A 59,943-nucleotide genomic window follows, 5' to 3' on the forward strand; every position below is an offset into this window, starting at 1 on the left:
AAAAAAAATACACATCAGCTTACTGATTTAATGTACATTTCATAAGGAATATCCAAACCTGTTCATGGATCAATAAATGTTCTGTTTTAATGTTCAGACGGGTTTACAGACGTGTGTGTGAGAGACGTTTCCATAGAGTCAGGAGGATTCATGTTGGTTTGTTTCCAACTGCTTTAGTAGGAATTTACAGACATGAAGGAGTGTAACATGTGACAGTGTGAGAAGGGTGTCCAGCGTGTGTGTGTGTGTGTGTGTGTGTGTGTGTGTGTGTGTGTGTGTGTGAGAGAGAGAGAGAGAGGAACAGTTACTGTACGTCTGAAGATCAGCATAGAAGCATATTAGGAGTGTTTTCTCCTCAGTGTGTGTGTGTACTCAGTGTGTTTATCTCTCTGTGTTTCTTCCAGAACGAGCAACATGGCCTCCGTCTTCCTGGTGCTGAGCTGCCACACACTCAGGCTGGACTGGACACACACACACACACAGAACAGGTGTGTATCCGCTGCTTTTGACGGTCTGGTCACGTTAAACACAACAAACAGGAACTCCTGGCTGAGTGTGTGAATTTTAAACACCTTACAGTGAAACGAGAGAAGTAAGAGAGTTGGCTTTTACTGGAGTCCTGATTTCAGACAGGAACACAGAAGTCGGTGATATGTTAACATTAATAAATACAGTTAAATGTCTTCTTTGTGGTTTTACTCGTGAATTTCTGTAATGTTTTTAATTGTTAAAATCTAAGAACTAGAAGCGCACAAACATTCAGAACTGAACCTCATTTCAGAAATATGTTAGACGATCAGACGTAAACATGAACCGACAGCCGTTTATTTTATTTTTTTTTACCTCTTACAAAAAAGAAATCAAAACTAAAACAAAGACTGAGCTCTGCTGCGGCTGTGTGTGTGTGTGTGTGTATCGCAGTTCTCTGTCGTTGAATTGATCGGACGTAAAATCAGAACACGTGATATTTGAGTTTCCAGCAGTTCGTTGTGTTTTTCCCTCTGGTTGTTCAGACCGCATCCAGCTGTCCAGGGTTCAGAAAGTAAAGTTCAGACTCCTGTCCGCTCCCGGTGGAACCGCCTGTGTGTCGTGTTGTTGTAGATTTAATCCGAATGTATCGAGGTGTGTGATGCGTGTTAAATCTCGAGTTTGTCGTGCGCATATCACGCAGCGGGAGCTCCGTGCCGCTGCGTGTGCGCTTCCCGGAGAGTTTTTGAAACTTCTGTCCAGGTTAGAAAAGAAAAAAAAAGAAAATCTTGTCATGCGGGTTTTAACGGGAGCTCTGCTCGTGTTTAAACGTCTCGGATCAGATCTATAATTTATCTGTAATATATGTCTGCAGGATTGTAAACGAGAGAAACGGGCGACGAGGGAAGGAGGGCGGGAGGGTTTCTGTCGACTTTTCACGAGACAAATTCAACTTTTAAAATCTGTCGGTCATCGTGTGCTTTACCGCGCAGCGACAGCGTAAAAGTGCAAAAGAAATGGCGCACGACAGACACACCGTCTGCGCTGAAAAAGGAGGCTTCGTGGTTGCGCTGTCCGTCCGCGAAGCGCGTTTCAGCACCACGGAGCAGGACAGCAACACACGGAGCCGGAGAGGCAGCGATGAAAATATCAAGTTTGAATCTTGAATGCAAATCTGTTTGCAAAAAATGCCTCGTTTATTTGTGGCAATTTTTTAAAAGAAGAAGAAAAAGAATCGGCTGAAAAATGTTTTATCTGCGTGTAGAAACGATAGAATAAGGAGCGTTAGAGTGGAGAACTGATCTAATTTAATCTAAACTACATGACACGCAGTTACTACGGGACGTAAGAGACTCTGAAGTGAGAATGTGAGAAGATCCAAGACCCGAGAGGCTCCGGGTGTGTGCTGACAGCCCGGACAGGGCGATTAGGTGTGTGTTTGTGTGTGTGTGTGTGGGTGTTCTTGCTGCAATCGATGCCAGAGGAGGAGTGGGCTTTATGTGAATGAAGGGCGATGAAAGCGTTGCTTCATGAAGTTGTGCAAGTTGTCATTTTGTTGGTAGTTTTAAATTCCTCTTAGTGGTTGGTGTTTTAAGCGTGAAAAGTGGCTGAGCTGCCTGTGAAGGTGCAGCATCAGGTTTCTGTGTGTTTGCAGCCGGTACACATTCCTGCCAAAGAGACGTAGAGAGGAACAAAGTTTGAAGATTGCTCCGTCTTTTATTGCAGCAATACATTTATTTGAAGGGGAGGAGATGGAGGATAAACCATGTTAGGAAATGATTGTTTTTATTAAAAAAAAAAAAATCACCACCAGCTGTTTTTTTGTTTTTGTTTTTTTTGTTTTTTTACCCCTGCTGTTGTCCTCATCCAGAATCCCAGTTCTCACCCAACTGTTTTTTCTCCAGCCTCCAGTTCTGGGGGCTCACACTACAGTGACAGGAAGTTCCTTTTCCTGTTGTGTAGATTTAAGCTTACAGTTTTGTATCATTTCCCTTCTTGAACAAAAGGCTAGTGATGAGCCGCTTTAGTTTTCTGACAGATTCTTTATTTGAGACGTCTTGGTATTTTTTGAGGCACTCTACATTCATCCACTGCTTTCAGCCGCTGAAATTGTCAAAGTTCTTCTCGTCCCATCAGCTCCAGCTGGAGCGAAGCGAACAGAAAGCTTCATGTTTTTGTGTTTGTGTTGGTAGGACAGAAAAAATGGCTAACCACCAGTTAGCATGTTTGTTGACGCTTTCCACTGGTTGCTATAGAGACTTGTTGGGTGCCGGGTGCCATGCTGGCTGTAGTTCTCCAACAATGACTGTGAACTTTAGGTGTGTGTTTGTTGTTTTGCCAGTATTCTTCACCCTCCTGCTCCGGTTCGTCACAGCTGCGATTTGTTTTAAGCATCTTCATTTAGGCTGTTGACGCACATCTTGTCACGTTTAATCGAACGCGTCTTATGGCCGTTTGCCGATTTACATTGTTTACACGATTTTTAATGCAGAGGAGACAAATGATTTCTTGTCTTTCCCATTTTGAGGAGCTACCAGGAGAAACTCTGCTACTGATGAACAGTTTGAATCTGCTTGAACACATTTAGAGAGAAAAACAAAAAGAAATCAGAAGTTATATTTATATTGAAGGTATTTAATGCAGCAGTAATTGTGCCATGAATGATTCTGCTAAAACAAAACAACAAAAAAACACTATTATTAATGTAGGATTTTTTTGCACATTAAGTGAATTTTTCATAAAACAAAAAAATATATATATTTTAAGTCTTTTTTTTGGGTGCATAAGTCTGTATATGTATCATTAGAGCATCATGAAAAGCTAAACATGTTCTTGTCTCTTTGCAGCTGTGTGGATCATAACTGTGATGCGAAGGTGGACTCCCCTCAAGTCTAACAGGAGTGTGTGTGTGTGTGTGTGTGTGTGTGTGTGTGTGTGTGTGTAAATATTAAAGTGTAAAATTAAAGATGATGATGGGATGTATTTAAAATCAACTTGATGCCATTTTATTTTTGCTTGTGCAACAATAATCACACTGTATATTTGTGCATCGTGTTAAATTGATGATGTGATGCGAACATTTTCTCATCTTTCTATAAACTTGTATGTTTTTAAAAAAAATTACAACCGTGTCCCATGAATTATGTATTTTAAAGATGACATTTGTGCAAATGTGTATTTTTATGTTGTTTTTTGTTGCAATGACAGAGACATTTTGTTCCTACTGCGTTTGACTGAACGTGTTATGAAACTGTTACACAACTTGCATCTCCTTCCTCTCGGATCCCAGAGCTTTGTGTCCAATTTTGCGAACAGCAGCGCGATTCATTTTCAGATTCAGACCCATTTTCATACTCTCGCCCCTGTGCAGAGTACACGGCAGGCTTTGCCTTCAGCCCCGGAGCCTCGGTCTGCCTGCATTTCATGTTCGGTTTGCAGCGTGTGGATGGACGGATGGATGGGGGAGAAAGAGGGGTGATGGGGGGGGAAGCATGGCGGCTTGCTGGCAGAGAGAGAGAGAGAGTTGGAGACAGAGGGGTTATTCCTCCACATTCTTCTCCTGAAAAATAAAAACGACAGCAAAAAAAATGGTGGCAGCTGTTGTTGAAACATGCATTCTCTGTAAACAAGCGTGTGTGGAAATTTTAAAAACACTGTGAAATAAAAGCGATGGAAATTTACAAGCATGTCTGAATGTTTATGTAACTCCCGCACACACACATCACACCTCAATGTTTTGGATGGGAGAGCTAAATACTAGTGGGTAATCTCGCGAGAGTTTTCGGGTGGAAGTTCCAGCTGGGGTTTGTAGTTTTTTGTTGTTTTTATTTATTTGTTTTTATCTGCTGTTACATCTCATAGTTACATCTCATAGTTGCAGCTCGGCAGGATCTGATCGGTGAATCCGGGATGTTCACCTGCACCTGTTTGTTTCTTTTCTTTTTCGGTGATTATCAGCAGCACGATGCAGATTGAATACCTAAAATAGTGGAGTGAGTCATGCTTAGCTGACATCACAGACTGGCGTCACTGCAGCCAATGGAGAGCCTTCAAACCGTCTCCGTCGGGCGGGAGGCACGCGCACATTCCTCACCAATGAGAGCACCGTTTCATTCATAAAGTGGTATGGGCAGTTTTTCCTTTTTTTATATATATGGAAAGCGTGGGTTCGGAGGGTTTCATAATTCTCACTGAAACCGTCCAACCTGTTCGCGTCGTCAGCCAATCACCAGCTCCGAATGGGATGCTGCCGGAATGTTCCTCCAATCACAGCGCCGCTCCGGGTTACGAATCGAACCCACCCTCGTTTTTTTGTTTTTTTTTTCTCCCCCATACAGAAAAACCTAATGAATGAAGGAAAGCTCCGGGGATGATTGAGGTGGAGAATCAGCCAATGAGGTGAGGCGGTCTGGAAGAGGGACGCCTGCCGCAGCCGGTGAGGAGCGGAGGTGGGCGTGGCAACCTCAAATCAGGCTAGACAAGTGTTGGTGGAGGAGGGGGAGGAGGGAGAGAGGTAGGAGTGTGTGTGTGTGTGTATGTGTATGTGTGATGCTACAACCTCCTTATAAAGGGACTCTCTCTCACGTTGTGGCTTGGAAATTAGAGCACATTGCCTAAAAATTGAGGTCTCCAGTATTACGCACACACTCACATACACACACGCCGGAGTCACCGAGAAGCCGCTGCCATGAACCGGGATAGCGTGGATGAGATGATGAGCCGGGCCGAGACGCCTCTCTTCTGGGTCGGCGCGTTCACCGTGGCCACACTGGCGCTGTGGCTGCTCTACAGGCTGCTCACCGGCTTTAGGATATGGATCCTGGGGAACGGGCAGCTTCTCACCCCGAAGTTGGGAAAATGGGCAGGTGAGTCGGATTCCAGCAATTATCACTTCTTCCTTCTCTCCACTTGCAGTTACATGGCGGACCCACGAAACCCCCCACCCCCATCCGCCCCACACCAAAAAAAAAAAGTGGAAGGTACAAACTTCACTTTGCCCTCTGTGAAGAGCTGCATCCTCATGTCGGAGGGGTGAGAAGGGGAAGGTTATGTGAGGTTTGGGTGACTGACTTCAAGGATAGGGTTTGTGTTGCGTAACAGGCGCAGGTGAGCTGTTAATTGACTGACAGAATTTTGGGGCTTTATTTGCTCCACTTTGTTAAAAGAAACAAACATCTGGCTTCAATTGGCTCCCAATCAACCCACAAATGGAGCCGTGTGAAGGAGGAAAGTGGGTAATGGTGTGTCTGTGTGTTGGGAGGGGGGAGAACGGGTGCCCCATATTGGTGAGCCAAAATTGCGCAGGCTATGCGCACTTTTCAATGTGGGGGTCAGCTCTCAGCCTTTTTAAATGGACACTCAGCCACAGACTGCGATGCAGATTGAATAACTACAAGGCACAAATCCAGGTGCCTTGTAGTTAAAATCGCGAACCACGTTTGGAGAGTTTCCGACGCTTTTGATTGACACGTGTCACATTAAAGTTGTGACGGTCCATTGTTTTTTGTCGCGTGCGTCTTCAATCCCCCATCATCTTGGAGGCGGTTCACCCTTTAATGCTGTTTGGATGTCGCTGATTTAAGGTTTGAACTCCGTCTGGATTCTCTCGGTGGAGTTTCTGTTCTGTGGGGAGCAATGGTGTCGCCCGTCTTTGGGTTTGACCCACTTCTCCAGTCTCTGGTGAAGACTGCTACGCAATTTTAAATTTTATTTTAATCTTTTTTTGTTTTGTTTTGTTTTCATTCTTTCTCTCTCGCGTTTTGGTATTCTGGTTTCATCCAAGGAGAACCTGGTGATTTGGGATTACTGTCCATTCTGACGCAGTTATTCTCCGAACTCCTCTAAAAATATTGTCTATGTGATTTTAATTGGTTCTATAAGAGGGGAGATAAATTCTTGGCCCTTCAGGAGTGACTAATGCACCCCCCACCCCCCTGGTGGCTCTGACGGAGTATGCGGAGGAATGCCGCTGCACTGATGAATCATGCTTGTTCATCGTCATCAATTGGGTCTTATAGATTCTGATCACCCCCCACCCTCCCTCCTCCACCCTTCTCCACCCGCTTCTCTTCTCCACCCAGAGAACGAAGCCATTTATATTCAGATATAGCACTAACTTCATCCAAAAAAAAGGTTTCTGTCCTGCGTAACAAGAAGTGACTCATTATGCGTATTAATTGTGATCCTCCTGCAGAGTTCTCCCCCCTCTTCTTCTTCTTTTATTCTTTTTATTTTTTTTGTTTTTGTTTTTGTGAATCGAGCATGACTCAGGGGATTGGCCCCTTCAGCCGCAGTGGAGATTTACCTTCATCCTAACTTTTCCACACATGTTGTTTTGCGTAACATGTGAAGTTTGCATGCCACTCCCTGAAACCAATGGCCGCCACCAGTTTGACGACTCTGACGTTCGTCGCAAATCACAACGGCTAAAAGAATGGCTCTCTTGGGGTGAACGTGTAGGTGTGTGTGTGTGTGTGTAAGCTGTGCGTCATGGATGAGCTGTTTTCCTCAGCAGGTTGGACCTGATGCGCCTGTGCAGCCAGTTCAGCCGGCGGTGGCGATTTTTGTATTTGTTTTTCCTAAACACAACTGGGGGGAGTGTGACTCGACAACTTGAAGTTTCAATCTGAGTCACTTTTATTGCTCTTTATACATATCGCATTGCCTCTAAAAAGTCTTAATTTGGGGGCCTACTTAAAGTAAATTCCTCATTGATCTGGTTACAAAATGATGAAACTGGAACAAAACCAGCAGTGCTTATTAAACTGTCGACTTTATCTTGGATCACACAGAAGGTGTGTGTGTGTGTGTGCGTGTGTGTGTGTGTGTGTGTGTGTGTGTGTGTGTGTGTGTGTGTCCTGTTGTGTAATGGCAGTGTCTTGTTGCCAGAGGCTACCCAAGAAATGATGAGGCCCTAAGCGGAGTGAGTTAGGGGGGGCCAACTTCTTTATACTTTTTACCCCATTAATATTTTTCACAGATGCATATCAAACTTGAGGCCCGTGGGCCAAATTTGGCCCACCATTACTATTTATGTGGTCCTTCAAGAAAACAAATTGTGCTTAAATATTTATCGGTCAAATCAGTTTTTATTTATATAATACCAAGTTGTGTCAATGTGAAAGAATGCTAAATAATTATTTTAATTCTTTGAATCCAGACAGCTGTATTTCAACAGTATAATGGCTGGTTTTATTAATGCACTCCGACGCCCAAAATGAGTTTGACCTGCCTGCTTTAAGGTACGACTCCGTCAACAACCTTCAAGGAATGGAGGGTCTTTTTAATCACTACGGCCCAAATCACTGTCCAAATTTGTGCCCCAAACAGACAGTTTGTGCTAGAAGCAGTTTGTAGCCCAAAGTCTGTACAGCAAACCAGCAACTATGGTACCGACTCCTGCAGCCACGCAAGAAATCCTCCTGTACTTCGAGAACATTTGCTGATGAGGTTGTAAATTGTGATAAAAATCAAGTATCAGTGACAAATTCTTTCATTTCTTCGAGGCGAAGGGGGGGAGGGTTAGTTGCTTATTTTCATTTCAAGCTGCAAAAAAAAATCTGACTGACTTAGCTGATTATCTGGTAGTTATGGTAACTGGCATTTCCTGGTTGGACAGGTTTGAGTCCAATGAGGAATGCTTTCTGAGAGAGGCGTTTTGTTTTTTCTTTAACAGATGGGTTTTTGTGTTTGAGAAACGGAGTGGTGAAATAACTCCGTAGCTGCTGCGCCGTGTGTGTGTGTGTGTGTGTCTGTGTGTTTGGATGAACCTCTGCAGTTCTTACACACAGCTCAGGGATTCCACAGGAGTTTCTATTCAGATGACTGGGACTCCTAGTGGCAGAATAGGAGCATTGCAGCATGAGTTAACAGTTTCCTCTCCTCTTATGTTAGCAGGACGGGCTGTAGCTTTCTAACTGATGAAGCCATAAGCTTAACGCTCTCAATCCCCCCCCCCCCCCCCTTTGTTATCCACTTGATTACAAAAACAAAATAGACTGTATCTTCTTGATAAGGTTAAGCTGTTTATTTCAAAAATAAAAACGATACAAATGTAAATTATAGACAAAAACCACTACAATAATTATACAAATGAGGTCAAAAACCGCTTCAGTAACTCCTCCACTAACCAGAAACCTTATGTAATTCAGTATTGAATTACATATTGAAATAAGTAATTTAATCTGCAAATTTACAAGAGGAACTTGATCTCTAATATTACATGAGTTTTTAACCTGTAATTTATCGTTGTATACTTTTTTGTACACTTTTTAAAAAATCATTGTAAACTTAAATCATAAGAAAGATGAACTGAATTTATTCTGAAGATCTGAAAAATTTAAACTGAATTTAGGCATCCACACAAGTATTTCCCCTTTTTTTTCTTTTTCTTTTTTTTTCTTTTTTTTTTCCAATGCTCAGGTCAGATTCACTTTGCAAAAATGAAAATGTTAGTGCAGAATTCTTAGCTAATAAAACGTTTTTGTTTTTTAATAATTTTTGCATCTTTCTAGTGCAGCACTCCTTGGGCTTTCCTCGCTCCCCCTCCCTCCTTCCCTTCTCCAGTGTCAGACTCCAGCTTGCCATATTATGTAATCGAGCAGTGGTGTCTGCGCCGCTGCCTGCTTGTAAAACTTCATTACAGGGGAAATAAATTTAGACCGAGGGGAGCTTTTTATTTTTTTCTGTGTGTGAGGATGGGAGTCTGATGGGATGCTGCTCCGCTTCCACCCTTCCTCCCTTCGGACATCAGTTTATTCAGAAAATGTCTCCATTATGTAAGGAGGATGCAGCCATTCTTCAGCACAACACACGACTGACGAAGGCAATAACGGGAACATTATTGTTTCTAATGCCAGTTTGGAAATGACACCTCTGCGAACATGAACATATGTTTTTAACTGAAGGAAATATTTTATGAATTGGGTTTTCATGTGCACACATGTGAATGAAATCCATCCTCGTGCGCGTCTCAATGGATGCGGGGTCTCTCCTTTTATCCTTGTGAATGTGCTTCCCTCCCTCTCGTGCTCTGGATGTGTGGGCAGCGGGAGCGCGCACGGCTGTTCACGTGAACACGCTCCGTCGCACGTGTCGCCGGGATGGAAGGAACGCCGTAGAGGAAACTCGACTGTCGGTTCGAGTCCTCCTCTGACCTTTTGCACACATTCTCCGTCCTCAAGTGATCTCTCTGCATCACCGTCCCTTTTTTTAGCTCTATTTTTGCCCATCTGAAATATTTGTTTTCCTGTTAGCACCCTCTCACAACTCGTAATAATGAAAGTAGGTTTTTAGCATTTCTTTATACCGCTCCTGTTTCAATCTTTTTAAAAAGATTGACTTTTCCACTTATAATGGTTGCTTTGACATTCCTGAATGCCAGCATCAATAGTGTGCCACTTAAAGCAATTCTTTACATGCTTAGGTTTTACTTTTTTTAAGTGGTTGTTTTTGAAATGAAACTATAGCTTGCTGTAGAGACGTACTATCGATATCATAAATACAGAGCCCATTTTGCCGATACTAATACTTTTTATTATTATTGAGTTTGACATATCATTAAACTTCTGATATTTAGCAATTTTTTTGTTTTAATTTTTTTTTTAATTCAAATCCAGGACAGAATTTGAAAAAAGGTCTAAAAATACTTAAGCATATTAACATGACAAATGGTAATGATACAAAAAAGTACAAAATATCGTTTGAGAGTCAATTGAAAACGGTCTTTGAAGGGGAGTTGAGGGAAAAAAAATTATACTAAAATAAAATTTAAAAAGAATCTGAAACTGAGTATTTGAAATTTTATAATTAAATTTTAATTTATGCTGCAAACAGAGTAGAGCTAGTCGATACTAAATATCGATATTACCAAGTCGATCCGATACCTATGGAGACTTGGTTTTAATATCCATCTTGAGTCGTCTGGCTCTATTCTTTATTTGCAGCATAAATTTAACTTGGTCTGAAGGAAAACATCTGGACAATGGATGAGAAATGTTTGCATGTGTTGGAGAACTTTAGAAGAGAACCTGAAAACAATTTGTTCCTGTTGTTTTTAAGGTTTGTAAAAGTTGCTGAAACTCTGTAGAAACTTAATTAAAACATGTCCCCACTTCCCCTCTTGTGCTACTATTTCCTTACCATATTGGTGTGTTTATCTCACCTCTCAAAAGATAAGTGCATCAGTGCAACCCCCTCGGTCATACAGTTTAAGTTTGAACCACCAGCATGACTTGACACTGCTTGTCTGAAGAAAATGTGGTCCGTTCAGTTTCAGATATCGTCTGGCAAAACGTCAGTTCTTCTAGGACATTCTCGTAGGAATGTTCTGTATGAAGTTATGCCGTTATCGCATTACATCACTTAGGCTGTGTCCAAATATTTGCAAAAACTCACTAGATAAACATGAAGGCTGTTGTTGGGTTCAAATAGCTGAACTTTCAACTAGGCTTTTAAATATTTCTGGCTGCAGGATTAAATTATTTTTTTTCTCTCCTTATAATAGCTGTTGGGAGTCATACTTCATAATGAAGTTTTTAAAACAAAGAAAAATAAGTAGGCGGGGATAAATGGAGATGCTGCTTTAAGAAAAGAAGAAAAAAAAATCCTGAATTATTTATTGTTCTCTTCCCCCAAAAATAGATGCAGGTTTTATCTTGAACAGCTCTGAAGTACATGTTCTGTTATTTCCCCCCTTTCCCTCTCTTCACTTGGCCTGATCAAGATTTATTTTAGTCTTGGTTTGCATCACCCATGTGACTTCCCTCCTCCTCCTTCCCCTCATCTGTGTTTTGAATGTGAAAGGTGGGGAAGACGAGAAGAGGTGGGCGATATGGACTTAAAGTTTTATCAACATATTTTGTGGCGCTACTGTTACAATAAGAACTGTTACTTTTGTGTTTCCGTTGACTGCGTGGCACAGCAATCATGGCTTCACAAACACAAATGTTGCTCTTGAGAAATATCCCCATTTGTCAAGAAGTGTGATTTGTACACAGGAACTAGATATTTTACCATATTTTTCAAATGTGTTGAAGCTCTCATTGAAGGAAAAATGGTAAAAGAACCTTGACGATACGTCAGTTTCGGGACTTCTTAAAACGTCATTAATTGGAATTTATCGTCACCGTGATGAATCAAAATTCTAAGTAATTTTTGACAATAAATAATACGATAAATGTCCACCCCTAAGGTTGTATTATATTATTATTATTTATGGGGATGGGTACCGACCGATTATGTAACGCTGAGCAACATGACTGCAGCCTATTTGCAGTCGGCTTCACTAACGCCAGTGTTGTCCCTGTCCTCTGTGCTTGCAGCGGTAATGCAGGGTTGGGTGGAAGTCTCTGGACCGAGCATCCTCCTCCTCCTTGGCGTGGCGGCCACGGTGACAGGTGTGATGAGGAGGTTGGGGGGGAGGAGGGGAGGAGGTTTTGATTCTGATTGGTATTCAGGTGTTGCGGCAGGAGGGGAGGAGGGGAGGAGGTTTTGATTCTGATTGGTATTCAGGTGTTGCGGCAAGCAGCTCCCAGACGAGCCAGCGCAGGCGCTGCTATTTTTACTCCCCTCGCTGCTTTTTTTAGACTCTCAGAACAGTGAGCAGGCTGCAGGCAGGGGCTGCTCCGCTGCGGAGGGAGGGGAGGGAGACGGAGAAGGCTGGCTAGGGGATGTCTACACCTCCTGAATGTGTTGAGCTGCGGTACAAACGCGCCCCCTCCAGGTCACGCCGGAACACTGCAACGTTTGGAGCTCTTCCTTCAGAAGGTGCTGGGTATGGGTGGCAGAACATGGACAGCGAGGCAACAGCCAGCCCCCCTCATTACACACGCACATACACACACACACACACACACACACACACACACACGCTCTGCTGTCGTCAGTGCTGCTGTCACTAAACATGCCGGCTTGCGTACACCGCCTTTGTTACGTTGGCGCTTCATGTCACTGATGTCATGCGATGGTCACGTGAGGTTTGGGAGGAGGGAGACGGGGGATATTAACTCCCACTGGGATGAAAAAAAGGCATAATGAGCTTGTGATATTATTTATTTTAGCTCTACAACTATGAATTTCTTAGGACATGAATGCAGCAGAGTCAAACTCGGCTGCTGGGCAAAATTTATTGAGACAATGGTTCCATTATATAATGGAAGTGAGGCTCGCCATTCAGAAACTGGTTGCGTGAATAAAAATAAGAGGCATGTATGTATCGTTGCCTGACTTGTCCGGGCAAATCGCCTTCGCTGTAATTCCCTCCTGCTGGTAAAGCAGCTAATTATCTGTAATCTGGGTTTAAAAGATGACAAATCAAGATGTTTATCTGAAATCTGGGGATGTGCATTTGACACGGTGCAGATTTTCAATGTACCGTGACTGTCCGTCTGTTAGATAAAAACCCGTATCAGTGTTGTCCTGCTTTTAACCCTTTAAAAAATGTTTGGGAAATATTTACTTCATGCAGATGACATCTAATTTACATGTAACGAGAAAAGAAAACAAACAGTTACACAGTGCAGGTTCTTTATTAGAAGCGCAAACTTGGAAAATTACAAACCGCATTCCTAAAATGCACGACGTGTCTGACAGGAACGTCAATCTGAAACGAACCGGTCAGCAGGACTGGTTTGAGGTCGGAGAGCATTCCTGCATTACTGTTTATCTACGTGTGTGTGTGCGCGTGTGCGTGCGCGCGCGTGCGTCGTGGTTCAAGCTGTTTTTGCTGTACGTGCATTCTTGCTCTCCATTCCCAAAATGGGGTAAACGAGTTTCTGATGCATTGAGACTTTATTTAAAAATGTGAATTTCTTTTACTTGTCTCCTTGAAGGAGTTTCTTGCCGTTTGTCAGAAGGTCTTCCTCCAGTTGGACAGATTCTTTCCTATAAAAGTATCTCCAGCGCTTTTTTGGGGGGAGGGGGGAATGCCGCAAACCCCCAGTTCCCTTCATGTCGGCAGGGGTACCACCCTCTTCCTCCTCAGCCATTTTTCTTTGCAGCATCTGTAGCCTCCTCCCTGCCTCCTTCGCCACCCCCCACCCCCCTTCACCTGCAGCTGCAGCCTCAACCAGATTTGGTTCAACCCGTGCCCATTGAGGCTTTTCTGCCTGGGAGCGTTTCATTCTTAACATTGCGGGGTAGAAGAGGAGGGGGAGGGGGTGGAGGTTTAAAAATAACCAGGGATTCTTGCTCTCTCTTTCCAGCTCCTCTCATTCACTCTCTTCTCCCTCTCTTCTTCTTCTTCTTCTTCTCCTCCGCTCTGATCTCCATTCTGTAGATCTCCTCCACTCTTTTGTTCTCTTGCTTTGCTCCAGTTCTATTTTTAGCCACCCCTAGGATCCCTCCCTACCCCCACTTCACCCTCCTTCCTCCCTCTCCATGTTCGTCATCACTCCCCTCCCCTCTTCTCTGTATCTCCCCCCACCCTGTCATCTTCCTTTTTTTTTTAGCCCTTTGCAAGAGAATGTCCTCTACCTGCATAAATTTTTCATCAACCTTTTTATATATACATGTACAGAGATGCTTTTACAACATATCGTGTGTATGCTTTTGTACTCTTGTAAGCAGCACTAAACTCCTTGACTGTGCTCTCTGATCAATCAGTTTGGTTGGGGTTGATGGGCAGCACAAGTTTAAAAAAAATAGCTTCTTTTTTTTTTCTTTCCTTGACAAGGTGAAGCTCTTGCTGCCTCCGACTCCTCAGCCCTTCCTGCCGTCGTCTTCTACGAGAATCGGCTGCTTTCACCAAATCCTTTCTTCTCCACACTTGACTTGCCGCTGGTACCTCCTGTCCTCCGCTCGTTTTCTGAACTAGGGAGCATCGACGAGTACGTCACAAAAAGCAAAGCGTCTGGGGTTAATTTGAATTTAAAAAAAAAATTACTTTATTGATACCAAAGACGAGCTAAATGTTGTACCTCATGTTAATTCAAGGTTCTTCTGAGCTGTTGAAGGCTGTGGACAGGAAGGATTCTTCGCCCTCTGATCTTGACTTTGAGCCGATTCGATATGCTCCTCAGTAACTCCATGTCTCACTCCCTAAATGCTCTATTTTTGTGTCGGTCTCTTTAAATCACTGTTGTGATGGTGATCGTTCACACGCTCAGTTATGGTATAGATGTCGTCTTCATGAGGCTGGCAAAGAGCAATCCGATCTGTAACTTCAAACCAACCCTCTAGGCCAGGGCTTCTCTTAGTTTCTCACCGTCTCCATCCTTTTTGCTACAGATCGTCTCTGGGGTTTTATTCCATGGTTGTCATCTGATTTTTTTTAATTATTTTTTTAATGTAAGATGTTCTCATTTATTTTTATATAACCACCACCCCTCTCTGTATTGCACGTCGGCTCTAAATATGCTGCCGTACGGCCTCTGTCTTCCTGAGCAGCAGCAGATTTTTTAAAATGTTTTTTTTTTACCTAATTCTTGAAGTCAGCAATATGTTTACAATTTAAAAAGCAGAAATATTATCTGATTACATGCTGTCTTGTTTTTCTTATTTATTTGAACAAAGTATGAACCAACTGAGAACAGAATTGGGGGAAGGAATGGCAAGAAAAAAAAATATCTGTGCGTACCAGTGTATAAATCTGTTTTATTCAGGACATGACCGGAGTGTAAGTGAGGGAAAAACAAACCTGACACACACAAAAAAGCTTAAATTGGCTGATTTAATGAAACACCTCTGTAAAATCTGGACACACAGGCTTTACATATCTAAGCCATTTTCCCCAGCAGATGAATGTTATTGCAGGGTGTGTTCAACTGAATTTGTGTCGACTGTCTTTGTGCACAGTAAGATTTTCTGGCTTGACTCCATATCGGGGCGTTGACTGATGCAAGTGGCCAAACCTGCTGCTGCTGCTGCTGCAGCTGGGTCGTAACTTTTTTTTTTAAACAAAGATCTGATTTGTGACTGCCTCACCGAGAGGAAATTCAGTCATTAGGGATCATCGTTTAGTTTTTTTTCCCCCTGCACTGAAGCGTGACCGAGTCATTGTAACAGTTGGATTATATTTGTCACACTTGGAAGTTGTGATTTCAGTTGAAATATTTTAAGTCCCAACTTTGAGACTCTTAATATTAACTTTGTTATTCGTACTGTGAGCTTGTCAACATTGACCTCCACTGACCTCTCACTTCTTTCCCTCTCGTTTCTCCCCAGTTGTGACGGGAGCCACGGACGGCATCGGGAAATCCTACGCGGAGGAGGTGAGGCTCCCTGCTACTTGTTGTTGTTTTTTTTTTTTTTCTTTGTTGGAAAATCTGTGACTCATACTGTTCACTCATAGGTCACAGTAGGGAGAGTGTGTGCAGGCGTATCTAGGTGCACACAGACTTGTTGCACAAAAATATGATGATAACAATATTAATAATAATAATAATAAATCCTACATCCAAAAGCTGCACCAATTTGATCTTTTTCTAGCTGATGCTGGTTTTTGTTGTTTAGGACTGACTGGTCGTTTCTGAAATTTTTAATTCTAAGGACGATGCTATGATGTACGCAGGAAGAAAATATGTGGCAGGTTTCTTGATTACTTTAGCTTCGTTACATACAATAATAATAATAAAAAAAACATTTGGAGCTATCGCCACAGATGCATCCAAGCGTATGTCTCTTACCTTTATTTGATTTAATATATGCCTTTACTGGCAAATCCAAAGTGCAGAACTTATTGACTTTGATAAAAGTCTAAGTTTTGGGCGTTTCGATCAGAGCCAGTCAAGTCTAATATGATTTTGATAAAAAAATATATATATATATATTAGTGCTCCTTTGGCTGTTTGCACCTCAGATGAGTTTTGCACTTTTTTTTTTCTTTTTTTTTTAATAGTGTTCATGTACAAAAAGGCAGCTGCTCACCTCTTTAACCTTTCAGCTATTCTACCATAAAAGCATGTTCATCATTTGACCTCCTCTGTACTCACCATCAGTAATAAAACTACCTGTTCTTCATCATCATGATGATCAGGCTGTGTGACATGATTCAGGCTTCTCTCCTCTCTGATTTGCAGTTGGCTCGTCGAGGGTTTGCCATGATGTTGATCAGTCGCTCCCAGGAGAAGCTGGATGACGTCGCCAGGTCACTTGGTGAGCTTTGGCCTGAATGAAGCTGATTGTTTGGCTGCTGGTTTCTGTTTGGGCCTGGGAGCTGGACATGTGAGCGCAGGGAGCGAGGCGACGCGTTAGACGCCCGCACTGCTTCCCCAGTTCGTTTGATGTTGAAAATAGATTTCTAACATTTGTTCTGTTAAAAAATTTAAATGTATTTTTAACAGAATAGATTATTAGGTTCCAAACAGAGAGGGTTGAGATTGCTCAGAATGTTCTGGCTGATTTCAATCTTTTTTAAGCTACTTGCTTAACTATTTTAGAGATTTATTCATGGAATGGAAATTAAATGTTGTTGCAACTCCGATAGTCCAAGTATCTTTAGAGAGCCGTTGCGGATGGTGACGACCTGTATAGACAGTCTGGTTGGTTTGGGGGGATGTGAACGTGTCATTAAACTCTGATGCAGACCTAAAGAACAAACCTATAAACCTTGGTCTCAGTACAATTGAAGTGAACTCTGGTGCGGTTTGAATGCATATGTGAACTCCAAGCGGACCAGAGACCGCTTCAAAAGCAGGAAGCGGGCTGCAGCGCAGGGCATTCTGGGTAAATGCAACCAAAGCAAACACACGAGTCTCGCTCTGGTGGTCTTTCACCAGAGACGAGAGAAATCCCACAACCGCTAAAATCTGACACAACTCCTTTTTGCGAAGAAGTTGCGTTCAGCGTCTTCTTCAGAGTTTTGTTTTTGTGTGTCATTTCCCTGAGTAGCTTTTGGTGCAGCGCCGCCACAGGTGAGGGAGAGAACAGTGTGCCCTGCCAAATTAACCAAAACCTTTGAACGGTGTGAAAGCAAGCTGCAAATGTTAGACTTTTGATCCCAGATCGAACCAACGCTACCAGACTATCGGGTGTGAAGACGCCCTTATTCCTCTGAACACCCAAATGATGCTGAAAACGGTTCTGGGCCTCCACAAGTCACAGGAAGATTATCTAGCAACCGTTAGCCTGGTACTGATGGGAAGGGGAAGGAAGCTATAGTTTTTTTTTTGTTTTTTTTAAGAGTACCTCGCCTTTCGTGCAATTAAATTACACAAGTTCTTTGCATTGCACAACTCAAGTGGTGCAATGCAACCTGCTGTTTTACTTCCTCTTTGTTCAGAGGGAAGAAGGGATTAATATCCGCCCTGCTTCGAGAAACTGCGCCAACTTGTTTCTGTGTTCACATTTCCTCCTGCCTGCGGTGGAGATCCGTCCACCTCTCTGCTCTCTGTCCAGATTTCGGCTGCATGACGAGCGTGCCCCGTTCCTCCGTAAACGTTGCCCTCTCCCGGAGACTCGCCGTCTCATTCCCATCTGTTTCTGACAGTTTCCCACAGCGCGGTTTCCCCCTGTCGTGCCTCCAGTCGACAGAGGGGGCTGATGGGTAGTCACGAGCGAGGAGCGGCGTGCCAATTACTGGCACGCCTCCCTCACGATTAGCCTGACAAACCCAACCTGCCCTACGTGTAACCTGGCAACCCTCCTTATCCCACCTGTGATTTAGTTTTTTTTACTGCCATGTTCCACTCAGACTTATTTCAATCTGTTTGTTTTTGTCCCTGAACTTTGTCTTCAACATGCAGGAGGCTCTTACTACTTTTGTCAAAGTGTTTCAGACTTTATACATTGCAGTCCATCCTTTAGTTGTTGTTTGTAGTTGAAATCTCTCCCACTTTTTATCCTTTGTCTTTTGTTAAATTTAAATTTTTGGTTTTTTTTTTTCTGGGCCCAGATCTGTAGAGCGTAAGCCGACTCCGTTGACTGAGTTCATGTTTCAGGTTCATCCCAGCAGTTCTTCCTCTGCTAAACAAGTATTTGGACAATGGGTTGTAATTGCAGCAGAAACGTCAAACATGAAGCAGAGGGGGTCGAAGAAGACCACCACTCTAGTTTGTTGGTGCACAGCGCCCTCTTCAGTTCATGTCCAACACCGACTGGGAACAAATTTTACAACAGGAACATCCAGTTGGGTCTAATTTAGGAAATTTGGGAATTGATAGTGAAAGACCTTTTAAACATGCACTGTTTTAACCGTCCTTTTTTTTTTTCCTCTTGAGAACAAAGACTTTCTCACCTTTCTGTGTAATTGTTACCGAGAAATGAATGAAGTCTTGTTTTCCTCTTACAGAGGAGCAGTTTAAGGTGGAGACCAGGACGATCGCTGTCGACTTTGGCAAGCTGGATATTTACTCCAAAATTGAGGAAGGACTGGCTGATCTGGAGATTGGTGTTCTTGGTAAGAGCGGACTTGTTTTTTTTTTTTTTTTGTTTCTTTATTTCTTTCTGTGTGTTTGTTTTCTCTGTGTCGTATCGGTCGATATTTATCCTGCTTTGTGTGACTTTCCTTAGCTCTCCTTTTTAATTACTATTTTTTATATAAGTGATTATACCCTGGATCCTAAATGGATGATTTTGAAAATCTGTTTTTAATATTGCATAATGGTCAAACTTTCATTCACAGCTTCAGAGGTGAAATCCAGAAAAATCTGAACTTTTAATGTTTTCCCTTCAAGTCCATCAAAACAAACTCCCTCTATTAATGCACCAACCATGTTATTTGATCTGTGTTTTCTGTTTTTATACAAATCCGATGAAGGTTGAGGATCCATTCTTTGATGCATAAATGGGAGAAAATCCCTCAAGTCCTTTTGTTTGTTTGTTTTTTTTTTAAACAATTTCAAATCCAGAAGCAAATCCTCTTCTTTTAGCCTGCATGTTATGATTCTTTAGAAATATTCTTTGTAATCCAAAGTCTCTAAGTTGATGTAACAAAAACTCAAAATCGAGACGATTGAATCTGGAAAAGTGTCAAATCTTGTCATTATAACTTGCAGGAATCCCAGAGATGCCAAAGATTAAAACGTCTCCCGTAAAACCAAAAAATACAATTCAAAAAGTTGACAATGTCTTGCTATGTCTTCTTTTAGACATAGCACATTAAATCTTCATAAAATGTTGAAGACTGACATGTTCCACAGAGAGAAGCTTAGCTTTGCTATTGTAAACTTTGGGCTTTATGCTGTTGCTGAATGAGAGGCTGGAATTGTCTTGAAATTGAGGAACATCTTATAGTTTGACTTTGGATCGGTTTATTTGTGTCTTGGCACCATGTTTTCTTCCATCCATCCCTTTCAATCGGGTATTATGACCGTTTGGCATAAAATCTCCCACCTACTTTTTTTTGTTTTTTTTTTTTTTTTTTTTTTAGGGGAAGAAAAAAACCTGCTCTACCTCTTGAAATCATTCAGAAACATTTCAACAAACCTTTTATTTTTCCGTTGTTTCTTCAACGTCCCCGGGGTCAGCAGTGTGTGTGTGTTTGTGTGTGTGCCAAGCGGTGACGTTGGCCGTACATCTACAGAGTTCACGCTGTACTTTTCAGCTGAACATTTAAGGAACTCTTTGTTCTTTTTATGATACCAGTTGTGCTCCACTGGTTGCAAGGTGTGGCTGTGTCTGCCGTTTTGTGAATCCCTTCCCTGTGCTTGCTGGCTTTTGCTGCCACCTTGTGGTTGATGAAGATGTTTTTTTTTTTTGTAAAACTCTGAAGCTCTTATATGTTTTATGAACACATAAAAACATATTTTTCTTTCTATCAACAGTTAATAATGTAGGTGTTTCCTACCCGTACCCTGAGTATTACCTCCACATTCCTAACCTGGAAAATGTGAGTAAATCTGGTTTACTGATTGGGGGGAAATCTCCTGAAATCAAGTCCTTTTTTTTTTTTTCTTCTTTTTTTTTTTTAACAAATACCTCTTTAATAATTTTTTTTAATTGAACTCCTAACTTGAACGTACTTTCCCTGTGTTTCAGTTCATCACAAACACCATCAACGTCAACATGACCTCGGTGTGCCAGGTGAGGATTCTGCTCTGTTTTTCCTAAAAACTGTAAATTGTCCATCAGTGCCGCGACCCAAAGCCAGCCTGTTGCTTTTACCTTCCATACTTTCCTTTATTTCCTCTACTTTTTCCCCCTCCTCCTCTTCTTGCTCTTCCCACCCTGGTACCTGCAGTGTCTCGGTTGTTCCCAAAGCAACGGTGGACTACACCAACGCTGTCTGTGCTCGCCACCCACGCAACGCTTTCTCTCTGCTGCTTTTTTTTTTTCTGTCCATCTCTCACCCTGCTACTTTTAGTCATTTTTTTCTTTTCTTGTCATCTTTCTTCTCCTGCTATTGTTTGCAGTTATTAATACCGACTGAACTCATTGTGTTTTGTTTTTGTGTTGTTTTGTAGATGACTCGCCTGGTGCTGCCCAAAATGGTAGCGAGGTGAGTTGTTGGGGCTTCCATGTTTTGCGACATGACTGCAGTCAAACAGCAGAGTGATGGAGTGAGGCACACACACCTCAACTAGGATCTCCACAAACAATTATCATCTTTTGAGAGGAATGCTGTTTTCTTTATATATATATATTTATATATAAACCAGATAGTTTTCATTCGGAAGTGGGAGGAGAAATTAGTTTTGTTTCTTCTTCTTCTTTTTTCCCCATCACTGCATCTCTTTCCTTCTCCTCCTTTGTTCGCAATGCTGACAAGCTTTCAATTCACACAAAGTGCTCTTCCCACCCGATTGGCTGCTCCGTTCCCATGTGATTCCCGCCGGCCAATGGAAACGGAGGCACATTTGGTGCCGTGTGAGGCTGTAGCGTCTTCACTACATCACTGCAGCAACAGGCTGCCATGGCAACGCAGACAGGCCACTACCATCCCCTGACTCTGTATGTGTGTGTGTGTGTGTGTGTGTGTGTGTGTGCGCGCATGCAGGATTAACTTTCTATGAAATTTGCCATAACTGTCTAAATGTATTAATAAAGAAGTTTGCTTCTGAGGAAGAAATGTGACGTACAGAACGATTTTTGTTTTTATATCTGCTCTGCTGGATTCCTACAGTCTGGAAAATATCTAGAATTTGTGTAATTATTATTTTTTTTATTTAAATCTAGAGAAACATCGACAAAGAAATGGTGGGGAAATATTTGCATTTCCAGACTTTATTCTCCTCTCCATCTTCGAAAAGTTCTGCTCATTCTGAGTATTTAGATTTTTTTGTTCTGCTCTTCCTGAATTTACTGACTGAACTTTTGTTGCTCTCTCAGATCCAAAGGTGTCATCCTGAACATCTCCTCTGCCAGCGGCATGTATCCCGTCCCTCTGCTCACAGTCTACTCTGCAACCAAGGTATGCGCTTTATCCGTTTTTGTTGTTTCAAATCCTGTGGTAAGGATTTGAAATCATTAAAATCACACAATGCAGCAGCAACATTACGTCACATTAAAACAATAACATAATGTCCAGACTTCATGTGCATTCATTTAGTGGAGCGAAAATATCACAAGTCGGATGATCAATAACCGGATGTTGCCACAAACCACGACAGGAAGTAGTTTGGGGATCATGTTGGGTTTTTAGTGACTTATCACACGAATAAACTTATTAAAGTGTGATTTTAACTGCCTTTCTTATTTAATAGACATGGTGCAATTGCTTTTTTTTTCTTTTTTTTCTTTTTTTCTCGACATTAGTGGAATGGCTTATTGATATCCCTTTAGCAGTTAAGTCTGATCAGCCTGAACTTATTCAGTGAGATTCTTTGGTTAAAAAACATTTATTTTAGGACTTTTTGCACATTTTTCCACCATGGATACCAACAGATTCTGTGTAAATATTGGTACGTCACTTAAAACAGTAACTGCTTCTGCAAACTGATGTAGAGTCTTTGTTGCAGTGAAACATGTTGCAACTAACTTTAGGTTAAATTCTCCAGATAAAAACAGTGTCTGACTTAAAAAAAAACAACCATAAAGAATGACTTATTTTTGCCTAACTCTTGATAAAAGTTAACTTAAAACTACACTAAATTACAGACATAAAAACAGGCGAGGTCAAACTGACCACTCGGCGCCATTCATGATGTCTCACAGGTGTTTTTAGTGCCGGACGTTCAAATTGGCCCATTCTTCTTCTTCTTCTGTGACTTTTTACTGCTGATGAAAAGCTTGACTGTATTTTACACCTCTGTTCGCAGGCGTTTGTGGACTTCTTTTCCCGCGGCCTTCATGAGGAGTACAGACGGCAGGGCATCATCATTCAGGTTGGTTTGGGCCTTGTCTGCTGAGGCCGAGTCGCTACTTCATCTTTTTTTTATGAGTACGCCATGCCCAGGGAGTTCTGATGTAAAATCTTGATGCATGGAGCTGAGGAACCGGTAGACATTACAACAGTAAAATAATTTTGATTCCTTCTTGGATTTTGATCCACAACTTTTTTTTTTTTTTAAACCCCTTATATGATAAGATTGAAGGAGACTTGAAACATACAGCTTTTTAAATTCCTGCCTCTTAAATGAAGTGTAGCTATTTTTTTGTTTGACTAAAAATGATAATAAATGTCGTCATTTTTGCTGGACAATAAATGGTCCCTCAAGTTATTGCAACAAACTTTTTTCTGATCACCATTTTCAGGTAGTGATAATAATAATGCAAGAACAATTTCTCAAAGATCAATAAACTTTAAATTCTTTTGTACATTTAACTCTGATACTGGAAGACATTTTAGCTATAAAAAACAAGTAAAGAAAACAAACGATAAATAAAATGAATCTGTGAACAAAATTGTCCCTAAAAAAATAGTCTGTTTGTGACCAAATCACCAGACTGAAAACTTTTGTCATCCTGTGTTCAGTAGAAGGAGATGGAGAGAAAAGAGCAATGATAAATCATGCAAATGGAAATTATTGGGGTACTTTTTAATTTATCATGCGATTGATTTATTGTGACGGGCCTAAATTTGGCTCTGGGGAACCGAGAGCCAAATTTAGCTTAAAACATTGTTGGTGATGGAAACATGCTTCACATAAGACGGGGCTTTTCTGTTCAACACTGCGGTGCACTTATGCCACCTTGTGGCCAAAGTGTTCATAAGTGTGAGAGAGATTTGAAGTTGAACTGCATTTTCTCTGTACTGTACCACTACTTGTCATATAGTAAAATTCTGTCTTTTCTCTTTTTATTTTTTTAGAGTGTGCTTCCCTTTTTTGTGGCAACCAAAATGACCCGCATCAGGAAGCCCACCCTGGATAAGCCCACCCCGGAGCGCTACGTAGCAGCTGAGCTCAACACTGTGGGTCTGCAGAACCAGACCAACGGCTACTTCCCCCACGCCGTCATGGTATGGAAAACAAAAATATATATATACAGTTATCGAAAGAGAATACCTAAGTTAAAATTTCTGTTATTCAGGTTAAAGTTTGAAAATACTTTTACTTTTTGGTGCACAGTTTTCCTCTACTTGGTTTTTGGCATTTGTTTAAGTTTTGGACCTTTTGAGGATGAATTAAAAATATTTGCCCAGGATGAACACAAGCCACTTCAATGATTTTTAAAAAAATCTAAATTCAAGTGTAAAAGTTCAAATTTCTTCATGTTCAAGGTTTGTTTAAAAGTCCTTTATATTTGGGAAACATTTTGTTGCTATCAACAAGCTTCTGACTCAGTCATAGCTGGACATTTGACAATGATGTTTATCAAAAATGGTGGTTTAAGTTGGTTTCCTCACCAACAGCCCTTGTATTTAGCAGAGTTTATTAATTTCCTTTGATGTTGAGGTGGGGGCTTGTCTGGGATCCTAATATTGGCCGGATTTATCCATTACAAAATAAGTTTGGGTGTGGCTTTTGAAATCCTTTTCTTGTAGACGTGGTTGAAGGTGAAGCTGAAAAATTTGAAGATGGTTGTTTTCTTTGTGTATCGGCAAAGTGCGTTTGGATTTGTAGCTTCAACTCCTGCACTGTAGTGCTTCCTGCACAAACTGTACGATTACTTTGCTTTTGAGTCTGACGGTTTGAGTGAAATGTTTCAGTTTTGGACACAGATGGGTGTTCCAACAGCACATTGAAAGAAATCAAAACGGTCCATCAAGCTTCTGGAATGATCCAGATTTTACCCCTATTGAAATGTCTGTCATAATTAAAGGTACAACTTGTGCAACAAAACCAGTCAAATTAAATTAACCACCAACTTTGTCAGAATCTTGATGCACTTTTAAGAGGACTGTCAAAGTTAATGCATACAGTTGATCTGGACATTTTAATGCGTTATTACATAACTCAAATTAATGGAACTACCTATTTTGGCCATAGTTCACTGCAGCGTATTATAGGCTCAACACATGGGGTGCAACAAACGGCGAAAGTCGAAAGATTTGTGCAGCAACAAAAGTTAAACATTTTTTGTTGCCAACGCACGTTTGCACATCTACATGTACAAGCCTGAAATTTCACATGCGCAAATTACATTTGGCTGGATGAGGACGAGCGACTGTTGCCTCATCACAGAGGTTCCCATGGAGAAGCACGTTTCTATGTCAACGCTTAAAACAAAATGACTTCCTGGAGACAAAGACCTGGAAAACTGAGAATCTTCAGACATGTTTAGATTGAGAAAATAAAGATTTTCTTAAACATTTTTGTGGAAAACAGTGCATACAGTGGTGGCTTTGATATGAGCTGTATGGGCACTTGCTCAGGGCGGCATCATAAAGGAGTGGGGCACCCAAGAACTAGAAAATGAAATCTTGTCAGTTGTCCTGTGAATAAGTTTGCTACTAATGGCATGCATATGTGGTGGAGTAAGTTTCCCTTAGTTGTTGAGTCCTGGGAGACTACGTCATCTGCTTTCTGGTACAAAAAAAAAAAACACCAGATAATTACTTGCATTTAATTAGTTGGAAAGTGTCAGAAGGAGGGGGTTGCTCAGGGCACCATTCCTGCAAGAACCATAACTCCATATGCATTTATATTTCAAGCGTCCATTGTTGAGTGTAGTAATAAATCACAAAGCTAGAGTGTGATTAATCTGATCTAATTTTTTTAATCTATATGAAACCAACTCCAAAGGTTAATGTTGTGCGTTTGTCTCCTGCTTGCAGGGTTGGGTGACCACCCGGCTGGTGCCGAGCAGCATCGTAATCTTCCTGGGGGCCAGAATGAACCGCCTCCAGCGCACAGGATACCTGCACAGGAGGAGGCTGAGGGAGCAAAGGAACGGAGCCAGTCTGAAAACTGAATAACGGCGAGGCCGCAGGCGACGCAGGCAGCAGCTCCCTTTTCGACCGAGACTGTGCCTAAGGAAGTACGTCGGTGTGCTTCCATCCTCCGGAGCTGCCTTGAAATGTAACCCGTTTTATGCCTTGAGTAAATGTGCACAGCAGACTTAAATCTGCGATAATCTGCCTCTGATGTCTGTCTGGGTAGATGTGGCCAAAGACTTCAGGAAGTTGTGTGGTATAAAGCGCTAGTTTGTTTTTTCTTCTTTTTTCCATCGACACCAACGGTGGAAATAATAAAACAAATTGAAAACCAAACCCTCCTGTAGTAAGCAGTGAAAAATGGTGATGGGCATATTTTTTATATATAATTATTTATTGTATATTTGTAAGATGCACATGTAAAACACAAAATCTGCAGCACCAGCATTGAACCTAGTTCTCTTTACCAATGTGAGATATTTAAAAAAAAAAAAAAAGGCAGTTTATGCTTTTATTATTCCTGTTTATTTGTCTTACTTGACTTGCATTCCTCTTTTTTTGTTTGCTGATCTTGTGTCTTGCAGATCATTTAAAGTGTCACTGTGGTGGGTTGTTTGTATTGACATGTCGCCTCTTCCGTGCTAGTCTATTCAAATTCTTAGTTTCTTTTCTTGTAATATTGCTAGAAACGGTTGGATTCAATGACGGGGTGGTTGTTTTGATTTATCATGGCAGGATCTTAAATGGGAAGAGTGAACCATTATTATTATTATTATTTTCCAATCACTTGACTGTTATTTTTGGTAGTTTTCCTTAATGTATCTGAATGGCTCCAATATTGACAGATCCCTCTGTTAAATGCTGAGCGAATATTTCACTGGAGTTTTTTAATATCAAACTAGGGTTGTCGCATCATCAGCTTTTCATCTGCGTTTTTTATGGGCGATTAGTTCAGATGCCACCAAGTGTTAAATTTTCAAAATCGAACAATGCAAGTGTTTTTGTTTTTTATATACATATATACTTTATGCCTGCTCCAATACCCCATATGATGTGGTCTGACCTGGATCTCTTGTGGTTTTCTTGTGAATTTTTTTTTCTACTCTTTTATTTGCCTTACAAATTGAGCTCCAAATGTAAAATGCATTAATTCTGCTTATCTTTTCTGTTTGTTAATAAAAAGCTTTGGCAGAACAAGCTCTGTGTTGTTTTGTGTGTATGAGCATGTTTAAATTGGAAATGTTTTGTACTACTTGTTAAAGCTTTTAACCAGAATAGTTTTTATACATATTTGTTAAAACTGTTCCCATGGAGTTGAACGTGTGTTGAGATGGGTAATCTATGAAAAGGTCGATCTCCTCCTGACCTACTGTTGCTGTGGGATGAAATGCACAGCTGCTGGTCAAAAACAGCCAATCAGGACCAGGAGGAGGGTCTTACTGCTGTCAATCATTTTCATGCACTTGCGGATAAACATATTAACGAGAAACGACTTGCCTTTATAGGAAAATGTTTATTGGCACTCAACTGTGGCTATGCTAACTAGCATTAGCATTCACTACTGGCTGACGGGAAAAAGCTTCAGCAGAGGGCAAGTAAAGAGGGTGAGGGCACCAGGAGAGATCAACAGCGCTAAGACCCGCCTCCTGGCTCTGATTGGTTGTTTTTAGTTGGTACTGGGACAAGGCAGAGAAGCTGTTTTATTTTTCTTTCAAATAATCTCACATACCATACAGAGCTTAAGGATTGGAGATGAGTGAATGTTATGCTGAACAATCTGGGGCCCATGTTACATTTAGATTTTAAATGTTTAAATACTATGAGATTTGATCTAAGCCAGAACAGATACATGAAGGTGATCACAAGAAGTCAGATTTGACAGCATTAGTATCTCTTGTGTTTTATTGGTTAACATTTATTCTCAGATTTTATTCACAAAATTGTGCCAGTACAGAAATACTTTATTTATCCCAAAGGTGGGATAAATATGTGGGAGTGATGATCTCTGGTCCTGCAACAAATCTGATAAGGACTCTGAAGACTAGGCAGCAGTGTCATGACTGCCATGACATGCTAACTGCTCAATATCTGGGCAGCAGAGACGACATTTCCCAAAACTAACGTAATAGAGATTTTCCAGCATGCTGACATAAGATGCAATCCTTGCATCTTATGTCAGCGTCCTGATCCATTTAGTGTGTCAAAGGAATTTTTATATTTTTATATTTTTAAGAGACTTGAAAGTGTGACACACCCCTGTAAAAAATAAAAATAACAATTTCTAAATATTGAAATTTATTCTGTACAGTTTAATTGAAGTACAGTGGCCTTGTTATGTAAATGTCCAGATCTTTAAACTGCTTCGATTTGGTCTTAAATAGTTTAGATTTTTATCTTTAACAGTGACCATGAAGTAAAACAGAATGACGTATATACTTAAAAGTACTTCAATTATTGCTTAATAATATGTTCAGGTGGAAATATGGTGTTACTTTTAGGTACAGTGCACGCATTAAGAACTGGGTATATGTATTACATGATTGAGACCATAGACATGAACATTGCATAGGAACCTTGATGAGGCTTGATAGTTTGAAGTAGGATCTATTTTTCTGTAACACGGTAGCAATGGCTGACAGACATCAGTATTATTGTAAGTCTCTCTTGACTTGAGCTGCTATTTAGGTGAGTATTTGAAGGTTTTTATTTTGATGTTTTTCATAAATCTGTCAGCTTCTAATAATATTTACGTAACTTTTAACAGACTGGCTGTTTTCTCTCCCAATGCACGAGTCTTTTTGCTTACATTTGTTCGGACAGTCTGACTAAAAGCTTCAGAAGAGCCACTTTATTGAGGGCATCTTATCTTTCGACGTATTTTATTAATTTGAGAATACTTTTGCGTTATTAATAGCGAGTGCATTGATGTTGCAGACGTAAGGCTACTAGCTAGAATGCTCTGTAACTTTACTGTGTTTCTAATTTCATCTACAGGTCATGCTCGGTTTTTCTATTTGCTCTCATGTGTTGTTGTAAATCGGTTTTTAACCGAGATAAAACTCTACCTTCCTGAAAAAACAAACAAACATAAAAATGCTTCCACGTTCACCTAAGGCAGCTTTCTTTTTCTTTTCTTTCTTTCTTTCTTTCTTTCTTTCTTTCTTTCTTTCTTTCTTTCTTTCTTTCTTTCTTTCTTTCTTCAATTTTTACATCACATAATCGCATCTTTACCTCAGAAGTGTTTAGTTGTGGACAAAGACACTCCGCCTCTATCTTACAACTAAGCAAATCAATGGAAGGATTCTCAAAGGAAGACATTGACTTTGCTCAATAAAATAAAAAATAAAAACACTCATATCCAACAGCATTGATGTGTTATTTAGTTTAATTTGAGAAGAAATGATCTTAAATGTGAATAATAGGTCATGTTTATTCATCTCTCTGTCTGACTGCAGATTGGATGGGATGTCAGATAAGCGCCAGCGTGCAAGAGTCCAGGGTTCCTGGGCCAAACAGCTGCCAAAACCCTCAAACAGTCAAACTGGTAATTTTAAGGTCTCCTTTTCAGTTGTGAAAATGGACATTTCTGATAATTAATGTGGCAGTATTATGTAATTCCCAGCCACATAGTGTCATTTTATAGCACGAGCAAGTTGCTAAGTTACCTTGGGTTGTCATAAAAATGCTGTACATATCAAATATGACTTCAAAAGTTCTGACTTTTGAAGTCATATTAAGAGAAGTGCCTCCAGAGAAAGTAATAGAGTAAGTTAAACTCTGTTTCAGTTTTTAAGACTTATTTGGATTGAAAGCACATATTTGACCCTTTGTTACAGGGAATAGTTTTAAGATTTCAGTTCTTTTAAACAGAGAAATTGGTCCTCTGTCTCTTTAAAAACTCCTGCTCTTCCTGAAGTCATCACAACATGGCTCCTCTATTAACCTTTTAACATCTTTTTTTTTTTTGCTTTTGCTCTGAGAAGTAGCTCCTATAATGAGCTACTTCTTCCAGTTCCTCCAAGTGTTTGCTAATTGCTGCTGGCTAATCTGAAGGAGCTGAGGAGAGAAGTAGCAGGGGAGGGCTGCTCTGTGAGGCGGAAACTCTGAAGGAAAGGTGTAGTATTATGTAAAATTGTCTTTTTTGAGTTTTACATCGTGCTGTAATTGTACACCCTCCTGAAGGACACAGCTTTCAGCCCTCTCCTGTGACTCCCCCACTCAGCTCCTTCAGACTAGCCTTCATCAGTTAGCAAACACCTGATGGAAATGTGTATCTACTGAGCTCATTATAGGAGCTACTTCTCAGAGCATCACTGGTAAAAATGTTGTTAAAGGGTTAATAGAGAAGCTGTATTGTGATGACTTTCTGAAAGAAGAGTTTCAGAGAGAGCAGGCGTTTATTAAAGAGACAGAGACCTAATTTCAAAGCATTAAGTTACAAAATCAACACTTTGTAAAGTCATATTTGACATATACGCGTTTTTGTAACAACTGAAGGTAACATAGTCACTTATGCTACAAGATGGCACCAGGTGCCCAGAAAATACATAATATTGTCCCTTTTAATATTTTATTTTCTTGGAGACTCGCAATTCTGCTTTCTATAGTAATTGAACTATTCAAAATCAAAGGAAAGGCACATTTTACCACTTTCTAAAAACAAAGGATAATAGACAGAAAATCTGAGCCTTTTTTATTATTATTATTATTATTATTTTTTATTTTTCTTTCTCCCCCTTTACAGCGAGCGGCCTAAACAATCAACCCAAAAATGTTAACGCCGCCTCTGGTACATGGGGATTTGGCAACCAGAAAACATCTAAAGCATTTGAGTTTCACAAACCCTCCAAGGTGAACTATAAAACTGATCCATGTCAGCTGTGTTTGAGTTTAAAATACACTTAAACTTCCTGTCATTTCAATCCCTGCAGCCAATAAGAGAAGTGCCTCCAGAGAAAGTAATAGAGTAAGTTAAACTCTGGTTCAGTTTTTAAGACTTATTGGGATTGAAAGCACATATTTGACCCTTTGTTACAGGGAATATTTTTAAGATTTCAGTTCTTTTAAACAGAGATGAACAAAGAATAACAAAATAAATTCTTTCAACAGACATTTGGGTGATTATGAAATAAGTCTCGGGCCTTCTGGGGTGTCTTGGTGAGTACATTGCTAGTGAGGAAGGAAACGTGTTTAAGCACCAGACATTTAAACAAACAATCCACCATACTTGTTGAAGCTAAAACCAATCTGCAGTGGCTGTTTGAGTCCACTAGGTGGCAGCAGTCACTCAAACAATCGGTCACGGATTACCTTTTGAATTTCGACAAATAAAAACGTCATCATGTCTTAGTTCGTGTCTTATGTGTACATGTAACAGAAAGAGGCTACAATCAAATTTATCTTCATCAAATGTAAATAAATTAAAACGTACTGATTGTTACTTACTTCATCCCGTGTACCTCATCACTAACCGTAAAAATGATTGTATCAATATATATATAAAATTTGTTTTGAATGCGTTCAGGCTGCGGCTGCGGCCCGGGTTCCTCACACCAGAGGAGGCTGACTGGATGTTCAGTAAGCTGCTAGCGGAGCTGCCATGGTCCCAGAAGACGAACTACAGACTGGGTGGGTACCAGCAGAACCAACTCCAGACCAACAGGGCACAATGTGGGGGGGAACAGAATCACATAGTTTATAATCTAGAATAGCTTTAGCAGTTCAGCTTTTTGTTTTGGGTTCGCATTGAAACGTTTGTTTACTTCAGGTTTCGCAGATGTTTGTCTAACAGAGTTATTAATCAGCGTTGCCTTCTGACCCATAGTAGCTGGAACGTCGACCAACATGTCTGATGTGTGTTGATGATTTTGATGACACTTGACAAAATGTTACTCACAATTCACGGCTGTAAAAAAAAAAAGAAGAAAGAAAAGCTTTCAAGATGTAAAACACTTTCAACTTTGTTGTTGAAATGTGCAAATGAAATTGGTTTATTGATTAAACTGGATAAAAACACAACATTCACTCTGTATGAAGGCATCATGTTGAGCTGAAGCCACACTTTTCCCTCCAGTCTCCTTTTCCTCCCTGCTGGCTCTCGTCCATCTGATGAGCAGCTCCGCGACAGCGCCGCTTCAGACATGACAGCAGGATGATGTAAACCTAGTGGGGGGTGAGAGGTCAGGGTCAGGTTTTATAAGGTCTTCATTCTTTGTCAACAACATACGATTGGTGTTGGTTGAAGGATCTGCTGAGAGAAGACGTGCTTTGTTTCTGCCATTTTGTTTGTGTTATTCTTTCTTTTTGAAGCATTGAGGTTACAAAATCTTTATATGGCCTCAGGGTCACAGTTCCAGGCTGTCTTCCTCCACTTTAGCATTTCCTTTTTTAATAAAGTATTTTCATCTTTAGTCTGTGGGGAGGGAAGGAACAAACACCAGAAAACAACAACAAACAAAAGAGAGAACAAGTCTGAACAGACGTTGTTTCTGCGTGGATAAACTCAAGGAAGAACAGAGACTTCCTGTAAAATGAACCAACTCTTTACTACAGTTTTCTATTAATCATTCCAATATTCTTGCACATTATGCTTTGTCAACACGGACTGCCCATTTGGACCACAGGATTGTAAACTAGTTCATCTGTAGATGGACTTAGATTGTTACTTTCCATCTGACTTCATTAACACAGCCTGCGTTTCCATTACAAATGGGCACAAACCATCGTCGCTATTACGCTAATGTAAAAAAAAAAACAACAACACACAATTTCGGAATCGTGGTTGACCAGAAAACGTAATTAAAATCAAACGTGAGGTATTTTCACAAAGGTATTTTTATCTTTAAAATACTTATTGATAATATTTTTGTCTATTTTTTTTTTACTAGGCCACTTTAATGCTCTGACTCAGTTTTTCCATCCACTTGGCGTCTAAATTAAGCCACATACAAACTTCTAACTTCTTTCCCTCTGATCCTGTCTTTTTATGGAAGAAGTGTTTAAATTTCTTCTCATACTTATAAACGCTCGTTCCCGGGGTCCTGTCATAATTCAGTCCCAGTACAAGTGATGGCCTGTCATGCAGTTTGTTTTGGTTCGACGGTGTTTCTGTACCAGAGGATCGGCCAAAATAAGCAGAGAGCCAGAGAATCGTTTCTCGGGAGAGGCCCAAAGGCAACAAGAGGACGAGAGTCAAGTTAGATTCAGTCGTCCGCTTCGCTCCGCCGCCGGCTGGAAACACACTTTGGTGGCAAAATGGTTTACCAGAAGCAAAAAAAAACAAAAACGATTTAGGACCAGTTCTCTTCCTGCTCTGTTCAACTTGAAAAGGTTCAATTTATTTACTGATGTTGTTTAAAGACATTAGGGATGCTTTTATTTTGAAATTGCTGCTGTTTTCTGTGAAGAAAAGTCAATTCAGAAAGGATTTTAAGGCTTGCCACAGTTTTGATGTTTGTGTTAAAGAAGTGCATTGAATTTCTAAAAAAAAATAATAATAATAATTAAATGCTTTCGCTCTAATAAACATTATTGTGACTTTCTCATTCTTATTATGAACATGAACATTTTTGTGACGCTCTGATTGTGTCTATTTGTCCAGGTGAGGCGTATGAAGAGCCCAGGCTCACCTGCTGGTTCGGAGAGTTACCGTACACATACTCTCACTCCACTATGGCTGCCAACACACAGGTACCTGAAACGATTAATCAGGCTGATCTGATTAATCGTGATCAATCGATTATTGAAACCAGTAATCAATTAATTGTTAACTGGAGTTTACAGACTCTAAAAAAAGGCCATTTGCTGAAAGAACAGTATAGTCAGAACAGTAAGTGAGCCAAAACTGAACAGAAATATATACACGATTTATTATTTCCTCAACTCATCTCATAGTTTTAACTTCAAATTCTGTTTAAGAAAACTCTCCTGTTATCGCCTTCGCTGTCTAGCTGTTAATCGGTGAATCCAAAACGTAATCAACAGTTCAGCTCCACACTGTATTGATAAGTGGAGCAGAAAGGCCTGAGCTTTTCACATGTTGATGTTGGAGGTATTTTTATGGATTATTTGCTACAAATGATCAAGCGTCCACTAAAGGAATGCTTACTTATTCCCTTTTAGGCAATGAAATGTTTATACTCCTATCTTAAAAATGGAATAATAATTATTTTTTGCATCTTTTAGGGTATTTCTTTCAACATGAAGCGGTTTCTGCTGCTTTGTGATGATCTGTGATGTAATGTCACTTTACAATTTACTGAAGTTTAGGGGTGAAGTCTAAGAACACCCAAATTTATTTCACACAGCTGTGTTTTTATCTTATTTTCTTGTCGCATATTTCTTTATTTATTTATTTTGACAGATTTACAATTATGGCCATGCAAAGAAAAAGTAAACGACTGAAAACACGAGAATACAGTCATAATTCTATGAGAATAAAGCCATAATACTATTAAAATAAAGTCAAAATAATACGAGATTGAAGTCAAAGTACGAGAACTGTAATTTACCAGAATAAAGTTGTAGTGTTACGACCGTATTCTCGTTTTATTTCAACATTTTTTTTTCTTGTATGATATATTATTATTGTAATAACTTTATGCTCACAATTATTTTTTGTTTTAGTTCCCGACACTCCACCGTAGATTAACAGCTCTGTGACGATGTTCTCAATATTCCCATCTTGAATCATTTCATCGTCGTCTCCTCCTCCTCCTCTCCACGCAGTGGCATCCGCTGCTGGTCGCCCTCAGAGAGGCGGTGGAGCAGGCCAGCGGCTGCACCTTCAACTCGCTGCTGTGTAACTTGTATCGAGATGGACACGACAGCATCGGCTGGCACAGCGACGACGAGGCCTCTTTGGGCCCCACGCCCACCATCGCGTCTCTGAGTCTGGGCGACACCAGAGCCTTCAGCCTTCGCAAGCAGCCTTCAGCGGTGAGATCAGGGCGACGACAGCTGCTTTCCCCGACCTCAAATATTTACTATTTGCTTCATTTTTACGCATGGTTATTAAGCGGCGTGCCCGCACGTCCTTAAAATAGTTTTAAATTCACGCATCCACATTTAAAGCCTTAAAAATGTCTTGAATTAACTAAAAAAGACTAAGTTGGCCTTAAATACGTCAATCACAGGTCTTAAATTTTGGATTGTTTGATCTTATATATTCTATGTTTTTCTTTTTCTTGTGGGATTTTTCTGTCTCAGTTTGGTTTGGGCATCAGGGCCAAAATTTGGCTCACATTTAGGGAAAATGTAGTTTTAATTACAGCTGAAGTCGGGTGAAAAAGCTGTTTATTTCTCTGAATGCAAGTTTCAGCAGGTAAGATGCTTTAGATGTAAATCAGGAATCTGCAACCTTTGCAATCCAAAGAGCCATTTTCACTCTCATTCCAGTGAAATGAAACTCTCTTAGAGCCGCAAAGATTACATGACCCGTTGAGGAAAAAAGATAAATATCTACTATAGGAATTTTGTCATTTTTACAGAACCACTGTTTTTGTTTTTATTTTTAGGGTTTGAAATAAATTTTTAAAACTTTGTAAAAAAAAAAAAAAGAGAGAAATAGGATAGATACAGTGAGTGTTTCCAATCATCTATAAGACAAAAAACAAAGAGATCCATAAATCACCTTCTGTTTTGGAAATTCTGATAAAAAAGAGGACTTAATACTAAAAACCTGCATTTTGTATTATATGTGTATTTGAAATCATTTGTTGGTTCTCGCTCATTTGAAGTCAAAGGGATTCCTTTACACACTCTGATTTAAAGGTCTGAGTTTATAACTCTCGGTCCGTGTTTTGCATCGATCTGCTTCCATGTCAGGAGGACAACGGCGACTACACGTATGTGGAGCGAATCCGGATTCCTCTGAGCCACGGGACTCTGCTGCTGATGGAGGGAGCCACGCAGGACGACTGGCAGGCAGGTTTTAACTCAGTTTTAATCAAGAGTACAAGACTTTCACAACCAAGCCTCAACGTTTACAGTAAATAGTCTTGTGCTTTGACTGAGTTCCTTCCACCACTGACAGGCGGCCAGGACAGATCTGCTTCTCCCGGGGAGTTTAGAGCCTCACCTTTCAAGAAGAGACATTTATTTTAGGCTCAGGCAGCTTCTTGGTTTAAATTAGTGGAGGAAACTTAAAGTGCGCAATAGAATGAGGGTATGATACGGTTTGCAGGATAATTTCACATGGGTAAAATCATAACTTTATGACAAAAACAAAGGTTAAACACATTGTGTCATTAAGGGTTGATTTATTTCACTTTGTTTAGAGAAAACAAATCACAGAAAGCTTAAAACTGCCAAACTACATGAGAGTTTTGTGTTTTTTTTAAGCAAAATAAAGCATTCAGCAGCCGTTTTAAAGTAAACTACAAGGCGCTGTTAGCATCATCATTTAATTATTTCTACAATCGGTGCCATACAGTTACTTAAAAAAAAGATGACATAAAATTCAAAATGGGAAAAAAAAAATACTGAAAATATGTTTGTATGTTAAAATCTGAATTTTGTAATCTTTTGTGATTTTTGTTTATGTTAAAAGTGGTGGAGTTTAATCATGAAAACAAAATTTCTGGGTCTCAATAGCAGAGGCTCATAAACGGTGCCATGAGGAACGCCACAGAGAATCAGAATTAGAATGGATTCATTGTTATTGTGCACGAAAGCTCTTAACATTGTTAGCACACGTTCACATCAAAAATTGTATGAACGCTGTTTGTACTCCCCCATGAGGTTTCTTTTTTTTTTTCTTCAAAGCTTTCCATTGTTTCCCTCTCATTAAACAGAATTAGTGGAGTCGTAAAGTGACAAACTAAAGAGCAAGAGAATAAAACACGTGGAAAGTAAAGAGCCAGGATAAAAGCTGCGAGCGCTAACAGAACATAAGATAAGGTCAGGCCTGTTTTATGTTGACGTCTCTCCAGCTGACCCAACAAAGGCATCGGTGGAGCTTTAGATTGAGTTCAGGGAGAGGAGATCACTCAGGTCATTAATCAGCAGTGAGAGTCTGAATGTCTGCCCTGCCTGAAGGGCTCCGCTTTAAAAACAGAGTAAGTTGTTTTTTACGCAAGTGTGAGTGTGTGTAGAAGATTTAAAGAGTCAACAAGCATACTGGATCACCGATGCAAAAGGTCCACATACTGTTAATAAGCTGATCTAAAGGTGAAGGACATTTACTTAGGCTGAGAGGTGAATAAACAAGTCTTGTTGGTGGATGCCATTTATTTCACGCCACTGTTTCCTGTTTTCTACTTTTGCTTTTTTTCCCCCCTCTCTTTTTAATAGACTCGGATGTTTCATCAAAATGGCGGCGTGGTGTTGACTTTAATAGAGACCAGGAAGAGCTGAGGCTCAGGTGGTTTTACTGTATGACACTGAATTTTATGGAACAGTGTTGAATTTGAGAATCTTTGCATTTTAGAAAACTTAGAGGTAACGTAATGGTCTTAACTGTGGAGTTGAAGACAAAGAGGGACGTTTATGTTGGGACAGATTATTCCTCAGATTAAATTAATTGAACCCATCACTGATTTAAAATCCAGTTTAACTCCAAATAGTTTTTTTTTCTTTGTTTCAATATGGTAAACGATTTGTAATACAAACACCCAGTAGGATTTTCCTCTTCTGAATAATGTGAATTATTAATAAATCTCTAACCAGAGATTTGTCATTGGTTGTCATTACGCCAGTTTGATGTCTCTTCTTTCCTATTATTGCTTTAAAATAAGGAAAAAATGTTCATACTATTCTCACATTTATCATTAAAAGTAATAGAATCTGAACGGTGAATAGGTTAAAAGACTGCAGTATGTAACTTTTATAAAAAATATATTTTTTAGATTGAAACTGTCACCAGGTTGTGACGGTTGGGAATGAGATGGGTAATCAAGCTCCTCTGCCTTCTCCCTGTACTAATCAGAAGCAACCAATCAGAGGCAGGAAGAGGGTCTTAGTGCTGTCAATCATGCTCTTGTACGTACTGCTGATCCCACAGCTTCTGTTTTGAATGCTAAGGCTTGTTAGCATAGCCACCAATGACGGCAGTAACGGTTTTCCTGGAATGGTAAGTTGTTTCTCCATCATTAGCACATTTAGCAGCGGGAACTTGAGTTGATTGACAGCGCTAAGATCCTCCCCCTGGCTCTGATTGGTTGTTTTTCATCAGAAGCGGTTCATTTCTTCAGACGGCAATAAGCCACCTTTACAGAGATTATCTGTCTCAACATATCACATATCACAACATAATGACAGTTTTAACAAATGTGTAAAATGAATATATATATTTTTATAAAAGTTACGTTCTGCATCTGTAAGTGTTGCACATTAGCAGACACTTGCCCACGTTCCCGATACTTTATCAGACTCTTCCTGGAGCATTTCAGACGCTTTCCTCATCAGTCCTTTTCTCTTCATCAGCATCAAGTGGCAAAGGAATACCACGACCGGGGCCCGCGCATCAACCTGACCTTCAGGACCGTCCACCCGGAGCCGGAGGGCCACAGGCCCGGCACAAAAATGAGGTTCACAGCAAAGAACCCGTAGGTTCCTCTCTGAGTCAGGTACCAACGGCTGGTGAAGGAAAACTTCATCGCTTAAATGAAGATATGTTTTTGAAGAAGGAGGTATGAGTTGCAGTGTAAATTATCACTCAGTCCTGCTTAGTTTATATAATCAGAGAAAACTAGTTTAGAAAATCGTATTCAACATTTCTGAGGCTGCTGCTGCTTTTTCAAAAACTTGAAATATTTTTTTGAGTGGTAGCTTTGCCAACTTGAAGCGCAGCTCCATCCACTGACTCCTGCAGAGTTAAATATGTTAAATAATATACTTTTTCTGATTTCCACCCTAATGAATGAATTTCATCAGTTCGATGTAAAATCTGGCCAAAATATATTTTTGGACAACTGTTTTTGGATGACTGTCAAATGTTTGTGTTGGTTCGCAGTGTAAGAAGGATCTGGAGTGACTAATGTGTAAAGAAACTGTTCAGGATGTTCATTTTAAGGTTTTTTTTTTAGCCACACGGGTCAGCTAGCGACAGGAAGTGGGTTTATTAGTGGGGATAAACGTTCTTGGAAAAGTTGATCAAACAAAACTATTTTGTTTTTTGTTTGTTTAATTTTCTTGACAAATGTTCAAATCCTAAAATAATAAAAACACGAAAGCTTTATGGAAATTGAAGTCTGTAGTTTTCTGTATCCGAGAAATGAAAGGGAGACTTAATGTGAGAAACTGCAAAATAATTTCAACCACTTCATTTTCTGAAGTTTGTGTCATGTGACAATATAAACTGAATCCGTCAGCTGAGCTGTAGAGTTTTAGTCTTAAACATTGTGATGTAAATGGAGGATTGACTCTCTCTAAATCTTTTCTGTAAAGTGAAAGTGTTGCTACTTGGCAGGGAACTGAAGACAAACCTGAAGCTGATTTATCTTCATTTTTATTTTTTATCAGACGATGAGGAAATTTGATTTAGTGTGACTTAATGAAATAGATCTACAGCTGGAACCAAGATATTTTCATAAACTGACTAAAAACAAACATACGTGCTTTTTTTCTCACTGCCTGAAGTTAAATCTGACCAAACCTTTCTTGATTTAGGTCTGTTAGAATTACCAAAATTATTTCTATTTCCCAGCTGCCAGAAAACTTTGCGAGAATATTTTTAAGAGAGCTTTTTTTCCTCTTGAATTCAAAAGTTTACATACGTTTAGTCACCATCCAGGACAGCCATCTTCTAAACTGTACGACTTGCGGCTTCTCGATGTTTATTAGACGATGGGTCACTGGTTATACAACCTCGACCCTCTGGTGGGGAGCCGGTCATTCTTCTGGGCTCTCCATGTACTTTATTAATAGTCCCTTTCAGCATGGGAACTCTAACTTGGTCACAACCCAACTATCCTCTGGTAAACTTGTATTGAGGTGTGATGTAACATCTCTCAGCTCCTGCAAGATGAGAAGGTTGTTTTGAAACTGAAGCTGAATTAAACAGCTTCTCGGCACTATGTATTAGAGAACAGGTTGCCATGAGGAAAGTATGCAGCTCAAATATGGTTTACCGACAGCTTCACGGCTAAGCCTGGTGAAAAAGAAAATCACTTTTTCAAGTCATTTACTTTTTTACAGGCAAAGCTGTTTAAGACTCACCAGAACTAACTGATAAAAACCATATAATGGGGGTTTTCTTTATTTTATTTTATTTTTTGTAATATTGTGTGTTTGATAAAAAAGAAATATTTGCTTTTTCTGTATTCTTAGTAAAAAGGGGTAGTATTATGTATTTTCCAGAAACATAGTGCCCTTTCGTAGCACAGTTAACTATGTTACCTTCAGTTGTCAAATATGACTTGAAAAAAATTTTACTTCATAATTTAAAGCCTTGAAATTGGGCCTTTGTCTCTTTAAGAAACTCCTGTTTCTGAAACTCCACCTTCAGGAAGTCATCACACCATGGCTCCTCTATTAACCCTTTAATAACATTTTTACCAGAGTTTCACTGAAAAGTAGCTCCTATAGTGAGCTCTGATGTGTAGTTTCACCAGGTGTTGGCTAATTGCTGCTAACTAGTCTAAAGGAGCTGAGTGGGCGGGGCTAGGTCCACCCAGGTGTGTGGAACAGCTGAGGTTTCTCAAACATGTATGAAAGAATCAAAGCAACACTCCAGGTATGGTTTTGATTAGGTAATAACATTAAAACATGATAAAAGCTAAAAAAAAAAAAAAAAGAAAAAAAAAAGTTGATTTTACGTGATACTGCCCCTTTAAAAAAAACAGTTTTGTGGCCAAAACTGTGGCAAAAACAGTTTTGGCCACAAAAACTGTGGCAAAAAGTTTGGACAATTGCTTAGGGTTGGCTTCTGTCCTCACAACAAAACTAAACGGTGAGTTTAGTCTTTTTACTGATGCTCAAAATTAGACTGTGTTGCCTGTCAATTGTAAGTCTGAGGAGAGTTCTTGTGAGTATGAATATTTTCACCAAACGCTGTGCATAATGTTTTATTTTATTTTATTTTTTCGTAGAATAAGATGGTAAATAGAAGGAAATAATGGGATCGGTGTCAGTGTAGTACTCGCTGGTGCTCAGCATGTCACAGCAAACTCCCACCTGCTTGTGTTTACCTCAGTTTTCCACCAGTTACATCAAACAGTGTAACCATGGCCACCAAAACTTTCTCTTGTCCTTGACCTGGCTCTTTTCTCTGACCTCTTTCTTCATGTCTCGTACGACTGAGCGCTGCGCCGAGCAAACTGCCTTCGCAGCTCACCGCAGAACAACACGTTTCTGTGTCCAAAAAGGGGAAATTTGACAATTAGGCAATTAGGGGTTCTCATTGATTGTGACTAAATTTGCAACAGCTCCTGTCCTGTTGTGAGATTACTGCTTAAAAAGTAGTGAAAAGGAAAAAAAAACAACTGCTGAATTTGAAGTGTCCGGGTGTGTGGTCTGGAACATTCTGTACAAAATAAAAGGCACCATCTCACATTAAGTTAACTAGAGACGAACATTAGATTTAATTTCGGCACAGCGCCTTGATGTTCCAGACGAGATGACCTTGAGCACCGATTGTTCCAGCTAAGATTCACAGCGATGACGATAACAGCAAATCACTGAGAAAAACATTGTTTTGTCATTCGGTTTCATTAATCAGAGCATAAAAATGGTGGATGATATTGTGTTATTTTATTTATCTTTTTTATATATTATTGCAATTCTGAAATTTCTTCTGGTAGTTTTAACGAAGCGCCATGACAGACTTTTATTTCTAAACGTGTCTATTTTCAAAGGTTGATATTCGAGCTATAGCTACTACAACGATGAAGTGAATTCTCTTTAAATTTAGACTCTTGTTAGCCTACCTGCACAATTTTGCTTGATTCTCATCTCCCTTTGGTGCTTCATCTGGAATTTCTCCCATTGACTTGGATTCCTCCAGTAAAATTTCAAACGTGCCAATCAGCGAACAGAAGGAGAAGTTGTGAACGATGACGTCGATCTTTTGCTCTGTTTTAGAATTATAGGCTAATCTAAACACACCGACAAAAAGAGGTGGACTGTCTGTGAACCTTAGCATATAGATAACTAACATTGTACCTGTGGACACCTGAGGTTACTGCGGCTTCCTACTTTATCTCAGTCTGGGAATCAGTCTGTGTTTTCATGTTTACTGTTAAGCACAGCTTGAAATTGTCCTGATTTGCTGGGAAGCTGTTCTGTAATCACTCTATTCCCGCCACTCCTGTCCTTTACTCTTCACTTTCCAATAATGGTTGTTGACGGACAGAATCCCATATGGTCTACGCGGTTCCCTGCTCTGTCACGCTGCTTTAAATAGTTCTACAATCTTAGAAACCTTCCATGAAGCTCTTTATGAGCCTGCTAATGATCCATTTATTTAAATAAAACATCTTCAAGCAGGGAAATGTCCTAAACATTCACAACAGGAGCCGTCAACACAGGAATAGTCCACCCACCCGTGGCCTGGGTCGTTTCTTACGTGTCTTTACCTCCTGGCACCCTCCTTGTCTACTTCATCCTGTTTGGACTTTTGTATAATGTTGCAGCTGCCACTCAGGGATCCACCTCTGAGAGGGTTGGTATCTCCTGTTCTTAATTTAGCTGGAGTTCTCTGCTGGGTCGGATGTAAATTACAGCCTTGGTATTTAATTGGTTGACATATCTCCCATGAAATTCCCAAAATACATTTTAATAGGCATTTTGACTGGATATAATGGATTTAGGGGTGAAACGATTAATCGCAACAAATCAGTGATTGAAATAATCGCCAACTAATTGAGTAATCGATTAATCGTTAACTGGAGTGCGCAGACTAAAAAAAAAAAACAAGGCCAATTGCTGAAAGAACAACACAATCAGAGCGTTAATTAAGCCAAAATTGTACAAAAATCAATACATTTTGCATTTAAGATTGAGGGGAAAAAAAAGTTTTTTACATATGTTTGCCCGTTTCAAATTCTGCCAAAAAGAAAGTTTCTTTGCATCTTTTAATGTATTTCTAATGTTTAAATGACAAATCTGTAAAATGTGCCAATTTTTTAAATCTGATTAATCAATTAATCACCAGACAAACCAATAGCTAATAATTAATTGCAGCCCTAAATGGGTTACACTAATTATTTCTCAAAAATGTCCCTATTTTTCATTGAGCAACTTGGGAATCTGAAATTTGTACCCTTCTTCATATTTTCATATTAGTGGCTCTGTCTCGTGGTGGAATCATGGAAAACATGAAGTCACTTTGTTTCTCTCTCTGTTGCCACTATCTGTCCGCCGCTCTCTAAATACTCGTCTTTCCTTTGTAAGCATTAGCAGCTGGCGCTAACCCCATGTTAACGTCATCAGTGGCTCCTTAAGTGTCTGTGAGGTCACGTTCGATTCTAGTCTAAATATTTTTTGACACTTTAATTGACCTTTCAGGGCTGCACATGGTGTGTGATTTGATTGTCTATAGACTGACTAACTGTATATTCTTATGCCAAAAAATAGAGATAAAAATCTGTTTTCCAGCCACTTCCAGTTTTTGGTGGGATGTTATTTGTAGCCTATGGAGCCTAGCATGCTAGCATGTACAATAGAACTGGTTAGCATCTAGACTTCTGTTCACTTTTAAGTCTCCCCCGATTGTAAGGGAAGATACAGTTTATGACATAGTGGTATGTTGGAGATTTGATCAAATCGACTAACATGAGGGAGAAGATATGGATCCGTTTCTAAGCTAGTTCCAACTTTTGAGCCCCAACAAGGTCTGCTACCTGTACAGACAAATTAGCTCGACTTGAACAAGTAGAAGCCATGGCTTTATTGGTGACAACAACTTGGGAAAACAATCGAGACCGTTCAATACACCAGGTGTCACATCCGGATGTCAATGTGACGAGGTGATGACGTTGCATAGGGCCAGTAGTGGGTAACGAAAAGTCCCAATAACTACAATTCAAAGTAGCACAAGTTAATAATCATTCCACATTCAGCTGATACTTGCTTCATATTCTCTGGCTTCTGACTCTCTGTTTGCTTTGTACTCGCAGAAACAAAATGTTGTTTGTTCCTTCCTAATTGCAAACAGAATAAAATGACAAACCAAATAATTTCTCAAATTTAGCTTTGAGACTTAAAACTCAAAAGCTTATGACTTCAATGTTGCTGCTTTTGTGAAAATGCAGCATAAACAGACACTGTGTTCCTGACGGGAAGTGCTTCCCACTGTCCCAAGTCTCATTCTATAAATAACTGTGTTCTCACCATGTTGCCTTTAAGTCAGTCAAAAAAAAAACAACTACTTGTCTTATGACACTACATTCTGTTATTTACTGTGATATACATTATTTTGACAGAACTGACTGAAATCAAATTAATTTTTTATTTACTTTTTTTAAAATAAAAGTTTACAATTAAACAAGCTCTAATAATGAAACAAACATTGGTCAGGATTCACCTCAGAATGTTTGCATTGCCATGACAGAATGAATTGCAGAAGTTATAATAAAACGGGATAAACATTAAATATTAAGTCTTTGCATAAACTTTATGTTGGCCTTTCAAACTCATCGGTTTTCAAAGAATTTATCAGAAGTTAAAAGACCCTGTCATGATCCCAGGGTGTTTTGGTCTTCATTTGTGTTTGTGTTTTGAACATTTATATGTTTATTTACATTTGTTAGTTCTTGCCATTTTGACTTCTCTGCATTCATGATTGTTTGAATGGTGTTGCCATATCAGTTCATATCTTGTTTGTATTTAGTTTCTTAGCTTAAATACTAATAATATGACCCTGAATGGTAGTCATAGTTACTCACATGGCAGTTTTGGACAAATTGCTCACCCTGGTTTAGGACCTTTTTTTGTCATATGGCGTACACAACATTTGGGCTTGGTTTCTTAGAGTACAGTAGAGTCTTACTCTTCACAAGGAAAGAGGACATGCTGTGATTTTGTACCTTTAATTCTCCTGCTCTCTGGAGCCTGCTGACATTTAGGTTGCTGTGCTAGCAGGAGTGTCCCGTAACAATGGCTGCAAGGAGATTTGCTAGTCTGGGAATGTGTTCCTCATCCTTTCACCCTGCAGCCCTGGATCATTTTCTCGCTTATATTTCTTCCTTTTTCACCACCCCGCTCTTGAACAGCAGTATTAACTAAAGAGTACACATTTCAAAGCACTGTATAATAAGTTAGCACTGTATTTCTTTTAAATTGGAAACTTTTGTTGCATTTTTTATTTTTGCATGTTCAATCCAGAAGTAAAACTATGAAAAAGTTGCTTTGTATGCAAAACCTGCATTTTGATATACCTTTCTATTACTATTGTTATTGTTTTGTTTACAATTATACAACGATATAAAATGTTTGTTGGATCTTTGACCTTTTGCATGTTTTTCTATTCTACTTCTTGGTGTCTGTAAACAGGTTGGCTAATTGTTGTACAGCCAAAGGTCATCACTGTGGCCAGCACAAGCACTAGTGTGGGAAGGTTCATGCTGAGTGATGGTTCCATGTTTCCTGGTTCATTTCGCTGCACAGCAAACATCTTGTTTAAGTTCGCCTTTAACAGATACAAAGATCTGTTGAAGGGGTAGTTCAACAGAAGATTCTGTTAAAACATCCATCCATTCATCATTGTGAATAAAGGGTTGGTTAGTTGGATAAATGCAATTGGTGTTGGAGTCTGTTATTGTATCGGTATGTAAAACATCTGTGATCTCTAAACACTTTAAACAACAAAATAGACTTCAAGTTGCTACCAAGAAACGGTTTTTCAATCAAATAATCGAATTCTAAATGCAAGTGTCCCAATTCTGTGAAGTGTGCCGTTTCTTTCACCGTTGACGTTTAGTGTTGCAACACTAATTTTCGTGAGATGATTCCCACGGTCTAACCTGGAACCTGACAGTAACAACACTTTGTTTGAGATGAGACCTTGTTTGAAAACAGTTTTAAACGAACTTGGGAAAGATGCCTCAAGTTTAATCTACATTCCTATTTATGTACCTATATAGTTAGCTAACAAGCTATATAGCTAGCTATCTACCTAGGTATCAATCTAACTGTCTATTTAGCTACTTATATAACTAGCTAGCTATCTAGCTATCTGTCATGGTGGCAGAATGTTCTGACTTGTTCTTCCTGTAGACCTTTAGTCATCATTGTTATAATGAGTTATTTCATGTTTAGGTAATTATTCCATCTGGTTTTGGATGCTGAGCAGCTGTGAAGCCAAAGTTTGTTAGCGTAAAGCTACAACAAAGACCCTAGCAGGGCATACAAAGCAGCTTTGATACCGTTTGACTCCTTAATGACTATTTTATCATTTCAGTTGATCTGGTAAAATAATAAATACGTTTTAACAAAATCTGTCCAAACAAACAAAATGCATTTTCCCTAAAGGTCTCGATTAATAGTGTTAGTTTTAAATTTTACCTTCTTTTTTTTTTCCAGCCGTGTGTTTATGTTTGGGTCGGTACCAGTCAGTAGGACTGGAGGGGATTATGTCTCGGCTGCCTCTTGCTCCCAGCTGGGTGTATTCCCCTGAAAATGTCATCAGTTGCTGGGTGCTTTATTTGTGGCAAGAGAAAAATAGTTATTTTTAACTGTATAATTTGATGTATTACTGTGAATCAGCTGTATTTCCATTTTACTCTGCATATTGTGACAGTATTTTCTTTGTTTCTCCATTTCTCCTTACTCCTTATTGTAACTTTCATGACCATGCTTAAAAAAAAACAGCAGAGAGGAAAGTAGTGGCTAGTTATGTTACAGAAACGTAAATAATATGCAAAAATGTATTTATATTTTGCTTTAAATGTACAAAAAAATTGGAGAAATTGAGATCTGCAATAGTAATTTTTAATGTTTCTACAGTTAAAATTTGTTTCTAAAGTTGTTTAGCAAATGATGGTCAGAGGAGACCAACTTTACACAGCTCCACACGTCACTCCCAAGACACTTTGTCTACTTGGCAGAAAAAGTTTCATGTAAAAATAATGGATGACTCAATTTTTGTTTATTTGTTTTGGACACAACTCATTGACCTGGACTAGAATGTGCTTTTTATTTCTTAATTTTCTGATGGCTGATAAGTGTGTTACCAGCAGAAATGTCCAGTTTGTTTTTGCCAAACTGTGTCCTTGTTTACCATACACGCAGCCTTGTTACTGTGAGGAAAACAACTGATCCCACTGGACACAAACACACAACACTTGGCCTGCTATGCTGTCCATTTCAGTACAGTTATGTTTCCTGTTGCAGCGTTTCAGAAACATTTACAATCAGGGCCGGAAATACAAGGTTGTGACCTCTGGGGTGGAAACTGTTTTGGTGCTTATCCACTGAAAGAAAAGTATTTTGTTAATGCAAATTGTATCACATCAATCGGTGTGCTGTAATTTGCGTTAGGTATGAAATGATGGTAGGTTTAATGCGTTCCTTGGCCTGTAGCTCCATGTTGTTCCCAAAATAAATGACAATAACTTCATCATTTTTCAAATACTTGAGTATTGTTTACAGTCATAAAAATGTCCAAATATTATTACAACTCGCCTGAGATGAGTCTGTGACTCTTATTGGAAGTACAAAGTACAAAAAAACATATTCATTAAAACATTTTTTTAAAAATCTGTACCCCATCCACCCCAAATATTAGCGCCCTGGGCTAGTTCCCCTATTAGCCCCAGTTTAGCATGTTCTCTCTATGGATATCCTGATTCTCCCCAGGTGCTCTAGGCTCCTCCCACAGTCTAAAAACATGGAAATAACTGGCCAGCCTAAAATGCCCTGAGGTGTGAGTTTGTAAATGACCTCTGCGTGACCTCTGGGTGAACCCTGCCATTCACTCACTGAGCCCCAGAGGCACCAGGCCCATCCCAACCCCACCAGCAGTCATCATTTTTATGGGTGAGTTATTACATGTTCAGGTTTCTCTGGTTTTGAATGCTGTGAAACTGTAAAGTCAAAGTTTTATTAGCATAGAGCTACAGCAATCATCCTAACAAGGTATACAAAGTAGCTTTGATATTGATTGACTCCTTAATGAGTAACAGTTTTAATGTGTCATTTGATCTGATAAAATAATAACCTATAATTAACTTTTAACTACATATGAGTATCAAAGTAAAGAGAGAGAACCTACATTTATGCTGCATTTTTAAGGTCTTTCTTAAAGGGGCAGTATTTTAGAGCACAATCAAGTAACTATGTTACCTTCAGTTGTTATAAAAATATGACTTAAAATGAATTAGACTTTGTAATTCAGTGTCTTGAAATTGGGCCTCTGTCTCTTTAAGAAAGCCCTGAGGAGGAGCTTCGCCTTGAAGGCGGGGCTAAGTCCACCCAGGCGTTTGCACAGCTGAATGGTTGCCACGGGAGATTAAAGGATTTCTCAAACATGCATGAAGGAAACAAGGTAACACTCCAGGTATGTTTTTGATGAGGGAGTAACATTATATAACATTATGCAAAGCTAAAAAAAAAGTTGATTTTACATAATTAGAAAACTAAGCTTTTCATTTCACATACTTTTAAAGGGCCATACACACACACACACACACACACACACACACACACACACACAGACAGCAAGGTCTAGTCTGCCGTGTTGTATCACCTGGCCGGCAATAGCCGACCTTCCCCATGCTGACCGTAAATCCACTCAAAACAAACCGTGGGGTCATTTCAAAGTTCCTGTTAACAAGTTGCGCCCATGCTGAGTGCATGAGGGTGTGTTTGCTTTGGCAAGTCTCTGTGTGTGAGACAGGAGAGCGGATGACCTGTTCGCCTCCTGAGCTCCACTGACGCGTCACCAGATGAATGTGTGATGAAATCGTGGCAACTTATTTAAAAGTTTGACATCACTCCTGAAACCCCAGAGGGAGCGCTGGAGGAAATCCCATCAGGCCAGGCTTCGAAAAACTTTCTACCTTCAGAGGGACTGGCGTTTCACTGACTGTGGTCATGGGTTAAAATTAAAATAATTATATCACCTATGAAGACGCGTTTTTGATGAAATAGCACAGATATCACACTAGGGCTGGGCGATGAATCGATTTTAGCAATTAATAGAATTTTTTGGTTTTTGAAGATTTGATTTTGGAAAAAATCTGGATTTTTTTTTGTTTTTGTTTTTGAGGAGCGTGTTGTACAGCTTCTGTTTATTTGGATTTTGAATATTAGGACCAGGCTATGGCTTTAATTATGAGAATAAATATGAAAGAAAATGAGAATAGTGTTAACATTACCAGAATAAGGTCATAACATTAGAAGAATAAAGCAGAAATTTTATGGCAACTTCTACACAAAAAAATAATGAAAGGGTTAAAACAAAGAATTTTGAACGTTGTACATTGGTATAAGTTTTGCAGATTAGAAATACTTAATCTTTTATCACATCAGCATCAAATTATCATTAATAGCAGGACTGTGAAACGACTGCAGAAGCCAACATGATACACTTCTCTCGTTTTATTGAGTTTCTCATTTCTTTCTCTTTTTTTTTCCCTACCGAAATTTTAATGAATATGAAAACAGTTGGATATTTTAGATCAAGACTGGAAAAATGCGTCGAAACGCAGATACTCTGAATAGACATGTGACCCGTGTCACAGATGGAAGAAAAACGTGTGATCTGATCCCAGCAGTCCACTCTGGCTCTGACATCCCCCTCCGTCAGCAGTGACACTGATAAATATAGTCACTACGGTAACAGCCAGGCTGACGTGACACGCTGGGAGTGCTGCTGGGACTGCTGATGAATCCGAGGCTTTTCTCATCTCACTACCAGCTCTGTGCGGTCGGGCTCCTCTTCTCCACAAACGCTTCTGGGGCGAAGCTTTGCAATGTGGCGCTGAAACGGAAGCCACTGTGTCCATAACAATTGAACTTCTTTTTTTTCTAAACTGACTTTTTTTTTTAAATTCACCAACTAGGGTGAATAATAAACATTACAATAAACATTACAAACTGACAAAAAGCAAGAAGGGGTATTGATCTACAAAATAATTGACCAGATAATAGAGCAGCAATAAAAATAAAATAACCAAACGAACAAAAAAAAAAAACAAGCAAACAAGCAAGGAGGTATATATTAAACATACATTAAGATTTTGGTTCTTACAACCACAAAATTGTAAAACCTGCAATTGCACTCATGTCTATTTACTAGATACTGAGTAGCACCAACAAAAAAAAAAGAAAAAAGTTTATTTTAAACTTGAATCTGAAAAGTAGTTTTGAACTTTTTTTTTTTGATGTGGATTTTCAGTTTCAATTTTTTTTTCTTTTGAACAAACTTTATGGTCCCAATTTGACCTCCGAAAATCTGTTTGTTTTTTTTTTCATAAAAAAAAAGAAAAGAAAAGAAAAACTGCTTCTTACTATTCCCCACTTTAAGACTTATAACTGCTGTGATTTGTTTCACTTTCTAGAGCTTTCTCATTTGGCCTCTTTCTATACACATAACCCCCATCTGACATGTTTTGGTCTCTGGTCTTTGAGTGCAAGTTTTGCGAGTTTAGCTGGTGACAGATGAGACTGATGTATCAACACAGGGTCTGTTGTTACATCCAGTACTTTGCTCTGCTGCAGTCACGCTTACATGTTTACAGTGTTAACACAGAGAGGCCAGCGTGAAGCCATACCTCTCTCTCTTTTTTTTTTTTACCTCCGGTGAAATAAATTATTACACCTCTGCCAAATTTGCTTTAGTTTGTTATTTGCTGGGATGTTTCAGTCTCACAGCCTACTTTGTAAATCTTTGCTTTTTCATGTAGCGCCTACTGAACTGAAGGCATTCTTGCACAGTGAACTTTCCCCGTTTTGCCATGTTTGTCGCAATAACAAACGCACAAAAAATGACATTAAACATACGTATGTATATAATTAGATGTGGACACTTCACTGCTTTGGTCCAGGCTATTTACTGAAAAAACAAAATATCTTACCAAGTATTTTTGGTCTAGTTTCTAGTGCAAATATATTTAGTGTGCTTGAAATAAGCCAAAACTAACCCTATAAGTAACTTTTCCACAATATATAGGAGTCAATAATTCCTTAAAATTGATTTAAAGAAAGTACTAGTTCTGCTGGCAGATCATTTCACTTATAACAATGAACAAATGTTTCACAGAGCAGCCCTCCACGCTACTTCTCATTGAACCGCTGGTAAATTCATTGTTAAAGGGTTAATGGGAGCAATGTTGCGATGAATTCCTGAAGGCGGAGATTCAGAAAGAGCAGGAGCTTCTTAAAGAGACAGAAGCCCAATTTCACGGTATTAAATTACAAAGTCAATTTTCTTTTAAGTCATATTTGATTTATACTGCATTTTTGCAGTACTGAAGGCAACAAAGATACTTGATTGTACTATAAGATGGTACAGCGTGACTGGAAAATGCAAACTATACTACTGGACAGAGCTGTGGGATGCCTCTCTTCTGTAGGGATAGGAAATCTTTTCAGAGTTGATGGGAAGAGATGGACTAAGCTAAATACAAACCGATTCTGGACCAAGTCCTGTTAGAAGCTGCGTAACTGCAAATTGCTCAATTATATGGTGAATGGAAACGCAGCTGGAGTCTCAAAAGCTACTTTTTTAAACATGGTCTTAAAACATTATCTCTGCACACTGTTCTTGGACTCTGGATGTCCTTTGCATATCCGTTAAACGCTACACAGCGTAGGGACACACAGATGCTGTCTTGTCATGTGTTTATTTCGAGGGGCTTACAGTTTCAGAGGCTGGGTCTTTGAGTGACTGAGAGGAGGGAAGTGGGGGGAGGGCCCTGGTAAACACATGGTGTGGAGAGAGAGAGAGAGACAGAGAGGCAGGGTGGGGAGAGCCACTATAAAAGAAACAGTCAGAGCTCCTGGTGGCATTCGCTCCAGCAAGCCGACACTGGCACATACAAACGACAGACAGAGCTGAGACCCACTGACGGGGTTAGAGTCGACACCGGCAACAATCGCTTTTTCTTCAAGACTGATTTTCTCCATTCTGCCAAGACTTGGAGGTCTGCACCCTGGTCCACTCTGGCTTTTTTTCCCCTTCTGAGATAGAGATTTTTCTCCTCTTCTTCTACCACAAGGCTCCCAAACGAGCAAGAGAGGACGAGCTTGTGTCCGCAGAGACTGTCTTAACATTTTTGTTGCACTCGTGCTCCCGTTCCACCATGGCTGCTTTGCGTCAGATGCCGGCGGAGACCTCAGGCTTCCACGTCCTCTCGGCCCACCTGATGGCCACCGCCACAGAGGAGTTCCCCCAGCAACTGCCCGTCCCCAAGAGCCCGGCGAAGGGCAAGAGTCGCTCCCGCCGACCCCGGGAGGCCCGCTTCAAAACCCAGCCGGTCACTTTCGCCGAGATCGCTGAGGTAGAAGAGGAAGGCTCTTCCCCTTTGGAAGAAGAGAGGGCACGTCGCTCCTTCCTGCAGTCGTTGGAGAACCTGCGGCGGAGCACACAGGCCCTCTACTGCCCGGGGGTGACCAATCACACCCCCACGCCCACGCAGGCCAGCCTGGACTCCAGCGACTCCGACTCCACCCAGTGAGGACTTCACAGATGGAGGTCGACTGAACAGAACCAAACTTGTAGTCCTGCCTTTATGCGTAAAGCTACTGCTGCCACGCAAAACTCTGCATTTAGCTCACCAACTCATCTGCACACTGCTCCAAGATGCACATTGGACCTTTCCATATCGATCTCCATCGCTGGCTGGTTTTACAGCTGTACAGATATAATGTGTAGAGGTAGCAAACAATGCAACATTCAGCACAACGTCTTGTTTCCTACTGTAGTTATTTAGGAGTAATACGGAAGAGGAAGGGTATTTTCCCAGTTTGGAGCTATAGAGCACGTCTGTTTCTATCTAGGTTTTTCTACTTGATGAGCGAATGTGGCGAGGATGACTAAAAATGTTAACGTTGTGATTGATTTTTCTGTAAATACATTGACAAAGCAAAACGTCCTGCAGCAAAAGTTAGCCGGCTGGGCCTGGAACCGTAGAGGACCATCACAGATTTTACCTGGAGACTCGCAAAGGGATTTTTTCCTCCCCAGCTTCTCAGTTAATAAAATCAGTGCTGTTGCTTTGATCACTGAGCAGAAATTCCCTTTCTATTTTTCAAAATGAATTTATTTATTATTATTATTTGCATAACCAAGTACATTTCTAGATGTAAAGTTTCTATGACTTCTGGTCACTTTGACTTTCATACAAATGATAACCTTTATATTTTGTGATTCTATTACTTTGTATGTGTATATGTATATATATATATATATATATATATATTTGCTTATGTACTTCAATAAATATTTTCAAGGACACTGAGTCAATTTCAGATTCACTTTGAGAAGTTTGAAAGAAACTAAAAACATAAATCAACAAGACTTTGATGGCACCTGGAGCAAATGGCAATAACCCACAGTAACAGAGCAAGTGATGTACAACCTGACCGTTAAACATTGTTTAGGATTTTTCAATAAACTGAGGTTGGGTCCATTCAGAAAACATCAACATAGGCCAATGTTAATGTACGCTAATGTTAACGTAACTTAACGTTGATGCAGGCTAACATTAACATAAGGCAACCTTAACGTACACTAATGTCAACATCAACATTGTCTTGCTGCACTATTTTGCTCGATTCAAATCTTGCTTGCCTCTCAGTGTGAGCTTTCTCCCGTTGACCTCGACAATTTTTCCTGGGCCAATCAGATAACAGAAAGAGAAGTTGTGAACTTCTCTTGTTCACAATCTCAATTCTAAGATTGTGTGCAATCTTAGAATTGTAGTCTGCCTGTAGTTTTAGCAATGTGTTGACCACACTTCCAAATATTGAATTAGCATTAACAGCCATCATGTTCGACTTGGTACTTTTCTTTTTGCAGTGGAGTGTGGTTGTTTACAGTGGAGGCCATTTCCGGTAAGCTTCATAGCGTTGAACTGGCACATTACATACGTCATGGCCAAACATTAGGGATCAGGTAACGTTTAAAACGTCATCAGAGTCCTCGCCTCCAGGAAACAATCGTTTTTCTTCAACCAAGAGCCTAGAACCTCTACGAAGAAGAAAAAGTACAAAGGGCAAATTAATCGTTATAAGGACCAAATAACATAACAGCTCCACCAATGAAGAGTGCATGAAAGTTTTATCTTCCCATTTGTCTTCAGGGTTTTTGTCGTAAAAGGCCGATTACTTTCCGCTGACCCCATGTGCGAACACTCAGTACTTGACCTGTGTCTGCTGCTTGGCCGGTGACGCACTTTCAGTAATGTCAGGTTTTTGTTTTTTCCCAGTGAACTCGGCCACAACACTGTTACGTCTGCTGGAAAAACGGGCCAATCACAGAGCTGCTCCAGCTCCTCTACTGTTCATGAAAAACTTTGAGTTTCTTTTACATTATTCCTCTTGTCTGCACAGCCCTAATCTCTCTGACGTCGCTCCGGAGACAAAAACAAGTGGAAAAAATCCCCCAAAACAAGCCAAGTTGTGTGTCTTGTTTTCAATACAAACAGAAGGCAGAGCAGAGGGCGGGTTTGATGGAAGATGGAGGGTTTATTTTAGCTGTATCAGATCAGGAAAGGTTCAAACATGGCAGTGAATGAAAACCGTCCCAGTTCTGTGACGTTCATCAGACCTAATTTAGTCGGAGTAATGAGTGATGTCCTCATACAGAAAGATCAGCATGACTAATATATCTGGTACAGTGTTTTGTTTTTGTGTGTGTTTTTTTTCTATTTTCTCTGGAATAAGAGTCGTCTCTAGCATCTGCTGTGTGATTCCACCCACAGCCTGGGGAACATTATGCTAAGCAACCTGCTTGTGATGTGTTTTTTTTTTATTATTGTTGTTTTTCTCTTGCCCTAATTGCATTTTTATTAATCTGTTGACATTTCTGGCTCCTGGATAATTCTCTGGAGGATACTCGAGCAAAGAATTATAATTAAAATATTCAACAGTGCTTTGAGATTTTAAAAAAGTATCAAATAAGTATTAAAACAAATAAAAAATTAAAAGCAGAGCTACGATTTTACGTAAAATGGAGAATGAAATCACATCTACAAAAATTAAATATGTTTTTTGTAGATGGAATTTAATAAGCACATGAAAAGTAGAGCAAAAAATTCACTGTAGCATAATCTCACACTAAAAGAAGGTGAAGCTTTTGTGAAATACCAGCACATTTAAAAATAATAGTAATAATTTGGTGGCCCCTTATTCGGTGTTTTAGCAGGAGAATTTTCTGGAACATATTGCCAAATAAATACAGAAATTGTTCCCTAGATGCAAACTCAGCGTTTGTGCATGACAACCAGAGGCCCCAACCTTAAATAATTCATTAGCCTGCCAGAGGCCCCACAACTCTGAACGATCTGGAGCAGGGATGTCCAAACTGCGGCTCGCTGGCCACTTTCAGCCCCTGGACTGATTTTCTGTTGCCCCCTCAACTGCAATTTTGTTGGGAGGCAGCGGGGGAAATCCGATGTTCATAAAAAATTATACAAATCTAAATCAAAAGTGCTCACGAGCTAAAAAATGAGGGGGAAAAAAGTAAACAAAAACACTAAAATCACCTTTTTTCCTACTCGACAATAAATTAAGCATGCAATAGTTAAATATTTTACTTGGACAAATTAAGTATTAGTTGTTTTTTTTTCTATTTATTTTTTTTAGGAAAGGGATGCCTTTCTTACTTTGATAATGACTGCTGTATTCAGACAAGTTTAAGAAATAAATCAAGGGCAAATCTGGACACAGCAGAGTCTGCTTTGGTATACAAGTCACTGGATAAATGTGTTTTATTTAATATGGAATGAAAGTGGATGCAAAATGTGATAATTAAAAAACATTTTACCTCATGTTGCATGGTAAAAATATTTAACATTTTCAGAAATGATTTTGCCCTATTTAATTTTTTTTTTTTAAATCTAAATTTGGAAGGCCCAATTTATATCACTCTTGAATTAAAGGTTGGAGTTTTCTCCGATGTGGCGGTGAGATTTTGCAACTTTAACAAATATATTGTTGCGATCTGTTGAGGATTTTCAGTCTCACAAATACTTGCTGATTTATTCCTTAATATTGTTTTTCAGAGTTCATTGATGTTTCAGTTTGTTTGTTTGTTTTCCAAACAACCAAGTTGAGATATTTATTTTTAAGTGAGTATTTCAGAGTCCAGGTGTGTCTTAAATGTCCTTTCTGATACCAAGTTTCATGCCTTCACTGTTTGTCTCCCCCTGGTGGTGTACAGTTACAAGTGATCATAAATCCACAGCAAAGGTTGTGGTTTACCTTTCAAACTTATTGTTCATTTTCCTGACAAATCTCTGTGAAGTATGTGCTTGTTTTGAATTTATATATAATTTAGATAATTTATATAATTAAACTATAATACCCATCTTCCTGAAAGGTCTCTAAAAGCCCATGGAAATCCCCAGACCTCAACATCACTGCCCTGAATGAGTCGGGACATTTTTCCCCTTTTTAGGCAATGCAGTGCAAACAGAGAGAATGCCAAGTTCTCTTGTAAATAACTGGTGAAGGAAGGCTATTTCAACCCTAAGCATGTTTAATATGACTTACTTTTCAGACAAGGATAGAAAGTAATAATATATAAAAAAAATTAAAATCTCAATTCCATGCTTCATATTTCCTGGAACCAAAATGGTTGAATATGTTAAATATTCAACATTATTTGAATATTTGTGGTAACCTATTGAAACCATCTTTATGATAGGTTAAAATGTTTACATGTGTCTGTTTTTTGGAAGCCATGTTGGATTTGGAGGTCGGGTTTAGGGAGAGCACTGGCTTTGCTTGGCCTTTCTGTTAAATTTTCCAAGGTTAATATTTAACTTTTATCTAAATGAATAATTAAGTCAAACCTTTCAGCCAATCAAGCAGTGCCAAAAGATTAAAAGTTTTTAGTAATATAAAGACAACAAATCCAACTCCTCTCCTGTTCAGATTGTCTGTCAGAAGGGTGATAATTCGAGAACTTTTTACATTAATTTTTTTTAAAGGTGTGTATTTAAAAAAAAAGTCCAAAATAATTATGACCCAAATGATCAAATACTTATATTGAAAACTTCTGACAAGTAGTGCACATTAACTTTGTAAAATTCTTACCTGGTTTCAATACATATCGCAATGACTAAAAAGTAAGACATGGAAATATTTTAACTGGAAATATTTCTTCTAAAAGGTTTGAATTATTGCCAAGATGACCTCCCCTTTGTTCAGAAATAATAGTGATTTTAAAAGAAAAAGAAAAACATTGTGTTGCTTTTCGAAATTATTTTTAAGGTTTTAACAACAATTTTGTTTAGAAAGAAAGAAAGAAAGGAAGGAAGGAAGGAAGAAGCTAAATGCAACCTCTTCCTATCAATCTCTTACGTATTCTTACGTCAGACATCCTTGTTTAGTTGACAAGAAACCCAACCAATGAATTGTGTGCATACCGGACTCGTGACGCACGCATGAGTTTACTTTTGACCAATCAAACTGGTGTCATGAGTAACCAACCAATTAGATTTTGGAGGCGGAACAAATATTGAAGGCGCGCGAACGGTTAAGGACACCTATGAGGAAAATGGCGATTATGTAGTTTAGGTATGCGAGTAACGTCGTGTTGACTCTCTAAGCTGTCTGGAAAGTATATTTTTTACGTGCCGGGGTGTCTGTTTTATAGCGCAGGCGTTGGGTTATTTCAAAGAGAGCCGTCAGAACATTGGTAAAGCGTCACATCTGACTGAAGTTTGTACAGCTGTATTGTAACGTTGTTGTTTGCTAGCAGATAGCTGTTACTGTGGAAACATGAAGTTAACCAAACCGACCCACTTAAAACTAAGGTAAAGTTATTACATGAAATGAAAGAGCGGTGTATTTGAACTGCTAACCCTGTCACGGCATTCTTGGTCAACATTTGACCAAAACGTACCAAGTTTTTCATGCCGTTTTCCCATTTATTGACATTACATTTAACAGCATGGCTCTGCACAACCTAGTGTTTGTTATCGATGTTGATTATGAAGATCACGCGTCAGACCATCCACTGGAGGTTCGAAACAATTTCGTGAAACGGGGAGTATTGAATATCCTGTTGCATTTCGGCTACAAATATGGATTTGAGAAAGTGCGCTGGGGTTATACGTTTTTCCAGGCAAAAGCTGGTCGCAGTGCCAGCGTCATATCGAGAGGATCCGACTTCAAGGAGCTGCGACACAAAACATTCGAGGACTTTGAGCAAGAGCTTGAAGCGAGATTCGATGTGAAGGATAAAGTGTGTCCTTCCCAACAGAAGCAACAGTCCAGCAAATCGGTTTCAGTTCAAAACGCTCTTAGGGAAACTCTGCTGGACTTCCAGTGGGACAGACCGGACATCACTTCTCCGACTAAACTTTCACTCAGACCCAGGAAGTCAAGTCGTGTTACAGGAAAGGCCGGTGTGTCTCAAGAAAGCGACTCTTCAAGCAGCGGGAAGAATATGGTGTTTGTGGTCTCACGGTGTCCCCGTTCGAGGGCTCATCTCTTGGACTACCTGTCTGTAAAAGACGGCGACCTGCCAGCAGATGTGACCGAATATATCCTGCCGAAGAGTCTTAACGACATGGTTGCCCAGCAACAAGTTGTTCTGCACTGGATTGACACTCGTCCACATGTTGAGGTAAGTTCAGAGACTGAGGCGGCACTACTGAAAAGTCGACCTTTTTTTTAATACTGTTAATTCAAAGTTGTTTTGTTTTTAATTGTTGTTTTGTTTTTAATTAAGTCGATTAAAGATTTTTTTTAAGTCAACCAAAAATTCACATATTGTCATCAGGCACATTAACTTGAGAAAAATCTTAAATCAAGATTTAGATGCTGAAGTTTAAATTTGTGGTAGGTTTTCTCTGAATTCACACACCATCAACAGTTATAATTGTTCTCATAATAAAACTACAATTATTTCCATATTAATATCGCATTTGAAAGTAGCAGAGGAACTAGAATTATTTTTTTGTTGCAATCAACTAGCTTCCATCAAATTCTGTTTGCACTTAGGCTTCAAGGGGAAAAATACAAACAAACCAAACATACAGACCTAGGTCTGTCAAGATGAGAAGAAATTTTGCCCAACAATAAATTGTCCCAGAACTTGCTGCAATAAATCATAATATTGTTGTTTTGAGACAATTTACAAGTGATATAATAGTAATTATGAAACAATAATGCAAGGACACTTTCTCAAAGATCGATAAACTTTACATTTTATGATCATTTAAACCAGGGGTGTCCAAAGTCAGTCCTCGAGGGCCGGCTTCCTGCATGTTTTAGTTCTTTAGTTGTTACTACCTAGTGGTAGTAACAACCTCATCTGCAGGCTAATGTTCTGCTTAGGCCTTCTAATGAGCCATCATTTGATGCAGGTGTGTTAAACCAAGGAGAGAACTAAAACATGCAGGATGCCGGCCCTCGAGGACCGACTTTGGACACCCCTGATTTAAACATTGGAACTGAAAGACATTTTAAAAATCCAAAATGTATAAACAAAACAACAGAAAAAAAAAACACAAATAAAATGAATTCTGAAGTCTCTGTAGACAAAATTATGTTTCAAAAAAGGAATAGTTGAGACCAAAGCACCAGACTTAAGACTAGTTCTGTTAGAAAGAGAAACGAGAAAAACGGTAAATCAACAAAATGAAAAATAACAAGTTTGTCTTAGTGTATCATGCAATTAATTGATTTATTGTTTACTGTGACAGGCCCGTACAGACCCACTGAATAATTTAGAATATTATTGAAAAGAAACGTCATCACCAAAGTGAAACGCATTCTATAGACGCACAGATGGATGTTTTTGAACTTGTGTTTTCAGCGATAATTTCGAACCGTCCCTCTCCGCTCATCTCCTGTGGAACCTTCCGTCTTGTTTCAGATCAAGAGCTGCAAGGACGGCTTCGGCTCCGACAAGCTGTCTGCGGTTCTGGCCCAAGCGGGCGGCAGAGTGATTCCCCTGGTGGCTCTGTTGAACCTCTGCTCCAATCACATCTCTGACCCGAGACACAGGAGGGAATCCTCCCTGTTCAGCTCCAGCGTGGGCTTCCTGCTGTCGTCAGAGAGGCTGTACCGCCTGGCTTTTCCTGCCGCAGACGCCGTCCTACGATGGGACTACGGTTCGTGGAAACGCAGAATGTTTTCCAGAACGTTCCAAAACATTGATAATTATTGTAACTTCAGTCATTTATCCAGATAATGTTTTTTTAAAAAAAGTTCACTTTACCTGTAAGTAGGTCTGAGAGATAAATTGACTTTAATGATTAGTTAAAGTCTGGATTTTTTTTTTT

At 39.7% G+C, this 59,943-nt stretch overlaps 4 protein-coding genes across 5 annotated transcripts in view; all 4 read left to right on the top strand.

The window, feature by feature from the left end:
- The first annotated feature begins 4,975 nt into the window (after positions 1-4,975).
- hsd17b12a (hydroxysteroid (17-beta) dehydrogenase 12a) lies at positions 4,976-26,797 on the top strand. The gene is made up of 11 exons (XM_007573450.2): positions 4,976-5,333; positions 15,631-15,677; positions 16,485-16,560; positions 18,695-18,802; positions 20,169-20,233; positions 20,383-20,427; positions 20,808-20,842; positions 21,673-21,754; positions 22,602-22,667; positions 23,594-23,743; positions 25,502-26,797. The coding sequence occupies exons 1-11, from the start codon at positions 5,156-5,158 to the stop codon at positions 25,640-25,642; spliced, it is 993 nt and encodes a 330-aa protein (XP_007573512.1). The 5' UTR covers positions 4,976-5,155; the 3' UTR covers positions 25,643-26,797.
- A 1,381-nt stretch (positions 26,798-28,178) lies between these two features.
- On the top strand, positions 28,179-39,958 carry alkbh3 (alkB homolog 3, alpha-ketoglutarate dependent dioxygenase). Of its 2 annotated transcripts, XM_007573451.2 has the most exons (10): positions 28,179-28,285; positions 29,056-29,144; positions 30,345-30,451; positions 30,532-30,566; positions 30,710-30,757; positions 31,125-31,228; positions 33,201-33,289; positions 34,328-34,537; positions 35,426-35,524; positions 38,024-39,948. In XM_007573451.2, the coding sequence occupies exons 2-10, from the start codon at positions 29,066-29,068 to the stop codon at positions 38,147-38,149; spliced, it is 897 nt and encodes a 298-aa protein (XP_007573513.1). In that variant the 5' UTR covers positions 28,179-28,285; positions 29,056-29,065; the 3' UTR covers positions 38,150-39,948. The 2 variants fall into 2 exon arrangements, with proteins under 2 accessions (XP_007573513.1, XP_016516942.1); XM_016661456.1 differs by lacking the exons at positions 28,179-28,285; positions 29,056-29,144; positions 30,345-30,451; positions 30,532-30,566 and adding an exon at positions 29,286-29,365 and having other exon boundaries at positions 38,024-39,958.
- Positions 39,959-50,719: 10,761 nt separating this feature from the next.
- On the top strand, positions 50,720-52,927 carry cunh11orf96 (chromosome unknown C11orf96 homolog). Its single transcript, XM_007573452.2, has one exon. It carries the CDS (start codon positions 51,784-51,786, stop codon positions 52,156-52,158), a length of 375 nt encoding a protein of 124 aa, XP_007573514.1. The 5' UTR covers positions 50,720-51,783; the 3' UTR covers positions 52,159-52,927.
- Positions 52,928-56,789: 3,862 nt separating this feature from the next.
- The window catches only part of LOC103152848 (treslin-like), a 12,040-nt gene continuing 8,886 nt past the window's right edge, over positions 56,790-59,943 (top strand). The window contains exons 1-2 of the mRNA XM_016661458.1: positions 56,790-58,280; positions 59,535-59,772. Coding sequence (XP_016516944.1) covers positions 57,603-58,280; positions 59,535-59,772 — 916 coding nt within the window. The 5' untranslated portion in view covers positions 56,790-57,602. The remainder of the gene's footprint in view (positions 58,281-59,534; positions 59,773-59,943) is intronic.

This window comes from Poecilia formosa, unplaced genomic scaffold (assembly GCF_000485575.1).
Source record: "Poecilia formosa unplaced genomic scaffold, Poecilia_formosa-5.1.2 Scaffold330, whole genome shotgun sequence".
Taxonomy (NCBI): Eukaryota; Metazoa; Chordata; class Actinopteri; order Cyprinodontiformes; family Poeciliidae; genus Poecilia; species Poecilia formosa.

Coding starts and splice junctions, on each gene's coding strand:
- hsd17b12a (XM_007573450.2), top strand. CDS start 5,156: ATGAACCGGGATAGCGTGGATGAGATGATGAGCCGGGCCGAGACGCCT. Junction 22,668..23,593: donor GGCAGGGCATCATCATTCAG/GTTGGTTTGGGC, acceptor TTATTTTTTTAG/AGTGTGCTTCCCTTTTTTGT. Junction 23,744..25,501: donor ACTTCCCCCACGCCGTCATG/GTATGGAAAACA, acceptor TCCTGCTTGCAG/GGTTGGGTGACCACCCGGCT.
- alkbh3 (XM_007573451.2), top strand. CDS start 29,066: ATGTCAGATAAGCGCCAGCGTGCAAGAGTCCAGGGTTCCTGGGCCAAA. Junction 29,145..30,344: donor ACCCTCAAACAGTCAAACTG/GTAATTTTAAGG, acceptor CCCCCTTTACAG/CGAGCGGCCTAAACAATCAA. Junction 30,452..30,531: donor AGTTTCACAAACCCTCCAAG/GTGAACTATAAA, acceptor CAATCCCTGCAG/CCAATAAGAGAAGTGCCTCC.
- cunh11orf96 (XM_007573452.2), top strand. CDS start 51,784: ATGGCTGCTTTGCGTCAGATGCCGGCGGAGACCTCAGGCTTCCACGTC.